The sequence below is a fragment of the Bidens hawaiensis genome, unplaced genomic scaffold, assembly GCF_021521415.1.
Source record: "Bidens hawaiensis isolate Kalapana, Puna unplaced genomic scaffold, B.hawaiensis_p1.1 tig00003988_1, whole genome shotgun sequence".
NCBI lineage: Eukaryota > Viridiplantae > Streptophyta > Magnoliopsida > Asterales > Asteraceae > Bidens > Bidens hawaiensis.
This window is the reverse complement of record NW_027491233.1, coordinates 2,227,163-2,292,504: the sequence shown is the minus strand read 5'-3', so window position 1 is coordinate 2,292,504 and position 65,342 is coordinate 2,227,163. Positions and strand designations below refer to the sequence as shown.

Here is a 65,342-nt window from a genome sequence, read left to right as displayed (position 1 = left end):
CTTATAATATATGTGACGTTATAGGGCAAAAGGCTCTCTAAAACGTATGTGTATGTATGTAAAGCAAAATAAAATATGAAACTATGAAAGTAAGAATGAAGGTATATATTATGTATCTACAAAAGAAAGTAAAGCAAGATATGTAAGCAGTATATGAACGTATTGTATGTTGCCTGACTAACTAAAAATCACTCAGCGTAGCTGACTTTTAGTATGCACGCAGATGAATATGTTAAGGCAGCTAGCTTGAATGAAGACACATGGCATTGGACTGAAGAGGCTGGCATCTTTAGAAGAATATTATGATGTTTAAATATGACCTTTTATATTATGATAAAGACAAGAGTTGATTGTTATGAAAACATTTGAATGATTATGCAATATATGGTTGAAGTCTTATATTCCGCAAAAAGTTTTATTTCACTATGATATTTAGAACTGTGTTTATGAGTAAATCCAACGTCCAATTAGGGCACCGGGACCGGGGCCTTACATGTATAAAATAATGTCAACTAACTTAATAGTTGGTGAGCTCACATAGTTTGATATAAATACATAAAAACCATAGAATTCCATGAGACAAGTGTGATAATCGCGGCAAGTAAGGTCCTTTCGAGTTGGTAACAACCAACGTACTCAGATAATGAGGCCCTTTTTCCACTCATAACAACATGGTCCTGATGCAAAGGGGGCGTATGATCATGCTTATTGGCCTACCAAGACCAAGTAAGTTCGAGCAAGTAATCAAGTAAACACACAAGTCCAAGTAATGAATTGTAGTTTGTAATCTTAGTCGTAAATCCTTGAATTTATAAGGTGCATATGCTACCCCCAAAAATAATAAAAAGGTAAAATGGGGGTGTGAGAAACTTACCTTTGAATTGGGTGATATCTTGAAATAAAAATTCGAAAACGCGTTATAAGAAACCGAATGAACGAATCTCGCAAGCTAAAATGAGAAATACGAGAGTTACTAACTAATTAACGGGATTTTAAAGTTGGTATTATTGTTTATATATTTTATTATTAAAATATATACTCTTATTAATTAAAGGTATTTTAATATTTAACTTTTAACGAAAGTTCAATGGTTTATTATTATGTATTATTTTAATTACGTGATTCATACTAAGTTTGAATATTATGATGTTTACGGAATTATGGTGTTAATGGTATATTTTATTTTGGAAGAACGAATTGGTTAACGAATTTTTAAAGTTTACAACTAGAATATGTATATATATTTAATTTACGAGTTTTAACAAGCGTTGTCGGGTTTTGAAAGATTGATTTGGGGAGGGGGGCCTAAAAATAATTTATAACAATTTTTATTTATCTTAAAATAGTTTTATTTGATTTTTAATAATTTTACTTTATTTTTAATTAAAAAAATAAAAAGGTTTTAAAAATAATAAACAAAATTCTGCATTGACCGGAGTTCGAACCCCGGGTCCTTATGGCTACATACCAAGAGCATAACCACTCGACCTACTTGTTTGGTGGTATAAAGATGGAAACAAAAATATATATATTATTATACATGTTCATCTTCTTCATTCAAAACCCTAGGATTTCAGTTAGTTTATATCCATTCCATATTAGGTTAATTTATGTTATGGGTTTTGTTAGACGGGTTAAGATGATTTTAAACCATATAATAATTACCGTAAATGGTGCCGGAAAGATGATGGACGGAGGTTGGCCGGAGAAGAACTAACACGAGCCAATTACATATTATATAGTGAATATTAGGGGATTAGATGGTTGGGACAAGTTTAGATTAAGGTTTGGGTCCTTTATATACTACTAGTTGGAGTGTAGGATGATTAATGCTCATTTTTTGTTTTGAATAAAAATCTGTCGTTACGAGCTTAAAAACCGTATATTAAAGGTGATTAAAACGCTTATTGACGATGATTAAAGCTTTGAAATGATAGTCTACAAGTTTTATGGGAATTTATTGTGTTAAATCACGAGTATAACGGGATATTAAGGTTCGTCGGAGCCGTTTTTCCGGACACCGGACTTTGTCGTAGGAAAAGCGACGGGAGAAGGGGGCGCTGCTGGGTTGGGAATTCTTTTTTTATTAAAATAATATATTTTTGAATAATTTACCATATGTTACAATATATATTAAAACTGAATTTATATTATATTTACACTTTAAACCTTTAACTTATAAATGTTATAAAAACTTGGTATAATTTTGTATCTTTGGATTATTTGCATGTTATACTCGCATAGTTTGGAACTTGATTATTTTATTAACTTTTAAAGCTCATAGATTCGTTAATTGAACAAAACGTAGTAGAAATGAACGGATAATAACTTTAAATCATCGCAATTGATATTAAATGATAAACGAAAAATAAGAATGCACTGAAACGACAAAACGAGTCGGTTTAATGAATACAAATACAAATACGGATAAAAATTGAAAATTTTCAAAAGGATGGTGTTGCTAACGGGGTCGCCATTAATCAAGGAAATGTGGACGTGAATAACACTAATGCTACTGGCGCAGTAGTAAACGGTGAGGTTGCAAATCAGAATCTACCCCAGAATCGGCGGTTACAAATCAAATTCCAGCCCAGAATCTCGCGGTTGCGAATAACTTTTTGGCCGCCATCAATCCTCTACAAGTCAATGCAAAATTAAACCTTCAACTCCTTAATCAAGCGCTTCGCGCCCTAGGCCCGGGATCCTCACTTTTGGGTTCCTTGGGTTCGGTTTAGAGTTGTTTGTTGTCCGTATGTGTTCAAGATATACTGTGTACATTAGTGTTCATGTGATTGTGCTTTTTTCAGTCTAAACAAGTTGAATGTAGTCATTGAAGTTGGATAGTGTCTTGTAATTGTGTTTTCGATCTTGAATGTAAATAAGTTGAAGGTAGTTAGTTTTGTTGTCAATGAAGTTGGTGTAAGCATCACATATATCACAATTGGGAATCCATTTCATATTATAGCAGGATCCAATCACATAACATGACATGTACGATAGATCAACGAAACGATAAATAAAACGATAATTGAGTCGAATGATTGTTCGTGTATTGATAATAACCGAACGATTACAAGATCTCATACATGCATACATAAGGTTAAGCTCGATTCGCCTCGATGTGCACCTCGAGGCGACCTATCATTTTAGAGAGATTTCGGCATGGTAATGGTACACGTTTAAGAATGGCCTAAACTCTAAGCCCAATGAATAGGATCCGCCTATTTATAGGCACATACCCCCATGCGCTGACATCACTAGTGAATGGGGTGATGTTGTAAGCGAACGGTTTCTCAACTGAATTCCTGTGATTATTCCTCGGCAAATGGGCTCTCTAGTTAGAGAAAGAGCCTTCATACGCTGCAAACTCAGCGTATGGGCTCGATGTCTAGCGAATAGGTAGTAAACCTAGCGAATGGACTCCATTCTCTAAACAATCCTTAGAGAATGGGCAATGTTTACAGCAATATAAAAAGACTAAACTACCCCTAGCTTATTCAATCAGTTATTGACAACAAATCTTGCACTAACACTAATGATATACTTGTGCTTCATGCCATTTTTTATGTCTTCGTTCTCCTATTTCTATTTTCTCTACATATGTGAGTCCTTAAGCTTCGATTCAATCAGCTGCAACAACTACATGCGGGTTCTGGTATAATCGCAATTGCATTTGACCCGACTTGTGGCGGGTCTGTGATTGTTTATTCCGTTATTGATTGTCTTTCTCTTCACATTGTGTCTTTTTTTCTTGATATTGTGTTATATTACTCAATATTGTGTTATATTCTATTTTGTTCAACATTGTGTTATATTTTGCGATCTATTGCGTCTTTTTTTAGTAATCATCGTGTTGTTTGTTTATTTTAGTCGTTTTTTTAATGGGAATGACGGGGGAAGCATTTTAGTTTTTATTGTTTTTTTAGTTTTTTACTTATATTATTGGTTATGATCTTTATTTTTATTTTTGAATTTCTTTTTGAAAGGTTTTTTTGTGTGGTTACTAATCATTCTCACACTTTGTCTTCCATCTTGCCTCTTCCCTTCTTCAACTCACACTTCCCATTCTAGAAACTACTAAAACCATTCAATTAAATTATAGATGACATAATGTGTTAGCGCCTAGAGTGTGAGAGAAAAAGACACTATGAGATTTTACAGGATTCACAACAACAAACCTTCACTAAACACCAAATTAGCGTCACATCATATTCTAGCTTTTTCTTCAAACCTAATCTCACACACATAAGTAAATCATGTGTCTCCTCTCTCTTCTAAACTGGGTTCCTCTCAAGAACCCTAACCACCCTTAACTATACATCTTAAAGGGGAACTCGATCAAGATGACAAGCATGTTGACTACATTTGGATTGAAATTTGGTTTTAATGGATGAATTTTATATGTCTCATTTGTATTATGTTACATTTTTATTTGCATGGTAACAAAAGTTGTGAAAGTATATAATATCATCTAGTTCTATTTTATAAATGTTTCAATCCAGATATTGATAACAAATAATATGAGAGTTTAAGGTAATAGTGACTTTATGTTGGCTATGCAAACCTTATAACTGTCATAATGTAGCTTAAGTATTGATACTAAATTCTGATTAATCTTCAAAATATTTAAGGTATCATAAAGCGTAATTTGAAGACAGTTTATCATGGTTCTAATAACCTTAACATTTAAATTGTCACTAACCCTCATGTTAGTTATTTGTTGATTTTTTGGGTAAACATATAGAACTAGACTCAACCAATCATGTGTTAATGAGAATATTAGGTTAGCAGGCTTAAATATCATTAATATATAACTATCAATTTTAGTCAATTGTTCTTTTGAATTACGGATAATCTTGTAATGCATATTCCTAATCTAATGGCATATTTTTACAATAAGACTTCTCCTTAGAGAACTTAAAGCTGGAAGTAATACTTGTATTTTATCTATAAACCTTAGAATAATCCTCTTTTAGGTTTTAGTGGTAGTGAGTTGAATAACATCTTATTTCTAGCACTAGACATTTCTTTTCATGTACATATGTTGCTAATCAACACACTCATTTTCCTTTGTTACTTCTGAGTGTTATAGTTGATTCGTAAGGCACCAAATTGTACAGCTAAAAATTTTAGTATGTAATGTACTAAAAAAATGTATTTATTTCCATGTGTAAGCCCTTAATTTTATGGGTCATGGTATTTTACATTATGATGTATTCGGTAATGCCATTTAACCTTATAGTTAGAATTTTCAAGAAAGAATGTATGCATCTTATGAGTTATTTTTATTAGTCTTAGGAAAAACTAAATCAAGAATAACTCTAGTGATAGCATTTATTTAAAGAAATTATTGATTATCATTATTATAAGAGACATTATGATTGACGCATCCCATTTGTTATGCTCTAGTTTTTAATATAATGATTGTTATTAGAAAGAGCAGTAGGATAGCCATATCATGTCTTAATAAATAATTAAAATTGAGAAGAGCTAAATGTTATTAAAACTCTTTATGAGACAAAATTCAATTGTATATTAATATTAGAGTGGATGATTTGGATGAGATCATTAATTATGGAAGAAAATATAGTGAGTAATATTATGGGATATTAAAATAATATAGATTAAAGTTTATGATCATTAGATTGATGAAGGATCATTAATATGAGGATCACTATATTTTATTGAAGATGTGATATGTCTATTATTAACATCAAACTAATAGACTATAATTAATAGTTCTACTTAAACAAAAAATAAATCACCCTTGGGCGAAATTAAAATTTATTTAAGTATATGTGCAAAACAATTGTAACACATCACCTTCGGGCAGAAGTGAGACAATTATTTTAATTATGCACGAGCTAGTTTTGCTAAATAAAATGTAAAAAATCACATTTGGGCAGAAGTGAGACATTTGTATCATGTTAGGCAAAACTAACAAAAGCTTTTCAGTTATACTTGAATGATAGGGTAAATGTAACCCATCACCTTTGGGCAGAAGTGTTACATCAAAAGTTCATTCAAGTTAAGCCTTTATGTTTTGTAAAAATTTTATAATATTTAAGGTTTACAAAACATTTAATTAGTTAATAGCGGAAAATGTTTAGACTATGGATTTTTAAGTTTCCGGCATGACCTTATTTTGCGGAATTAGTTCTCGGAAATTTTGGGTTCTCGAGAATTGCCAGTTTCCGGCTTTTAATGGGTTTTTCAGTATTCGGGTGTTTACATGATTTTATGGAGTTTTATGGAAAATGTTGATTCCGGTATTAGTGAGTTTTCGGGTTTATGGGTTATGACCCCAAACCATTTTAGAAGCTCATAAACTCTTAGAACACATAAGCTATTTTAAGCCCATAATACATGATTTTTAAATAGCCCGTGAACCCGTAAAATGGTTTAAGCCCTTAACCCATGATCTTTATTAACTAAATTAATAATGATAAGATTTGGTTCAAATCTTTTTAATGATTAACAATCATATTTGTTTCCTATTTTAAGGGGATTCAAATCTTTTAAGAAAATATTAAAACTTCTAAGTTATCCAAGATTTGAAAAAATATTTCCCTAAATAATCATTAACAAATTTTAATCTAGATTTTGAACCAACATATGTATAATTTTCGATAATAATGATGAACACGAAGAACATCATCGAAAATTTTAACAATTAAACATAAAAAAAAGGTTGGAATCAAAATCTTTAAACATGAAATTAACAGATTTTGAAAATATTAGACTTTACTAAATATGAATTTTAGCGATTTTAAACAGTTTCATGTATTTTTTTCGTAATAGAACATGAAAAAAAAAGAAACCTAAAAAAATAGGGTTTATCAAGTTTTAGTCCATGTCTTCTGATTCAATTTCAGATTTACGGAAAACATGAAAAACTGATTAATCAATATCACTCTGATGCCACATGTTGATCAGTTCTTCATGTAAGTAATATAAAACATGATAAATTTTAAACCTATGAACCTATTACAGTATGAAGAGTAGTAACCGCAGCAGGGTATGATGTAGTCGACATGCTTGTCATCTTGATCGAGTTCCCCTTTAGGATGTATAGTTAGGGATGGTTAGGATTCTTGAGAGGAACCCGGTTTAGAAGAGAGAGGAGACACATGATTTAATTATGTGTGTGAGATTAGGTTATGATGTTAATTTATTCTCTCTATATATACACCCAAGGGGAAACCCTTTATTAGCTATTAAGAGTAATATGGCCCATCAACAAATACCAAGCTAATATATAATAAGGTATAATTAATTATTTTGATCTATTATTATATAAATGATAATAATGGCCATATAAATAAATATATAAAATATATTTATTCTTACACCAGCTTCATAAAATGCTTCATTAATGGTGGTCGAATTCACGACTTGTTCATTTTCAAGTAGAGACTCGAGAAATAAAGAGGTTAGTGTCACACCCCAATAAAAGGCCTAGTAGTGTGACCAATAGTTAATAGTTGGTATCTATTTTTTTAAATATATCAGAGTTTAAGGTTTAAAGAGGAAGTCTTGATTTAAAATATTATGCTTCAATAGTCCGGAATTAAATACTTCTTACGGTTATAACGGAGTTGAATGACAAAACCATAATTTACATTATTTATAATATCAAACTTCAAAAGAGCCACCAGATCATCTAATGGCTAGCTACCATCTCCCAACATCCTATTCCTGATTACCTTTTAAACTAAAATACGTCTGCATATGCACCACCATATGTTGATGAAAATGCTGACTTTTAAAATATTTATGAGCGTCTTTAGTTCATACTCAAAACAATCAAAGGCCCTCTAGAACAGAGCCCAAATTATATCACATTAGTCTAGCTCTCACAGCCCTATAGACTGGCTCAATGAGACAAGACCTGGTACCACGCATGGAGGGGTATGCCTACCCTCTACCACATATACGGTAGTTCTTACCATGCTAAGTTCTTACCATGCTAAGGAAAATTAGAGATGAGATTCAAGGGGAAATTGATTTCAATAAAAAACTAAAGACAACAGAGTCATTTTTCAAGAAACCTTCATAAATCATTCATGTAATATGCTATATATAAGGAATTATTAATTTATATTTTATATGGGGTCTAAAGAAATTATCAAAAATGTATTACATTATAATTTTAGCGAATTATTAATTTAGCACCATATCCTCGAGTCGGGCCGGGAAAAATAATATTATCTTAGAGAGTTTATTAAATAATTGAGTATTAATTTATTGAGTTTCTATTGTACAAGTATCCAAACACAAGTATAACTAGCCCAATTGTCAGCAGAACTAAAGTTTAGGGATTCATTACCCCATGTAGGGGTGTTCAAAACTATCCGAGTCCGTATCTGAAATATCCGACTATCCGTATCCGAACTATCTGAAAATTCGGATATCCGAATCCCGGATATCCGAAAATTCGGATTCGGATTCGGATAGTAGTTTTCAGATTTTTCGGATATCCGAATTATCCAAACTATCCGGTTTTGTAATTTTAATATTATTTTATATTATATACATTGAGGATCCCTAGATCACAACATCACATAACATAAGCCATAACCTCATAACACAAGATCTGCTCATCTGCGGTGCCTTCTTATCTCACTAACCCATCGGCCATAGGCACTGCCAGTCGCCGATCATAAGACCGCTGGCCATAAAGCCGCCGCAGAGTCACGGCGGCACCACCAGTTCACCGTCGCCAACCAAGCACCACCAGTCATTCAGTCATAACCTGTCGCCATCTACCCGTCTCCATCCACCATCGCAGGTCAGCCGCCATCACAAGTCCACTACCGCCATCCATTCATTGTTAGATTCTTAATTGATTGTTACTTTGTTGGATTTGCAAACTTGAATTGTTAAAGATGATGTATGGTTTAATTATTAAAACAAGGATTTTATTTTTTTTAATTTCTTTTTCAGATATTCGGATATCAGAAGTTTCGGATTCGGATAGTGATTTTCACTATCCGAAAGGTTCGGATATCCAGTTTCGGATATCCGAAATTTCGGATATCCGGTTTTGAACAGCCCTAACCCCATGTAAACTTGAATGAAAGAACAAAGATAAACGAACAGAAGCGAAGATGATTGATTAAACATAACTGAGCTATATATTATTTAAGCAAGCCCTTTTATGTTTATATTTATATAAACATAACTAGTTATGCATTTATGAATATTTAAATGAACATGAACGAATAAATATAAACAAACACAAATAAATGAACTTCCCTTTAAACAGTATATGAACATCCAGTTTGTTTATACATCAAGGGCCAATGGTTTATAAGAAGAAATCAGATTCTCTTGATCACTAAGGGTAATGTGGTAATTTTTACTTAACCAATTGGAGGTTAGGCGGTAATCTTATATGGTTTAAATTGTTTGTTTGGTAAAGTAATTGGAGATAATGTCGTTTTCTATTCAATTTTGTACTTCTCGATAATCATTCATAAATCTTCAGAGTTGAATAAAGACCAATCGTGTTCGTTCGCTATTCCAATTCTTTGGTTTTCAATTTGTAACTAGTGGTATCAGAGCCCTCGTTACGATTCGATTTGATCTCGAAGAAGACATTCGATTCACTACGGAACGACTGAAGAATGTTTCAACTACCCTCGATCTTTAAATGTTTGACAATTCCGGGTCATGGAGGTTGAAGATACGAGCATTGGTTGGATGCACTTGTTGGGCAAAAAAATTACTAGAAGCCCTAACCGAAAAAGAAAAGAAAAAAATTATGAAGAAATCAGATCATATTCATTTCTCTTTGTTATTGAGTATTACAAGAAGTTTCAAAAGAAATCACGACAGCAAGTATTTGGTTCAAACTTGAAAATTTATACATTTCAGGGATGTTTGGGATTCCTTATTAAAACTCCTTATAACTTTTTAATAATTAATTAGTTACAAAAATATAACCCATTAAATTTTCTCTCTCACATCAAAAGCAATATATAACAAACAAAAAATATAAGCAAATGGAAAATGAAGAAAATAAAATAAATGAGTTTCATCCCACATCGGTGGAGGAAGAAAAAATGGAATGCTTCCACTTTGGTAATAATAAGAAAATGATTTCTTGTCACGAATCACTAGATTACAAAACTAGTAAGCTTTTTATAAGAAAGAGAGATCATATGATAATATTCTTATATGACAAGTCCCTCTTAGTGGTCCTAGCGAAGTGTGATGGGCGCAATGTGGCATTTTGATGGTCGCCTTAGTATTTTTGTGGAAAATTAAGATTTTAAATATATTTCCATCGGCTACGCGATAGATTTAGATCAGCCTCGTTGTGATACGCGATGACGTGTAATTATCCAAAAACTTTTGCAGCTGTCGCGCTACGCGGCGGGTCTTTAAGTAACTGGTGTGCGATAGGTATAGTCTGAAAAAGATGTTAATATTTTCAAAGGTTTGTTCACACAATGTTGAGTTTTAAATTTATAAAAATGATTATTATCTTAACTAAACCACACACAAATAGGCAAGTGTACACATCGTATATGTATTAAAGTATAGGTAAGGACCAAGTATCGATCCATGGATACACTTATAGAGTTTAACTACTAAATCGTTGTATTTATTTAACCGGAAGTGAAGATAATTTTGGTTTTGGTTTTGGTTTTAGTAAATGAGTTTTAAGAAAAATAAATTAAAAGACAATATTTTTTGGTTTTTATATTATTAGGTAGAAAGAATATCAAAAATAAAAGTGTATCATCTTGGTTAAAACTCCTCTTAACTTGGTTTAATTGTTGATTAGTAAACATGTGATCTTGAGCTTGCTATGGTGATTAAATGTGAGAACAACATCGTTAGTCACGTTATTCCATTATTAAAGAAAGAGATAACTCTTGACCCCGGTCTTTTAATAAAACGTCATTTTATGTAAGCAATTGGTTTTTGATAAAAAGAAGTTAACTCCCTTTAAAGATGAGACAATCCCTTAAATTACTAAGTGAATTGTTCTTGATACTTTAGTAAAATAACCCTTGTATTATGCCTAAAATACAATTAACATTAGTTGAGTCTTAAAGGATTAATCTTGAATTACCAAGTATTAACCCGTACAACTCTTGAATAATTAAAGAATTTATGTAATAACCACTCAAGAGTTGCTTTAGATTGGTTATGTTGCACACTAACTTCACGAGTAATTAACCAATATTAGTGGATGAACACCAACAATCCGTTTTCATAACATTATTAATAATTCTCATTCTAAAATAGTCAATCACTATTAATATTCCATTTAGTCCATGTCAATATTAGGATTCATGTTTTTTCCCACCCAGCCCTTACAGGAACGGCGATTTCTCGGCTAATCATCAAGCTCAGAATCTTGGCGGTTCTTTAAAAGTTTCTTAAGTTATTCCACAAACACTCACAAGAGTGGCAGTTCCCCGGCTTATCGTCAAGCTCGGTATTTGGGAGGGGTTATTTTAAGGGTTCTTAATTTATCAATCAAGTCCTTACAAGAATAGCGATTTTTCAACTTATAATCAAGTTCGGGGTCTTGGTGTCTATTTTAAGGTTCGCCAAGGCTTCGCAATACTAGCAATTTCTCGGCTTATCACCAAGCTTAGCATTTGGGTATCTTTTAAGAGTATTTTAACACCTCATCATGTGATAATTGCAGCACAACCATTAGTTATTAAAAACCGATCACATATCTTACTATCACTATTAAACTTTAATTAAGATTCATTATAATAACAAGATGATACTGTGGAAGTTTAGCCACTAATATACATAATGATATTTATCAAAGTAATAGATACAAACATGATCAAACTGAAACAATCTAACCAATTGGATGACTAATCTTTGATGCTAATGACTTCTCTTAAAAGCTTAATCTCCTTAATCTTCAAGGGTTGAATTGATGGGATTGATTCCCTTATTAATGGTGGTGAAAGGAAGTGGTTGGAGAGTATTGAATGCTCCTCTAAGGGGTGTTCAAGTCCATTAAATGAAGGAGAAAAGCATTCAATTTATAAGCTGATCAGACCCTCAAGGCACGACCGTGTTAAGCAAGGCACGACCGTGTCGCCATGTTTGTCATGCTGCATTAATTGTTCATGTCAGATCGTACAGCTCAAGGGTAATACGGTCATGTTAAGCAATGCACTGTCATGTTGAGTTCCACAACAGTCCAAAATCCTCCTGTTTTGTCATTTTCTCTTATGCTGAAGGCATGGCCGTCTTTTGGGAAGGCATGGTCGTGTTTTGATTCAGAACCTTCTATTTTTTATTTTCTTATTGCTTTTGATAACATGGGGTGTGTCTTGGTTAACATGGTCATGTCTTAATTTCCTGATTTTTGTCTTTACTTCGTATGCTCTAGGCAAGGCCATGTCTTGATTTATCATAGGGTGCGTTGAGTAAGCTTTCATTGTTTATCTCTGTGTTTCTTTGTATGTCAGCTTGTTTTATTCCTTCAGACTATATTTACCTATAGATAGAAATTATAAACATTAGTGGTTATTTATTCTAATACAATTGCCGAAATTGCGCTTATTTAGGGATATTTTTGTGCTAAAAAGATGTATAAACTCTTATACATCAGTAACCCATCGCGATACGTAACGTGGAGGTTATGCTGACGAGACACGTTGGTGGCCTACCTACGGCTGACTCGGCAAAGCTATAAGCTCGTCGTGCTTTACAACAAGTTCCAAAATCAGCTATAAATAGGTTGGAAATCATCCTTCTGTCGTCCAAAATCACATATCTCTCTTACATTCTTTTGTTATATTAAGAGTATTAGTATAATACCTCGAGTAGTCGTAACTATACCCTCTCCGATCGGAAAAAGCTTTTATACATGGATCCAAAAGATCTGCCTAAACAAGGTAAGACATCGTGTCATCGTCTAAAATTTCTAATCTCGTGATTATCGTTATGATTATTAGATTATACTAATCTAGAGATACTACATTATGTTTAACCTGGGTGCTTAATACCAGGAAAGCCCTTTATTTGTAAAATTGCAAGGTGAGACATTTGAGTTTTTGTACAACTCACATTTGTATGAAACAACTGGTTAATAATACTGTTATGATGATTTTGAAACTTATCTAACTCATTACAGATAGTCCAATTCTTTCAAAATATTTTCAAAGAGTTTAAATTACATTACAGTGATTAAGTCTCTGTAGACTTACAGCATGATTAATGCTGGTATTGTGAGGTTTTGTATAAATGGCTTGCCTAATGGGTCATTTACAAATGAATGTTCTAACCAGTATTTCCTGCTGATTAAATATTTTTAAATATGTTTCAGGTGACTTTTAGAGACACAGAAATGATGCAGCGGGCCTTCAGCTTAAATAAGTGGCTTGTCACTATAATAAATAAATGTGTTTTGTAAATTATGGTTTATTCCTATGAAACTTATGTTTGTATAAAAATGGGTTTTATTCCCGGTTTATGAAATATGAACCATGATGTTTTTGTAACTCTAATAATTTTTCATAAATGCGGTCCTGATGAAATATTACGTTGCTAGATATTTTAATAATGAACACCGATACCATCGCTCAATGTTCACGGCTCCCCTCCCGGGGTATAGGGTCTGGGATTGTGACACAATCCCAAACACCCTTTCATATTGCAACCAGTAAGACACTTGTAGATGGAGGTGCATAAAAAACCTAAACCCAGAACCAGACTCGAAAAAAAACAGGAACCGGGTTTCCTTATACTGGGTTATTTACTACCCATGCTTGATCCTACCCTTTGGATACGGATAAGGTATGCATTTCAACCCGAAAACCAAAACCGGTTCCCTAGGAACCAGGTTTTCCAATATCTAAAACCGGGTATTTTAATACCCGAAAGTACCATTAAAATACCGAAAAATACTCCAAAAAAGTGTAGCCCCTTAAAAAACCCGAAAAACACCCAAAAATATGGGGTTTCTTCGATACCTATAAATAGGGTTCAAATACTCGATTTTAGAATACTCAATTCCATACTCGGAACCAGATATTAGAAAAAACCCGATTTGTGTGCCTCTACTTAAAGATCATACGTGCGGATTCAACAAACTAGTTTCTGGATGATGAAGATCAGTTGATTATATTCTTTGCCTCACTACCACAATCATATACGCATTTTGTAGATAACCTCATGTATGGTAGAGTCGGAAGAGGTTATTGCTTCCATGAACACAAAACAGTTCAAGAAAGGGTTGATGTACCAGATGATTGAGGAGATGAATTGTATTTCAAAAGATCATATCAAACAACTTTAAAGTACGAGATTGATCAAGAGGCGGTGTTATGCATGTAATTCAAAGAAGCACTTCAAGAAAGAAGAATGGTGGAGAATTTAATTCATGGCATACGTTATTCCCACACCATATAGGTTATTTGGACACCATATGCGTCTCGTATAGAGGCTATATGAGTCGTATATGTGCAAAATATTGTCCTTTTGTGTTGGAGAGTGTCAAGTTATTTGGACACATTGTTTTATACCCTTTTATAAAAAGCATCTTTGTTTTAAAATCCTTTTACAAGATTACGAAAATCTCTTATCTTAAAATCTCGTTCGAGTGTGTTATATTCTATAGCATCCATTTAAGATATATTTTGATAGTTTTATATAAAATTTGAAATTTAAACCTTAAATGACAATAAAACAACCACAAATAAGGTAAATTAAGCCCACTAAAATGTGTTCGATTTTGCTAGAGCCAAATAGCAAAACGAATGGGTCAGAAAAGACAAACAACCACAAGGGCTTCAAACCCTCCCTCTTCAAAAATTAATTTAAATAAATAATTTTTCTGAATCTAATCTACAACCAAAAAATACAAGGAATTCAAAAGGTACATAGAAACCGAAGTACAACACAACCACGAGTCTTAGGTCTTGATTTACAAACAACACAGTTTTAATAAACAAAAAGATCCAATCTGTTTGTCAAACAAAAGTTTTTGACGAAAAATAAAACCAGATTGCAAAATTAAATTTAATTGTTCTATTTGTTTATGAGAATGCTTGATTCATCTGGTCTTCGGATATAGGTTCTCTAATGGTTGCGGAATCACTATTAGAGTGTATTCGATCTAGTTAGCTATCATTTGATGATCAATACAAGCTTAGAATGCATAGTGTGATCTGAAAGGATTTTGGTAGCATAACAGTACTTAATTGGGAGAATAGGCCAAAAGTTATGCCATACGCGTAACACACATGCATGTGCATAATATGTCGTCTAACATAATTATATCAAATCATAAGCTTGTGTATATAGTAACTCATGAATTAAATCTATAAATTAACCCACAAACCATAAAGACCAAAACGAGATTTACTTGAAACATATGTATGTGTAAAAATTTGGTATTTCAAGTAGAAAATGTTGTATACTTTCACCTACCAATGTTCTATAGCATCATCACATAGCCGCTACTAAGCTGCTCTACAAGCAAGCCGAATCAAACCATATTCAACATAAGCTCAAAACTAGATAACTAGTCGACTTGACTTCACTTAAAAGCTCTTAAATCTGAGTTAGAGAGCTGAAAATTGAGCTTGAACTTGGCTCAGATAAATCACGAGTTAGCTTGCAACTCAACAAGCCAGCTTGAAATCGAAGACATCATGCATCAAGCTTTAACGTCATTCTTCCCGCCATGGGTGAAGTTCTTTAGGGACCCGGGGTGGCCCGTTTTTACCGTTAGTAGGGTAAATTTTGCGATTTTTTCTGAAATTTTTATAGGTATTAAACGCGGTCACCCTCGATGATTTTTTTAAATGCTACAGGTCACCACTGATTTTGGTTTTTAAATATAATACCCATCATTTGGTATTTTTATAAAAACTCAAAATTGAGGGGGGGCTATTTGTAAAAATAATATGTTTAAACAAAACATAAAAAATGGCGCGGATTGATTTCTGATTAGGGTTTGGATTTTTATAAAACTCACTCGCGCCCTTGTAACATGTTCGGCTGTTTTGTAATTCTTTTTCTAAGGTACTCACTCTTCCTCTCGGCTCTCGCATTATTATGAATCTTTTAGGTCTTGTTAGTTAAAAATATTATCTAGCTAGTTTTTTTTAACTGTAAGAACAATCGTTTGAATGAATGAAAAAATAGATATATAAACGTCATATTGTTTGTTTCGACCCTAACCGAACCACCGCCACGAACTGAATCGTCGACTCGAAAATTTTTGGGTCCGTGCGGTCACCACCATAACGAAGCCCAAGCTTCGCCACTGCTTCCTGCCACCTCCGCCATCAACATATCCAATATATAAACAAATATAACAGGTGAACCAGTAATGGCCCGGACCATTATTACCCGAGTCTATGACACACTCTTAAAACCATAGTTATTAGACCATCCGTACTCAACGTGTTATGGCCGCGTTTTGCCATATAACATCGGGGGCACACCCCCCCCCCCCCCCCGGCGTTTTAGCTGCTTCTTTTTTTGTGCGTTTTACACAAAACGCAGGAAATGGCTTGAATTTCAAAAAATATAGCCGTTGGGATTAAAAAAAAACTTTTTAACTAAAATCTACACTATAAAAACCAACCTAAACCTCATTTTTTAAACACTACTCTTCTACTTCTCTACCAAATATAACACAATTATTTCTACTACAATACTACCAAAATGTTTTCGGATAACAACCAAAATGTAACACCGCGTCTTTTACCCTTTAAGTTTTAGCTCTAATATACTAACTTATATAAGTATAGGGACCAATCTTGAACAATCTAAACACTTCACCCATCGCGATACGTGACGGGGCAAACATAAGCCCATCGCGTAGCGCGATGGCCTTGCACATAAACCCAGAAATGGGCGGCTTGGCGATACGCGATGGCTCAATCCAAGAGAGCATCGCGTAGTGCGATGACCAGGTTAAGTAACCTGGACACCAACCACGTGTCAACACGTGGCACGATATGACAGGCCACGAGTCACACGCAGATAAGGCGGCGTCTTTTTGCGGCGTCGCGATACGCGACGGGTCACAAGGAACCCATCGCGTATCGCGATGGGGTACTAAATCAGCCTATAAAAGGGGGTGACGGGTATTGAGCTCTCCTCGTCCCATCACAACTCCACATTCACATAGTTAGCATCGAAAGGCGTGCCCGATAGCCGTAACGAGCCGACGTGCCATTTTCTCGAAGTTCGTGCAAAGAAACGAAGTTATAATCAAGTAGCAATCACATAAGCGAGTAGATCAAGATCCTGCCTTTTTCTTATTATCAATCTAAGTATCCGAACTAAGGTAGGAGTTATGTTTAAGTTATTTAAATTATAGCTTAGACTATCAATCAAGGCTATGGCCTTTAACCTTGATCGCTATGGCCTTTAACCTTGATCGTATTTTATAAACATTCTCATTCGCAATCAAGTTTTCATAAACGTTACTTCACGATGAAGTAATGTCAAACAAAAGATATATTTTGACGGGCATGTAGTAACTGGAAGGGGGATATCACTAGTAGTAAGTTTCTCGCCTAAGGAAAAGTAATTCGTATAAATCCCAATCAACCGAGGGACCCGTTTACTTACCTGGAGAAACTTACCAACGTGTTGAACCTATTAGGCCAAAGCATGCTATATCAAACGTCACATAAAACTAAGTGTTTTCATTCACAATCAAAGATAAACGATTTCAAGGTTAAGCTTACAATCATAGCTTAATCATCATTCAAAACATTCATACAAACCTATTCGTGTATAGGTTAAGTATCATTTGCAATCAATCAATCAATCAATCAGTCAAGGTTTTCAACACCGACGGTACAGGTGAATACGTTAACCATTTTAATCAGTCAAAACATATTTATAATCATGAGACGAACGGGTGTTTGTCTTAACGAGTCAATCAATGTCTACATGTGATCGAGTAATCTCTAAAACATTATAATACAAAGTAGAGAATAAAATCAACTCAGACCGAATACGCATGTGTATGGATCCAAACATAACTGTTAAAGCTCAATTAATCAATCAAAGGCAATGAAGCCGCGAACTTAAACGGTCATGACCAGTTCTCTGTTCAAGGCCGTGTTGCTCGGAGAATACCGTTGTGTGTGTAGGGCAGTGGTACATATACCGGATGTAGTAATGCTTCCGCTGAGTTGTCAAGAAAACTATGTTTGTATTGTAATCGTCAATCAAAACATTTTTATCGAGTCATACGTGTTCACCAGCATATAGCTGACGTATTTTTCCAACCCATTGCAGGTAATTAAGCATTAGTAGCATTAGCAAGGATTGGAGTCTTATGAAGATAGAAGCGTGTACAAGATGGCTCCGTTTTTGATAAACAAATCCTTGTATTATGAAACATATATTTTGTAAACTATACTTGGGTGTTTAATTCCCAAGTAAATTTTCAATGTAAATTAATATTATATTCAACCTAAAGTCTTCCGCTAAAATTAACTCATAAACTCTGATATATTTACAAAACAGGTACCAACCTGTGATCACACGCCTAGGCCCTAAGTCGGGGTGTGACACAAAATGTTCTCGGTTTCGGTCAATTTGCCCGTCAAGGCAACGCAAGCAACCAAAATCAACAACCGAACCCATCTACCACCCCGATGCCAACCGTCCCCGTCCCTCAAACCCCCGCATCCGTTCGACGTGCAAATGGCCACGTACATTGCATATCTAGGAAAGTTTATGCCAAATGCGGTGCCCGATTTCCAAAACCCAACCACAAACATTTTTTCCGGTTCGGGTTCCCAACCCGACGACGAGTTCGTGCCGGAGACACAACCCGTCTCGGAGACCGTAGGTGGTTCGAGCCAACGCGGACGTCCGAGAAAACACGCAAAGAAGCCCGTCGGCGAACCTCGGGCTAAAAAGACGGTGTTACCATGGAGTATCGATGAGTGCGTACTATGTGCTCTTGGTGCGCGATATCGGAAGATGCCAAGTGCGGTAGGTTTTTAAAATACATATATATTTTTTTAAATTTCTTAGAACAAACATTGAACTTGTAATGTTTTTATTTTTTTTAGCGAACTATCAAAAACGGGGGTATTTTGACACAAAATTAAAGAGTTGTTCCACGAACTTGGCGGGGACTCGCGTCGAGAAAAAGATTCCTTACTGTCGAAATGGGGCGACATAAACACCAAATGCATGGGTTTCCATACGGTTTTCTCTCGGATGAATCGAATGAGGAGTAGCGGTGTCTCGGACGCGGAAGTTAAGGAAAACGCGTTGACAGAGTATCAACATAAGGTCTCGGGGGCCTCAATTACTTTGGCATTTGGAAAGACCAGTTGAGGTTTCACCCAAAATGGGCCAGGTTTTGGATGCCAACGCCGAAGGTGGCCCGCGTAAAAAAAAAGTCTAAAACATCGTCTTCGGTTGATCCAGACACGCCCCGTTCCGACGCTCGAAAATTCAACCTAAGCGATAATGAAGCTGCGAATCCTTATGCAGATATTACCGAGATGCCTCGGTCGGGGGGTAAAAGAAGCAAGGGCAGGGGAAAGGGGTCGCTTCGTCGTCGGCAACGGGTTCGAATGCCGAAATGGAAAGTCAATTCAACGAAATGAACACTCGACTCAAAGATTTACACGAACTTGGAACCCAACGACTTTAAGTAAATTTGGACGCCATCGAAGTACTTAAAAGGAATGAAATGGACAAAGACATCGAGATTTTATCAAGCGAGCTAACCGAAAACGACCCGAGAGTCCAATCTCTAAAAGCAGCTCGGCAAGCGATAATTTTAGAAAAATACATGTAGTGTTATTAGTATTATTTATGTATTTTTTTTTAATTTAATGTATTGTTTTTATTTTAATTTAGGTTTTCTTTGTAAGTTTAATGTATTTTTTTTAATTTTAATGTTGTTTTTTAATTTTTTGTTTTATTATTTAAATGAATTATTATTTAAAAAAACAAATAAAATTAATAGTGACCGGTCGTCACGTGATACATAATGCCTAGGGGTGGGCAGGGGCGGAACTACAAGAGGGTCAGGAGGGTCCGTTGACCCTCCGGTCGGCCAAATTTGAAGGTTATCGGAATACTCGGTCAAAAGGGTTTTGTACAGTTGACCCTCTTATTATCCTCCTAAAAACATTAAGGTTAAAAGAATAAAAGAAAAGATGAAGAAGGTTTGCGGCGGCGGTGAACAGAAGTCCGATGAACTGTTGTGTTATATATGAAATCGTAGAGAAAAACGAAGAAGATGGTATCTCATTCTCAGTGTTTATTGGGTTAAAAGGCTTGATTGGGCTTTTAAAAAACCGAGCTTGGCCCACATGTGCAATTCAAAAACCTAAACATTTATTTGTTGTATTTTATTTTTCAAGAAAAAATCTTTTCTTTCTTCTATACATGCCGGACTCTTCTCAAACCTCAAGAAAAATCATCATTTCTCTCAGTTTCTTCAAAAATGTGTGGACATAGGTCCTCCTTTTTGCAACCAGTAAAAGTAAGTTTCTTTTAATGTACTTTTGTCATCTTCTATATTATTAATTGTTATTTAAAATAATAAGTATAAATTTAACTGAAGGGTGTATGATTGTTATGTTATATCTTATTCAACACATTCAACTAGATTAGTATTTTATATAATTTTTTTGGACCCATGTTACTTTGAGAGTAAAATTATAAATAGATGGGGAGAGACTTAGGTGTTCAAAAAGAAAAAAAGAAAACATAATTTTATCTATAGACATATTCAGTTAAAGAACCCAAAACAAGTGTCAAGAATTTGTTTTAAGTCTAATGAAAATAATAACAAAAAGTAAAGTCAAGAGGAAATTAAATTATCCATTTTGTTATGTTGAGAAATAAGTTTTTACAAGTGTTGAAAAAGTAGTTTTACAAAGGTTTTCAAGTTATGGGGCCTCGTACGCTACAATTACTAGTCGGCACATCGATTGGTAAAAAACATAGTGATTGATGTACTTTAACGGAAAAAAAACATTTTTATTACGACCCCCCAACTAAAAAGTCCTAGTTCCGCCACGGGGGGTGGGGCATTATGACTACACCCTGTTTTTGTATAAAGTCATAACTCTGACTGGGCACCACATGACGCATAATGCCTTGAACACGGGCTTTATGACTACTCATGGTCTTAAAATCGAGCGTTTTTTACGCTTAAGCGCATTTAAAGCGTCAGGCGCATTAATTGCGATTTGCATGCCACAGATAATCAAAGCGCGGTAATCTTCTCCCAAACTTTCCAATGCATATTAAATACCATTTAAAAACATGTTCATATTCTCTAGGAGTCCCTAAAACTCCATTATTTAAAGGGTTTCATAGTTATTATGGTTTTTTGGTTTAGTATTTGGTTTTTCTATGTTTTGGTCTTTAGTTTTTCAATTTATTATGATATACTTAGTATTTCATGTTTCGGATTTTGGTTGTTTTATAAACTATGTGAAGAATGAATGTATATGTTCTTCATAAGATGCTCTATTTATGTTAAAAATTTTGTTTTTTTAGTGTGCTCTTTTCTTTATAAATCGGGCGCTTTTTTTGCGTTTATCGCCTAGGTGCAAGACCCAGCCTAAACGCTTTCGAGCGCTTATCGCATGTGATAACTATGCTTAAAACCAGGCTCATTTTAATCCAAACCTATCTCAACTCAAAAGCCGACCCGACTCACAAACTTGCCACCCCTAATTTCTAGGATATGGTATAGTGAATACCTAATGCCTGACTTCACTTTAGCCCGGTACTTCCTACACATATGCATACCAAGTATAATGATATATACACCTAACATATCAAACTTAAATACCTCAACCCATTCAATCTTTTACAAGTAAGAACAAACATGCAACTACTATCGATATTATCATTAACCTAATCATACTTTCAAATAAATCCCTAACACTGATCAACTCCTGTATTCGTCTAAATGGTGCCAGCAAATGAAAAGCCCGAGACACGTCAACAAAGTCAAAGACTCTTCGTATTTGGATCGAGATAATAACGATGCTCTTCAACTCTGATGTGCCCTTTGCTTGGAATCTGATACATGGAACATAAGCTGCAATCGAACAAAGTTTTCTGATTAAATTATATTTTATAGCTCAAAAAATACCCCTGCCATACACCACACTAGAGGTGCACAAATCGGTTTTTTTAAAAAAACCGGACCGGTTATTAACCGGACCGGTTTTTTTTGGCCCGGAAAAAAACCGGTTCGGTTAATAACCGGACCGGTTAATAACCGGTTTTTGTATGTCAAAACCCTAACCGGTCTAACCGGTTAGGACCGGTTTAGAAACCGGTTAGAACCGGTTAATAAACCGGTTTTTTTTATTAACCGGTTTTTTAATAACCGGTTTTTAGGTTAACCGATTTTTTTTTTTTTATTTTTTTTTTTTTTTTTAATAACCATTATTTTTTCACAGTATAAACAAACCGGTAACTACAAGGCAAACCGGTAACTACAAGGCAAAACGGACTGACCGAAGCCATTCTTTGCTTTCGTTGTTAGGGTTCTTTGCTTGGAAGATTAAAAACACATAACTTTCATTTATAGTTTTTACATTAAAAATACAAACATTAAATCGTTATCGCATATTCGTAACTCAAAAATACAAACATTAAAGAATGCTTAGACACGATTACATGAACAACTTGCTGTTTCTTACTCATTATTTGCCTCCATGTTTGCAGTTTCTTTAACTAATTTTCTTCGCTACCCGATCCCGAGCTATTTCTTAGGTAATCGTCGTACGCGGCTTCTTCATCGGTCATTGGTTGAGTGTGTCCTTGATTGACCTCTTCTTCATACAAGCCCGCCTCATACTCCATTTCCCCCTCGAGTGAGCGTTGATGTTGTGCCCTATCTAAAGAGTCCAAGTAATCCTTGTAGCAAATCGACATCTCTATAGCTGGTGGAGTGAGTCGAGTCCTCCTAATCGATATAACCCTGCCAGAAACAGAAAAAGCAGACTCCGAAGCTACCGTGGAAGCTTGGACCGTTAGTAAATCTTTGGCCATGGCGGCGAGGATCGGAAACTCATCCTCCTTACCTCTCCACCAAGCCAGCAAATCAAGACTTCTAAATTCATCCGTAGTCATGTGTTTCACAAAGTTGGTACCACCATACCTTCCAAGTTCACTGCTTGGGGTGTTTACCTTTTGACGTTTACCGGCACCATACCTTCCAAGTTCACTGCTTGGGGTGTTTACCTTTTGACGTTTACCGGCGTCTTCCCAAATCATGTAGTACATCCCCATTTCAAGGTCGGTTTGGGATTGGGATTGGGCAACAGCTCTTAACAAGTCATGAATTTGGGAAGACGACCCGTATTTTGTAAGGTAAACATCATACATGTTTGACAAGGTGGTGTTGAAAGCATTCTTTAAAGTTTGGCTATAATAGGGGTTTTGATCGTCGTTTAACTCTAGCTCATCACAAATTTTTTCTATTAAAGCTTCAACACCACCAACATTGATGCAAGGGTTTAACGCAGCAGCACATGTCAAAACAGCGGGTAGTTGTTGAAAATATTTTCTAAATTTTTCTTTCATTTTTACACCCATATCAAAATAAGGTGCACCCCTACAATGAAGTTCACTCAACTTTGTGCACATGACAGCAATTTTTTGTAAAGCAATGGGGCTTGTTGGATAGTAAACCCCGGATAAACTAGTTGTGCAAGATTTAAAAATTTGAAGGACCTCCGTAACGATCTCAATCAATAACCAGTTTCTAGGATCGTACGGTGCACATTTACCCCTACTTGACAAAATTTGATGAAACGCAATTAGTGATTCTTTTTGTTGGATGGCTTTCTCAAACATATCACAAGTCGAGTTCCATCTTGTTGGACAATCCCAATTTGGCCCCAACCATTTACAATTAGCTTCTACACAAAATTTTTTGTATCTTGAAAATGTTTTATTGTTGCTAAAAACATCTCGTAACATTCTTTTAAAATTGTTTCTTTGCGTTTCGATCACGTTTAACCCATCTTGCACGGCCAAGTTGATAATATGTGCAATGCATCGGCTATGAAAAAACGCTCCATCACAAATAGGGTTATACTTTAATTTTAAATGGCCAACCGCGGCCGTATTGTTGGACGCGTTATCAAACGAAATTGAAAAGATTTTATGTTCAATCTTGTATTGTCGAATGACTTTATCCAAGAGTTTAAAAATATTTCTACCCGTGTGCGGGTAATCAAACAATTGAAACGCAACGGTTCGTTTCATCATTTGCCACGACTCGGGGTCAACCCAATGAGCCGTCACACAAATGTATGAGTCGGGCGAACCATTAGGTACCGACCACACATCCGTTGTTAAGTTTACACCAGTTTGTAAGTTTGAAAAGTATGAAATTAGTTCGGATTTAGCGTTTTTCCATGCTTTAAGACAATCTCTTCTAAGGGTCGAACGACTTACGTGTTGGTAGCGTGGTTGAACATACTTTTGCATCATCTCCGTGAATTGAGGGTTGTCGAAGTGGTTGAAAGGAAGTGTTTGTTGAATCACAAAGTTTGAAAACTTTTGACGTACCGCTTCAAGGTCGTACGTAAACACCACTCCTTGATTCGTCATCTCCGGCTGCGAACTACTTCCCGATTCGTCCTTCAAGGCCTTGCAAAAGGGCCTTTGTACATGCGCTTTTAAAGTGGAGTTTGCATCTTTGCCATAAAACTTCAAACAATGTTTGCATCGAGCTTTTTGGCTACCGTTAGACATTTCGCATAGGTCGAAATGTTGCCAAACATCTTGGTTTCGTTTCGTGGGGATGACCCGAACGACCGTTTCTCCCGTGTTCGAGGCACCCATGTTGACGGATGAAGCAGCACTTTGGGAGGCCATGCTAATCGACTACGAAATAAGAGCGTATGGAGTGGTAATGTGGTATAATTGAGCGTGAGATAACAAAATAATCGCGTATGAAATAAACGTTTAGAGCGTTTGGAGTTGTATAATCGAGTGTGATCTAACCAATACCCAACCTAAACTATATATAGATGTTTGTGGGGGTAAAATGGTAAAAAAAAAAAAAACGGCCATATAGCCGTTATACAACGGTCTAAACCGGTTTTTAACCGGTTAACCGGTTATGAAAAAACCGGTTAACCGGTTTTTTTCCAACGGTAAAAAACCGGTTTTTTTTATAAACCGGTTAACCGGTTTATAAAAACCGGTTATTTAAAAAAAACCGGTTTTTTCATTAACCGGTTTGAAAACCGGTTTTGGATCTAAAACTAGTAACCGAAGTACAAACCGGCGGTTTGTAAACCGGTCAAACCGGTTTTTAAAAAACCGGTTTTTGTAAAAACCGGTTTCCGGTTTAAACCGGCAAACCGGTTCCCGAACCGGTTTTTTTGCCCATCTCTACACCACACCACGCAAACAAAATGACTAAAATACTTTTGCAAAAAAACGACTAAAATCGTACCTTTGTGCCGATATAAAACGTCACAAGCAAGCCAAATAGTGTAGGTAGTCCTATAATATGATTAAGATTTTTGTCAACTGCACATCATAATAATTAGGAAAAATAAACTAGTAAGAAAGAGAAAAACCTTCGGCCTGAAGAAAGACTGACTTTAACCAACTTATGCCTGATGGTCCAATCACAAAGCCAACAAGGTTAGCCACCTGTCATATATAAAGTCTATAAAATTCAAAACTAATATAGTTATAAACGTTCAAACTGTATGAACATTGTTACAATTCTAACAAAATAAAGATTATAAAAAAAACAAACCATCAGACAAGTGATTGTAATAGCACCGGCAACCGCACGAAGCTCGCGAAAAACAAACTCTTTAAAAACGTTATCAACCTGCAAAAACAATTATTTAAAATCAATGGTTGCAATTTGATTTCAATATTGAAACAATAAAATGCATTAGATGACCTTAACAGAAGTTGCTGCTGATTTCACAAGCATTTCAGGAATAAAGAATATGCATGTCAACCATGCCCATGAAAGAAGTTTCCTACACAAAATTAGCAATTAGAAGTGGGGCCAAAAAGAGTAATAATATAAGGAACTGGAAAAACAAATGAAAAATATACCATTCAAGATCATGCCATATGGCAACAAATGTGAAGACAACCCACACGTTCAAAAGCTTCCTTTTCGATCCCCCTAAGGGAATGTACATGTACCTATGCTCATTTGTGAAGGGAAAAAAAAGTATGTCACTCTACTTGAAACGAAAAATAAATAAGTATTCAAAACTTGTACCTCACAAGCCATCTGTTAAATGAAGCATGCCAATTTTTCCAAAAACTTTCTAAGTTGTAGCAGTTATTTATACAACGTGGCATATTCTCAGGGGCTTCAATACCACTTACCTAAGTTTTTCATATAACCAAGAAATGAATTAGCAAATAATTAATTGAGTAAAAACGAGTAAAAAAAACGTTAGATGAAAAAAGATATGCTTTTTGAATGAGTTTACCAGTGCCCAAAACCGGAAGTATCGCCAAATGAGGAAAAACTTGAGCCACATGAAGTTTAAAACCTGTTACAGTTAAATAAACTTTTAAAGTCTCAAATTCTTTTCATAAATCTTAAAAGATAAAACCACAGGTTCAAACAATATATAAATACATACAAAGTATATTAAGTGAGAAAGTGAAATTAAGTACCATGAACTCTCACCCCATATCCAACAATAAAGACTTCCATTGGTGATAACTGTTTCCAGATTCCACTAAATATCAAAACACACAGAACCAATTAAAAACAATGCAAATTAAAGAATGACTATATACAATAGAATGATATTTTGTTATTTACAGAATTACCTAATGGCAAATGCATTGTAATAGAAGAAATGTGTCATAACTTCCATAAGAAACAGGCTAAGTACCCATCATAAACCATACCAAACCACTAGTTTAACTGTATAACTCTTCTGAGGCATATCCAGCTGTCACAAAAGATCCCACATTGGTGAGATTATTGTTAACTTTTACTCAAATAAACATGATCTTGTCAAAATTACTTTCATGCCCTTAAAGTTGGATGACATAAAACCTGGGAGGCGAATGCGTTGAAGCTTATAATGGGTCCTGCAATATAAAGAGGTGCGAATAGCAAATAACATAGGTATATAGTATATGAGAACTTGTCGATCCCCACACTTCTCTCCTGAAAAAAGAAAAAATATATTTAGAATTAACTGATATTGATATAAAAGTAATAAAGCCACTAATGTTATTAAAAGTAACTTTACTTGCCTGTAACATTCTGTAGCAGGTTTTCCCAGAAGAACATGTGGTGCAGTGTCGATTGTGCTTCTGCAATACCAGATTTTTAAATTAATTTGGGAAAATGTTATAGTTTTCACAACATATATATAAATATATACCTCTTGATCAACATATGCGTTATGATCTGACCAATGGTAATCATATCCAAAGCTTATCATGCGCAATACGACTGTCATATAAAGAATGAAAGTAAATCTTGTGAGTTTATAGAGGGAAGTGAAAAAAGGTTAAAATTTCAAGTAACATGTACTAACACATCATATGAACACTGGCATGTAAACGAAACTGTTCGGCGAGAAGTTTGTTTATTTAATAAACGTGCAGGCATGAACAAAAATATTTATTCATTTAGTTAAACGAATGAACATGAACACAAATCTCGTTAGTTCATTGATGTTCATGAACATTCAATGTGTTCTTTCATTTAAATTCGTTTATGTTCGTTCATTTATTTTCATTTCAATTTTTTTGGCACATTACAACTTAGTCTAGTTTTAATAGCTTTTTAAGCACAACACATGTTCTTCACATTACTTTTAACTAGTTTTAGCTCAGTTAAGTTAGTTCAAGTAGATTCTAGAATCTCGAACCGTTCGTTTATACTGTTCACAAACGAGCATAAGCAAACACAAGCATGTTCCTTTCTAAACGAACAAACATGAGCAAGAAAACACTGCTCGTTTAATTGTTCATTTTTTTATCGTTTGTTCGGTTAAAGTAAAGCGCACAAATACAAACAATCACTGTTCATGCCCGTTCAGATCATTTACAAGCCTATATGAGTGTGGCAAGTAATACCAAAGTTGAAGCAGATATGCCATCTGAAGGTGCCCCTAAATTTATCCAAATAAGCCCAACGGTTTCTGCATTTTCAAAATAAATTAATGCATCATAAATTAATAATACAGAATAATGACAAATTGAGGGACCCACCCGAAACTGGCAAACGAGTATCCCTCATAAACACGGTTACAAAGAAGAAATGATAGATTGAACACCCAAAGTACAAATGGGAAGTATTTTGTTCGTCCAAATATCTGCATCACAGAAATCAAACTTATTAACAGATACCTAAAGTCATTGGGTATAATAAAATGTGACAGTTGCATTATCAAAGCTTGTATCGTAACTGTACCTTAACCAAAAGGAAATTGGCAGATGTGATTGAGACAATAAAAAAGATGCTGCATTGAGATGAAATACGTAAGACACAACCATTAGTTACTCACAGTTTTATAATAATAAAAAAAAGTTTGGATCGTGTAGATCCTTCATTTTGAAAAAAAAAAAGGAGCATCAAATTGAGGACATACAATGCTCCATGTAGATATGACAAATAGACCAATGAAATCATAAGCCAAACAATGGACATCCCTTCAGCTTTTAAGGTATAAAAAGCCCTCAAACTGTTAGCAATCAATGTAAAAAGTCCAAAGACGCAGGTTAAAATCGGTAAATTGCTGCGAAAATTTCTCCATTGTGCATCAGAAACATCCTGCAATAGTAAAAAAAGAAAGAAAGAAAAAAGAGAGAGAGATCATAAGATATGAAGTTGGCTTGTGCTCATTCTTTTGTCTCAAATGTTGTATATTAATAATATTCATCAACAATGAAAACATACATTAAGCAGGCCCGAGATCAATCCGGGGCGTAAACCATAAAGCTTCTTGTAGTTATCTATTATATGAATATATGTCAAATCAAAGATGAATTAGGAATTAATAAAAGGTACAACAAAGACTATAGAGGAGGTAAAAAGTTACCACGAGACTGCTGTAGGGAATACTGAATGATAATAATGTAGAAAATAACTGCATAAAGAAGAAGAAATACAAGCTCTCGTTGCCTCCATGAGTTATTCATATCTTCCAACCAAAACTATGACCACTCTGCAGATGTTATCATTTACATAATAAAAAAGAATATGTACAAAACTGAATCTCTAAGAGCATACTGAAAAGACTGACAGGAAGTTACAATATAGTTATCAAACAAAGTTATAATAATAATGTTATACAATTATTCATTCTTTTATCAGAAACTGACGCGGTTTAGCAGCCGATCAGATACCGATAACTGGATCAGTAATTCAAAATTACTGCAAGACTCATTACAGATGCCCAAGTTATAATAATAATAATAATAATAATAATAATGTTATACAATTGTTCATTCTTTTATCAGAAACTGACGCGGTTTAGCAGCCGATCGGATACTGATAACTGGATCAATAATTCAAAATTTCTTAATTACTAAAGTTAATTGCCTTTTGATATCTTATGTTGCTGACCAAGCAACAGCTGATACAAAAACTGAACCGAGTATGCCGATCCGAAGTATTGTAAACATAACTTGAAATGGTGATGGACAACATGAGCAGCAAACAGTAGGTTCAAATCATAATGTTATTAGCTATAATAATAATAATAATAATAATAACAATAGCAATAGCAATAGCAATACAAAATGAAGTGGTGTGCTCGTATATATAAACATTTGTAAAATGAAGGATGAACATCACCAGCAAATAATGAAAAGTTGAAGTAAAAAAGTAATAATCAGGGTTTGAATTGAAGAAATTAATTACCTGCCTCGTTAATTTGAGTTGCTTAATGGATTTTCAGATCGCCGTAGCCGCCGATTAGATTTTGGTATGGTATAATTACTTTTTTTTTAAAAAGGTTATTATTATTTTTTTATTTAATAAATTGTTTTTGACGAAAAAAATGGTATTTTAGAATACAATATTATTTTTTTATTTAATAATTATTTAATAAATTGTTTTTGACGAAAAAAAATGGTATTTTAAATTACCAATTAACCACCACCGCTTCGTCACCACCACCACACACTCGAACTCGTGACATGAGAATTCACATACAATATGCGAACCACACAAGCCATGAATTCAAAGGTGTTTAATGTTATATTTTTAATAATATATATAGGTATAAACTTATAGTTTAATATTGAGTGATTTTTATTATTATATTATGTCACACCCTCAAAATCCACTAACGGAGTTTTACCGTCAGAGAGTGTGAACTAACAGGATCGGAATCATTAGTTATAATCAAACCATAAAAACGTTTAAATGCAAATAAGTGCGGAAGCGTAAACCATAAAGATGATTCAAACAATGCATGTTCCTAGACCGCGCGCCCGCCTCGGCTACCTGAGAATAACATACTAAAAGGGTCAACACGAGGTTGGTGAGTTCACAAGTTATATAAAAATAAATCATTTAGCGTTTGCGTTCAGCGTTTTACGTTAAGTGTCTTGCGTAACCATGTTACGGCGTTTAAGCGTTTTGCGTAACCACGTTACGGCGTTTAAGCGCTTTGCGTAACCACGTTACGGCGTTTAAGCGTTTTGCGTAACCACGTTACGGCGTTTAAGCGTTTTGCGTAACCACGTTACGGCGTTTCAGTGTTGCGTAACCATGTTACGGCGTTTAAGTATTGCGTAACCACGTTACGGCGTTTAAGTGTTGCGTAACCACGTTACGGCGGTTAAGTGTTGCGTAACCACGTTACGGCGTTTAAGTGTTTTGCATTACCAGATAGTGTTACGTCAAATTATATATCGATAGGTAGCTAATCTATACAACAAGTATCGCTAAGTGGTTCGAGACCGAAGCTGACTGTTTATCAAGTGCCCGTCACCAGGTCAACCCAGACCATGGTAAGTGTTAGCCAAAATTACACCCACTCAACCTCCAGTTGAGCTTAGCGTCGGGTGGGGTTTGTCAAACCCAGTAGTACTACTCAACAGTGACTCGCTATTCCAAATATTAACCGGTTCGATGTGTGGGACTTCAAATGTTACGTTTGCCGCTTAGCCTTTACAAGTGATATATAATTTATAACAAAATCTTAAATATGCGTTTATCTCAGAAAATGCGTTTATCGGAGTATGTTATCTCCCCCAAGTGAAAAACGTTTGAAAACAGTTCAAAGAGCGGGGTAAGTGAAACTCACTGTTTGCGAAGAATTTCCCAAAATAAATCACCAAGTGATGCGCGTCGTAGAACTCTCTCTAGCGTTCTAAATTAACAAAGAGATTTTCTAAGTGTCGGAACGTTTAACGAGTCTCTAGACTCGGCACATAATACCTATGCACATAACATGTGTCGTGTTTCGTTTTGTGGATCGTGTGTGACTTAAACAAGTACACTTGTGATACAATACGTGTGTGAGCAATTACTTTCGTGTCATGTATAAACAATGTACATCACTAGCAAATACTCCCCGTAAGGGCAATTTAGTCAAAATACGACAATTAATTAGCAATTACTCCCCACAGGGGCATCTTGGTCAATTTATGACAATCAATTAACAACTATCATATTTCATGCAATTTCACAACAATCAGCAGCTAATTTCATCGAGACAGAATTTCTACTTGAAAGATTGTACTATTTCACCGATCATAACATCTCAATTAATTCACCAAAAATCATCACTGAAGCATACATGTCTTAGGTTTCCAGAACATATTTTATTTTATTTTTATTCCACATAGATTTCTCATAATGATCAAAACACTACAGCAAGCTCATATCAGTCAGATTCATGCGCAACAGAATGTTATTTGCAATTCCTATTAAACGAAAAATCCAATAAATGCAAGACCACTTGGGTTAGGTTCCTAACTCAATAAGTCAACTTCCAGAAGTGGAACCAACCCAATTGGGCTCGTAGATCATAAGATATAACATTTACAAAACAACCTAACAGCAGGTCTAACAACTCAGCTTTGCACCACGTTTTTGTAAAATCATAAAAGTTAACTTTCACACGTCCAAAAATTACAAATTTATATTCTTTAGAAACTAGACTCAACCTAGTTTACTGTAGTATCAATTATCTCAATCATTTACCACTTTTACATCCCGTTACAGTCATTCAATCATCAACAACACAATCTGTCCAGAAACTGTTTTCATCCAAACTCAACAATTTAACTATCTATAGATCACAAATCATTCATAGAACATTCTAGACATCATAACTCCTATCAATCATACCATACATACATAGTTAGGGTTTTACTTGATATCAAACTCAAAGACAACAATAATCATGCAACAATATCAAATCTAGTTATCAATCATCATCAATTAAATCAAGAATCACATGAATATCATAATACCAAGAAATCAGCCATAAAGGTTTACAATTAACCCAATAAAACTAACAATTAAACATAGAGGATACATAGAATAGTTGTGTATACCTTCCTAGCACCTTAATCTTCAATCAAACTTGAAAGATCTTGATTGTGTGTGTGTGTATATTAATCGATCTCAAGGAAATAAAGGGAGGGGATGGCTGCCGATTTTACTAGGGGAATAGGAGTAGGAGGTTAGGGTTTAGGTTTACCATGTATTTATAAAGGAATATGTTACACTTTGGCCCCTCAACTCCTAAGTATTACTTTTTCTAGAACATTCTATCATAACTTGCACATTAAGTTAACATTAAGTATTACTTTTTCTAGAACATTCTATCATAACTTGCACATTAAATTAACATGACAATAATATTATCACATAACACATAATCCTAACACATAATAATCACATAATTAGTGTTTTAGTGTTTTTCGTTTATTCATCAATCGTTTGCGTTTCGGTGCAAATCCCGAAAGACTACTACACATGTAGTAAGTGTTAAGCGTCATTTAAACCCTAGTTTAAATGTAATGAAGTTTGCGTTATAGATTCAATAAATCTAAAGTTTGAATTGACGGAGTTGCGTTAACGGAGTTAACCTGAAATTGACGATTGTCACATATTATTATATATAATAATTTATTACTACTTTGATGCCGCAAAATCTTTATTGGGCCACTTTGTGAAACCTTATCGGTGGTATTTTATTTTTTTGTTAGTTTCGGTCCTTAATGTACGTACCAAAAATCAACCGAAAACCAATTTTGTTTTATTTTAGTTATGGTATCGTAACGAACGTGACGGAAACCAACTGGATTAGCGTAAACTTAGAGCGTTTTGTTTTAGTTATATTACCGTAACGAGCGTAACGAGAGCCAACCGAATGGTTTTAGTTCCGCTACTTTATTGAACGTGACGGAATCCGGCTGAATTCACATAACAGTTGGGTTTGACCAACGATCGAGTTTTACTGACCGACGCCACCTCATTGGTCCATCTAAATATTTATTTTTTGTTAGTTCTGGTAGAATAAGATGTACACGTAACCGAAATTGACTGAATTCGTGTCGACTTACTGTCTAAACCCTTGAGACCGACAACATACCGCCGCTCGATTTTTACCAACCTGTTCGGGCGCAACACGCCAGGTAAAACACTAGTTTGTTATAAATTCTAATAACTAACTTGTTCGAATACCTTAAAATATAACCAAAACAGTTAACTGGGATCAATATTTGGTGGAAATGTGCCCGGATCCAGCTCCCATGGTGGCTGCCCTCATACTCTCGCAAGATGGCAGCGCCCCTAGGAACCTTTAATTCCTTACGGTTAAATGGGTTTGACAATAACCAACCGAATGGTCGATTATGGGTTAGTTTCGGTTAATTGTTCAATGTATATTTTTTCTTTTCTCCTAGTTGACAATGATTCAGGTATGGTGTTCCAATATCAATTATAAAGTTTTGAGGCTAAAATATGCTTGTCTCGGTGACAGTGTCTCATTATGTCATAAAAAGTTGCTACATAAACTTAACTGTTCAAAGATAGAAATGGAGATATAAAAGATGAAAATATAGGTTTAAAATTAAAAAAAAATACAAATATACAAGGTTTGATTCAGTTTCGTTTTAAAGTCGGTTAGCGAAGACACATTACTCGTAACTAGAAGCTGAATGTTTGGTTAATTAGCTTCACTTAACCATAAACATCAAATATGTTTACTTATAGTTAATTTCAACTAATTTTCTCAGTTAAGGGCTCGGTTCTCGATAGAATCAAACACAATTTAGTTTATAAAGAAAACTTATAGCGCGCTCGTTTCACATAATGGAATGGAATGCAATGGAATTTGAATTGGAATTGGAAGGAATTGGATTTGGAATCTGAACATTCCAACAAAAATTAAAATTGAAGGGAATTGAAATCCAATTCTATTTTTGATGTGTTCGTTTGACAAATGAATTGTAAACCACAAATTAATTGAAATCGTTTTTTTTTTAATTTATTTTTAACGAGGATAACGGTGTAAACATTTTATTTTGTTTAGATTTATTGTTTATTATTTATATTTTGCGTCATGATTTTTTTATTATCTTTTTTGAGTTTTCTATTAAAATCAAAAATCTCTCAAAAAATATTCATATTAATAATAATAAATTCATAACTCAAAATATAATAAAAACAAAAAAAAGGTAAAAAATGTAAAATGTTTTATTTGTTGTCCTCATTAAAAAAGCAAAACAAAAAAGAAAAAAAATCTTGATATCAATAAATTTACTTGAATTCCTCTATAGTTTGAAAGGATTTGAAATCCCTTTGTTTAAAGGAATTTGAAAGAATTGAATTGAATTCCAATTTCAAATCCAAACCTTTGACAACGAGCACACCAAAATGGAATTAAGATTTCAATTCCAGCAAATCATCTCGTGAGATTTTAATTTCAATTCCTTTGAATTTTTACGAATTATATAAAACAAACACGTCTTAAATATTTAGTTAGTTTGGAGTGCATGTATGTATGTATGGTTGACACGTGAGCTGTGTGTGGTGAAAATCAGAAGTTGTAATCCAGACCAATAAAATGAAATCTATCTTCTTCTTCTTCTTCTTCTTCTTATCCACAAACAATAAACCCTAAAAAAAAGCCAGTACAAACTCTAGTACCAAATGCCATTATTCAAACTCATCTAGAACCTCAATCAGTTCCTCCATAACATAACATAAGCATGGCTGGATTACTCGGAACCTCTTCTTCTTCTGCAACCTCACTGCTCACCTGTAGATCAATCTCTTCATCAAAGGCGTCCATTCGTGCTCTATCTTTTAATCCAGGTTTCGTATTTTGTTCAAAATGCACAGGGATTTTATTCATGAATATCTACAACTTGCATAACAATTGTAGACTAATTTATGGGATGTGTTAATTATTGATAGAATTTCTTATGACTTCTGAACTCGTCAACGGAACGTTTGTGCTGCCAAACTTTGATTAAGAGAGTAGATTGTTTATGATTCTTAGTTCATTGATTAAGTTGTAAATTTTAGACCTCGTGTAAGGATGGAAACGATAGGAATACCTAATATCCGAAACATTTGAGACTGGAATTTGGGTATGCTTTTATAATTATTGGCAGGTTTCCGACCGATTGTCTAAAACCGTTTACCCACATGGAAAACAAATAATAGTGTAAGTTTAAGTAGATAGAATCTTGAAATTGTTAAAAGTATAGAATTGTTCTACTTTCTGGTTTTTGGATTAGGAGTTTAATATGTACCACTTTTTTTCATTTTGTGGCTTTCATTGTACGTATAAGCCAACACAAAGATGTGATTATGGCCTGAATTCGCTTAATCTTGGTAGAAATTAAATTTAATACTTGAACTTTGATGTGAATGCAGGGCAGAATCAAAGTAGGAAGCTTTACGGAGGCATTGGAGTTCCATTAAAGAAAGGAAGATCTCAGTTTTCAATCTCAAATGTTGCCACCGAAATCACCCCTGCTCAAGAACAGGTACAATTATTCACCAAATACATTTGCCAACGGGATACAATCATACAGCTATACATAGATGAACGAATACAAACGAGAACATAACTAAGCAAACACCGATGGAAAGTAAACATGAATATAAATTTGTTGGGTCTGAAAAAATAATAAAACTGAACTAATTATGGGTGGTGTTTTAATTTAACAAAAGTAGACACAATTGTAACAAGCCTAACAGATTAAATGGATACGTAAATGAACAAACTTAACAAATGTAAAGTTACAAACATAAATGAACGAACGGGACACGTGTTTATGTCCGTTCGCTTAACTAAATAAACAAAAAGAGTTGTTCATGTTCGTTCGTTTATTGAATAAACGCACATAAACGGACTTCACGCCGATTGATTCACGAGCGGTTCAGTGAGCATTAGGTTCATTTACAGGTCTAGTACTTTCATTTTACTTTCAACCCATTTGAGATAAAAACATAACCCAAATTGAACCAGTAAACGGGTCAAAATTGCCACGTATTTTACTGACAGCATGCTAATGAATACCAGGCTCAGAAACTGTCAAAGGAAAACCAGAGGCCCGTTTACCCGTTTGCAGCAATAGTCGGGCAAGACGAGATGAAACTATGCCTTTTGTTAAACGTCATCGACCCAAAAATTGGTGGTGTCATGATCATGGGAGACAGAGGAACCGGTAAATCCACAACTGTTCGATCACTTGTAGATCTTCTTCCCGAAATCACAGTTGTTGCAGCTGACCCGTTCAACTCAGACCCGGAAGATCCAGAATCAATGGGGATGGAAGTAAGAGAGAAATTACTCAAAGGCGAAAAACTTCCAACCATAAAAACCAAAATTAACATGGTTGATCTCCCGTTAGGGGCCACCGAAGACCGTGTTTGTGGGACCATTGATATTGAAAAAGCTTTAACCGAGGGGGTCAAAGCGTTTGAGCCTGGTCTCCTTGCTAAAGCAAACCGAGGAATATTATATGTTGATGAAGTTAATCTTTTAGATGATCATTTAGTCGATGTTCTTCTTGATTCAGCTGCATCCGGATGGAACACAGTTGAAAGAGAAGGTATATCAATATCCCACCCAGCTCGTTTCATTCTTATCGGGTCGGGCAACCCGGAAGAAGGTGAACTCAGACCACAATTGCTTGATCGATTTGGTATGCATGCCCAAGTGGGTACGGTTCGTGAGGCCGAACTTCGGGTCAAGATCGTTGAAGAACGGGCCCGTTTCGATAAAAACCCAAAAGAGTTTCGCGAAACTTATAACGCAGATCAAGGAAAACTTCAAGATCAAATCTCCTCTGCTCGGAGTCGGCTTTCTTCCGTGCAAATTGACCATGATCTTCGGGTCAAAATCTCCAAAGTCTGTGCGGAATTGAATGTGGATGGATTAAGAGGCGATATTGTGACAAACCGGGCTGCAAAAGCTTTGGCTGCTTTGAAGGGGAGAGATCAAGTGACATCTGAAGATATTGGTGTTGTGATTCCAAATTGTTTAAGACACAGATTAAGGAAGGATCCTTTGGAGTCGATTGATTCGGGCTTACTTGTTATGGAGAAATTTTACGAGGTTTTTAGCTGAACGATGTCATTTTGACTGTGTTTTTGAAATTATGGGCTATGACAGATGAAACTACAATTTAATCATTTGATAAGTTTATTTGAAATTACAATTGGGTGCTGCAATTTTATAGTCTGCTTGGGTTTCTGTTTCATGATTTAGGCATCCTTGGTTGGAAATCTGGCGGTCGTTGGTAGAACAGGGTGGCAGCCGCTATCAAGATGGTGGCGGTCATGGCCCATATTGTGTAGACCTTGTTATTTGTTTCGTGATCGAAGTAGTGAAATAAGCCTTTTCCTGCTTGAAATTCTATCTCCTCTTGTTGTCTGTTTTTGTTCTGTGTCAAAACAACATGATATTTAAGAATATAGTTTGTACATGTGACAAAACGGATTAACGGGCAGGTTAGTTGGGCTTACTGGTAGCTATGTAGTAGAAATCAAAACAGGCTAGGATAATTTGAAAGGCTATAAAAGAACATTAATAATTATAAACATTGGATCAGATTATGAATAAAGGTATACTTATTGGGATTTACATATATAGTTGAAACCGACCAAACCGTCTAGATTAAAGCAAGTGACTGGTTTGGCCTGTTTGAGATCCAAACAGTTTGGTTCATGGTTCGTTGTGGTTTAAAACTTGAAATAGTACTCCACATAACCTTTATTATGTGTACATATATTTTTTTATTTTATTTTAGAATCTCTTGAATCGTCATTACCATTTGAATGTTTCTTAATACAAATTAGTGATTTTGAAAAAATAAATTGTTTAAACCTTCAAAACCTAACAATGGGACGGCCAGACAACCCAGCCAGTCTGGCCAGACTCACTAAACTTGGCCGGTTTGGATACAAGTAACCATAGTTGGCTTTTATCAATTTTGTTAATTTCACATGGTTGATGTGTTAACTTTTATCAATTTTGTTACTTAGTTATTTAACCTCTAAATGATTACATAATCGTGGTCTCTAAAGACTTGATTGTAACAAAGCTAAGAGAACAAACCTTGAGAAACATTTCAAAAGGAGCGTAAAATATCGATTCTACTTCTTCTGTGTTTAAAACCGGAGTGAATGCTTGCCTATCCCATAGTATACCTATCACCGGATATACATTCACATTCCCCTGTCATTACAATCAAATAGTTACAAAATTTGTTTGGTAATCGGGCCGACGGGCCGAATGAAAACTGGTATGAATTTTGAACCTAATTTCTAGGGATGAGAATCGTATCAGATTGGCGGATTGAATTATTGAACTCAAACAGGACCCATACATTTACTTGTGTAACTCAAACCGGGACACACATGAAATCCCACACGACCCCCTAATAAATGGGCCATAAACGGGTTCGCAGGTCGATCAGTTGAATAAAACATTAAAACAGGTTGACTCAACCTGTTTAATTTAACGAATTAAACAGAAGAATCCAAGCAAGACCCGTTTAACTAAACAGACCAATCCAAACATGACACGTTTTATTAAACGGGCTACATTCCACATATTTTTACCTTACTTGCAAACGGTTCAAGGACAGTAACAACATCCACAAGCTTAGGATCCAAACCAATCTCCTCGTGAGCCTCCCTCAACGCGATACGAACATCATCCGTATCCCCTTCGTCTCTTCTACCTCCGGGCAACAACACTTGTCCTGCACAACAAAAAAAAAACCCATTTCAACTTCATTCAGGCATTTGATCAAACACTTGATGTGCATAAGTTTATTCACCAGTAAAAGATGACAAATTCGATGATCGTTTAGTTAAGATAACATATATATCATCATGTTCCTCAAACAGGCAAATTAGAACTGCAGCTCGGTTGGTTGTTTTGAATCTTGTGGGTTGTGTTGACTTGGTATTTGGAAGAGAGACATGTTTTGATTGACGAAACTGGTTGGACAAGTGTAGTAGTTTAGGTGATCTAGTGAAGTTATTGGAATCCATGAACAAGATTCAATACAAACGTTAGAAATTTGTGGATGTTATGTTTGTTTGATATTTGGTACGAAGTCAAGTTTCGTGGACAAGAAACTAAATTATTATTACCGGGAAAGGTTAACGTATAAATGAAATTAATGTGCTAAACGTGAAAATCAAAATTATATATACAAGTAGAGTAATTATTTAATTACATCATAGATTAATTATCATAGAGTAATTACATACTTGATTCTCACGTTTAACACGTTAATTTCATTTGTATTTGATCCAAACTTTAATGTGTACGGTGTAGTGTGTTAGTTATTTGTGATTCAAAGTAACATATCTTTTGTTATAAATAAGTGGACGAAGACGACCCCCACGTTCTGCCACGGGGTAGTTAGTGACCAGGACTTTGATCGGCATTGGTTTGGTTTGTTATGATACGTTACAACGACCCGAAGAAATTTTTTTCCTTGCGGATTATGATTATTGATTAAGACTTGGGATCTTATTGTATCATGTTGAAACCTTGACTTTTTTCAAAGTGGTGCTCCTTGACTGTGTTCTTGGATCAGTTAGGCTAGACATCAAAATCAGTATGGACGGTTGACAACCAGTCTCATAAAATCTTACTAGAGTATTGGAGGTAGTTTCAAAGTCCAAACACTATAAAAAAGTCAGTTCATTAGTTAAAGGAAAATTGGTTATTTATAAATAATATCTACCATGTCATGCTGACAAATAACAGTCTCAACTTAATATTTAGATTGTGGTTGTCTCAACTAAATGTGTATTTGTTTAAAACTGTAATATTTGTTTAGAACCGCCACCAATCAAGTGTTAGAGTTAAAATTGCTATTTGTCAATAGAGTATAATTAGAAATTAGAATGATCGTAAACCAATAATCCTTAGTTAAATGTATAAACTACCACAAATATCTAGTAAGATTCATTGTAGCAACTTGTAAATTATCATCACAGCTTTCAAATTTCATCTCCTCTCATTCTTCTTAAATTTAGGTAAGGTTAGATTTCTAAGTTCTAACACACCAAACAGGATCATCAATCATCGCATCTGCCATCCACCGTCGCCTATGTTATCATCACACCAACACTAAGAAACAGTTAAAACGTTCTTATTTAAGGCATCCTTGTTGCTCTCCTCTATGGCTCTATGCTTTGATTTGTGTCTTAGGACATTAAGTATTCATCACACCCTCTCTCTTTCCTTAGATCTTACTTTGCACCCAACTTAGTCGTCAGTCAGCTCCTACCGAGTCCTTAATTGTTTTGGGATTACTTAAACATGACAATTTTTAATGGTAGTTGATAAAAAGAAAACAAATTACAAAAATAAACACAAATGCATAAGTATATAAGTTAGTAGAAATGATTCATTTGATATATTTTAAAGTGGTGATTTAGTGTGTTACCCACAACTACAATAATACAATTCTACAATATGTAGCAGGAAAAAGAAAAATATATTTTCTTAATTTGAGTACAACTAAAACAAAACTGGCACTAGATCTGACTTATGATTGTTTTTGTTTCTCAGACTATATACAAGAGTAACAATACCCTATTCAAATGCCTAATATCAAAGACTACTCATTACATGACAATAAGTTATGCAAATATGTGAATAGTAATACTTTTATACCATTCAACATAATTTAAAAGCAAAAAAACTACAAAGCTAAAGTCAAATGCCACAATATATACAATAGTAAATTTTACTAGTTCGATATATTCTAAGATGATGATTCTAGTATGTTACACACACCAAATGTGTAAAAATAGCAACATTTGTTTTATTAATTTTGGGTACAAGTGAAACAAAACTGGCACTGAGCTAACTGCTTATGAAATCCAAACTTGCAAATAGAAAACAGTATCAGAGGAGTAAGAAACTTTTCTTAAAAGTGTTTTTACATCTTCATATATCATTCATTGGGAATCATTGATCCTTTGTTAAGTCACTCTTGCTTTTACCTTTTTTCATCTTTGCTTTGACTCGCGATTTTAGTACAAGAGTCTGAACTGTGTTTGCAAAATTTCCAACTGCCATTATTATCAGAAGGATTCCACAAGTAACCACCTGCCAACATGCATTTCCCATCATTCAACTTTACCATTATCACACCACCAAAATTTAGACCTACCGAGCCGGGTTAGGTTACACCACTAATAGTGTTTGGGTGGGTAAAAAACTGTTCTAATTGACCCATTTAACTTTTAACTAATCTTGTTATAACCCATTTGACCATTTTTGAGATAACACAAGTACACAACCCAAGCGGGCCCACATGAAAGATTAAAAATTATATTGGCCCATTTAACTCTTACATAATTTTGCTATAACCCAATTTGACCACCTTTGAGATAACACCACCCAAACGGGCCCACATGAAAGGTCGAAAATTCCATTGACCCGTTTGGCTTTTACATAATCTTTTTAAAGCCCATTTGACCACGTTTAAGATAACACCACCCAAACAGGCCACATGAAAGGCCAAAAATTCCATTGGCCCATTTAATTTGTACATAAAAAAATAATAAATAGATAAAAACTCATTTAATCACGTTAGAGATGACACCGCCCAAACGAGCCCACATAAAAGTCTAAAATTCCGTTGACCCGTTTAACTTTTACATCATCTTTTTTAAACGCATTTGATCATGTTTGAGATTACACCACGCAAATGGGCTCACATGAAAAGTTGAAATTCCATTGACCCGATTAAATTTTATATAAATTTGAGATGAGATAAAACACCACCCTAACAGAACCACATCGAAGGTGAAAATTCAATTGACCCGTTTAACCTATGCATAATCTTTTCTAAAAAATCATGTTTAGGATAAAACACTACCCAAATGGGCCCACATCAAAGGTTGAAAATTATGATTTTCTTACCTGCCATTCAGAAACAACACCGGCCACTGCAGTTTGTAGCAATAACACACCAACATATGCCTCAAAAGCCTATAATAAGTAAACAAACAGTTAATATTTCACTATAAAAAATGTATCATAAAACTAACTAGGATGTAAATCACCTGCAAGACAAAAAGTATGGGTAATAACAGCCATAGTTGACCTTTGACTCCAGCAGTTTCACCCCACACAACATCCATTCTTCTAGCCTATAATCAAAGTCAAAACAGATACTTCATAATAATCCTGTGACAATTATAATGACTTTTTATTCGAGTATTAAAATAGGAGACTAGAGATTAAAAGACTGTTAAAAGCACCTTTCCGAGCGCAATACGCGTATAAAGTCTCTGCCTTTGATATCTGTTTTGTAAAAGCATTGCCACTCCTTGCATAATTGCCCATCTTAAAAATAATTGTATACCTTTCTGCAAATTGGTTGAATACACGCATGAATATTAGGTTCTATAAAGCGTTAAAATATAATTAAAAAAGACAATATTATAAACTCATAACCTGCTTTTGGGCACAGTCGGGTTGCTTTTCAATCTCCCATGTGAGACTGATGAGTGCCATACCCATAGCACAATAGTGATGGTATATCCACCTGCACCATCACAACCCCTAATGCATCACTTATCCCCAAATCAATCATATTGTTCACAATGCATAAAAAACTAAGTGAAGTAAGGTTTTAATCCCTGAGGTTTGCTCAAAATAACCCTTTTTGTCCAAAAGGTCTAATTTGGCTTTTTCAGTCACGTATTGCTAAAAATATTTAACAGAACAATTAGATAACGTTAGAAGCTTAGATTTAATTGAAACATAATGAAATCACAGTGTTGAAAAAGCCAAAATTAGAAACTTTTGAACTAATATGGTTATTTTGAGCAGACCGCAGGGACTAAAGCTTACTTTACTCTATACTAGGTAATGTAGCTTCAAAACAGATTGAAATGAGTTCTGGACTTCTGGTTGAAGTGGGTCCTTTTTACGGGTCAAATAGACCAGGCTTGGCCTGTCCGCAGGTACTTTCTAGTCCCTTTTTAGTAATTTTGTTAATAATTAACACGTTAATTGTGATTACAAAAACAATATTGCCATAATAGATCAGTTAGATCTTGTAATAAAAAAGAGACACCAAGCGACTTTTAGCTCATTTGACTGATTCCCCTTTCGTTAAACTTCTTTATTTAGCCCGTAACTTGTTCAAGGTAAATGCGTTAAAACTAATAGGCATGTAAATGAACTGAACACTGAACGCTCATGAATTGTTCGTGAACCGTTCGGCAGGAAGTTTGTTTATTTAATAAATGAACGAACGTGAACAAACTTTTTTGTCCATTTAGTTAAACGAACGAACATGAACATGTCTTGGTAGTTCATTTATGCTGTGAGCTTCATTTATTTATGTTCGTGAGCGTTTGTTATTTATGTCCGTTTATCTTCGGTCGTAGACGCTCATTTATGTTCGTTAGTTTACGTTTTTTTCTAAGTTTGTTTGGTAGCACGTTCATCTAAATTTTTAGGCTCATTACCATTTGGTTTAGTTTAAATTTTTTAGGCTCGTTACCATTTGTCTAGTTTTGATAAAATTTAGGCAAAACATATTTATGTTCATTTTTACTTTTAATTGGTATTCCCCTTGCTATGTTTATTCATCTATGTTCAGTTATCTCCATTTGTTTACATTCATGAACCATTCACTTATACCATTAACAAACAAACATAAACGAACACGAGCACACTCATTTTCTTAACAACCAAACTAGAAAACCACGTTCGTTAAATTATTTGTGTCCAATCGTTTGCTCAATTGAAGTTAAATAAACAAACACGAACATGTTTCGTTCATGTTTTTTTCAGTTCGTTTACATGCCTAGAAACTAACATGCATGACATCATTTGCAGAATAAAATGTTAACAGAACATTAAGAAAATCACATAGAATTACCATGGACGTATATCGCTTCCATTAACTCTCAAAATATTCTCTCTTAAAGCTAATGCTGTGTACAGAAAGAGCAGCCATGCCTGATAAAGGGCATACCAGTTATCCTCTTGTAACAAGTTTAATGATCACTGATATATGTTTTAAAATATATAAGTAATATTAATACTTACATACGGAAAGAAAAATGTCTACCTGGTAGATCTGTACAGGTAATGCAGGAAAACATCCACCCCAAATTTGTGATCTTAGCATTAGTAGCAACAATGGAAAAAATAAAAACAGATATGCAGTTCTATCCTGCCAATAGTTTATAAAATAATATCAGAAGTAGTCAAATTAAACCAAACAAGGCAAACAAATTACATGCTAATATAGATGCAAAATCAAGAATTTCTTACCCTGAAACTATAATATTCCTCTTTCACTTTCAATTGAACATCTTTTCGGTTAGCACGAACGTTTATTGGACCAAGAAACATCCGCAAGAAACGGCCTGTGGGTTATAACAACCAACCAACAAACAGAATTGATTACTTTACTCTACATTTTGAACAAATTTTGACGTTATTTTACTAATCTCGTGAAAATAACGTTAAAAGTGACGGACGGTTAATCAGGCATCATGTAGTGGCGTTGATAGCTGAAAGATAAGGGTACATACACCGATCAGCCGGTGTCCCGATGATTGAGTGCTATGTGCCTTATGTCTAGGGCTTGATGCAAAACTACTATCGAGCCGGGGGTCTCACCGGAAGCAGCCTCTCTATCCCTATGGGGTAGAGGTAAGGCTGCCTACATCTTACCCTCCTCAGACCCTACTATAGTTTTGCTATTGGTGGGATATACTGAGTACGATGATGATGATGATGATGACTCTACATTTTGAACAAAGAGATACTAAAATTCTATATGCATGCTATAGTTATGATCAATAATATCATTCCTGAAACTAAAGTTAGTGTTATTGACTATGAGGTAAAACTTTTTAAGCCTGGAGTCAAATGAGTATGAAATTCAGTTACCAACAAAATAACTCTTTTTATTTTATACACTTTGTAATGTTAAAGGCTGGATTTCAAAATCAGAATAGCAAAAGCTGGTTTAACTAATTTAACAAACAATAGTTAATCAACAAATAGAATTGAATACTTCACATTATAAACGAACATATACCAACAAATCTATATGCTTACAATCAATTATGATCAATAGTATCATTCCTGTAACTAAAGTTAGTGTTATTGACTTTGGAGGTGAACTTTCTTACATTACGGAGTCGATTGAATATCAAAAATTACAATTATACCAACAGCAAAGTTGTTAGCAGGGCCCGGGGAGGGTGGGATGCCGTATATCTATCCCAAAGAATAGAGAGGTTGCTTTCAGAGAGACCCATGGCTCCAAAAACCATATGCATGAGACCAAGTAAAACACTAGACCTCTAAACAATAAAGAAAAACAGATAAATATGATTAATATATAGGTTTTAGTAATAGTAATAATAATTTCAGGAGTCATAATAATAAATAGCTAAACAAAATAATGAATAATAAACTATAAGATATATATACTAATTTAAGAATAAAATATTATAATAATATATCATTTAGCACTGAAAATAAGGTAAAGAAGGACCCTTAAGACATATTTTGAATCAAAGACTCTACATTCCTCCTAAAAGTCCTTAACATTAATCCTACATCACCAAGTATCAAACATCAAAAACTACAATTATCTACACACAATTCTTTTATTTTATAAATTAGTAATGCAAAAAGGCTGAGTTTCACAATCAAAGCACCAAATACTGGTTTAATAAATAAAAGCAACAGACCATGTGATTTGCAGGGAAGAAAAGTAGCAGCATCTCCTTCACTCAATGTATAACTAGCTCTACTCAACTCCTCAGTCAACTGTAAACAAACATGCACACTTAAATTAATTATTTATTTACAATCAAACAAACAAATGCCCTAATAATGAATGCAGCCCTAATTCAATGAAAACTACCTTCTCAGCCTGTTTAGCATCCAAACTGCCTTTCTTAACAGACGATTCAACAAACGATCGGAGCATCTTAATATTCGAATCAAGAGCTATGGCTCGTTGCCGTAACGAGGCATCCTCCTGCGAGTTTCTAGCAATTAACGCCGATGCTGACTCCTGCAACTCCTTACTCTGTTCCACCACCCTACTCACTTCCTCCACGGCGTTTCTCTCCGGCGAAATCTTATCGCCGCCGTCCGTGGCGGCCATATTGTACAGATCGAATATGCGAGTGAGTGTGGTTAATATACAATACAATTATCAATTATATGTGTGGTGTTTTTGTAATTGATTAGATAAACAAGAGGAGGCGGAGGCGGTGGCGGTGGCGGTGACGGTGCCGGTGAGATTTTCCGGCGGCGACACGGTGGATATGGATATTGATCTGGTTAGTGAATGTGGAAGCTTGTATCCACGTGCACGTCCAATTCTTGTTAAATAAGTTACTTACCAACACCTATAAGCTGGTTGCCATAGACTTTTATAAAACTATAAAATATAAAATATCTTCATATAACATAACTAGGGATGACAATGGGTCGAGTTTGATCGGGTTAGATATTTCTAAACTTATACATAATTGTAAAAGTCCATCTCAAACCTATTGAATTTTAATTGGTAATTACCCGACAGGTTTTGATAAAATACCAATCAGTATATCTGGCTCAAAACTCATCGAGTTTCTGTCGGGTTTTGAGATAATATAACTAATCAATTACAAAAAAATGTTTGCCGCAAAATTAAAATGTCGATAATAATAGTCATAAATAAGTTGCGACAAATAAGATATTTAGATTCGGGTACGTTGGTATATAATCGAATAATTTGGTGTAAGTTATCGAGTAATCGGGAATATTAGATTTCTCAAACCCGTGAAAAATTTCAAAACTATTTCCAAACTCGTCTCAAACCCTAATGAACCGGATATTACCCGTCCCATTTATGTCAGGTTTAAAATTTTCTCATTAAATTCGAGTTTTATTGTCATCCTTAAATATAATCAAATTTAAAATCTTTTTAAATAGAGTGACTCGTATTTTATGTAAATATATAAAAATCAATCGGCATTATTATTATTCTATTGTTATACAGCTTTTTATGATATGAGTATTTAAATATAAGATAAAACTAAAATATGCGAACTTAAAAAAAACTTAGTTATTTTATTCTTCAATGTTAACTATTATGTCACGTTAAATTTAGAATAAATAGTCATTACAAAGTAATTAAGATAGATTTATGTTTTTATTTACAGAACTTAATTTTAGAATAATTGAACATTTATAAAAGAAATTCATTAAAATAGAGTAGATATGTGAATAAAAAAAAGAGCAATGATAAAAACTTGAAACGATATAGCTAGAAAAAAATACGAGTGATTTTAGTGAACATCGAAAACGTGTTAGCTTTTGGACGAAAAAAAATCAATTTGTGTATACAAATTAACAAAAATAAACTTTTATTTGGATTCTTTTGTTAAGTTTTAGAATTCACTTATATTTATTTATGGCATAATGTACCAAACTTGCTTTAGTAAGTTTAATAAAAGAAAAAAATAAAATTTTACTGGAATTATTTGGGTTTTAAGTTTTTAACATTCTTTGTAAATATATAGCTTTTTTTAACAAGGTCAATGGCTAGAAAAAAAAAAGTTATATATATGTTTCCTAGCTCAGAATTAATTAAAAAGGTCATGCATATAAACTCATGATTATGTCTAAATTATATTACTCGAATTAAATTATCTAATATTATTGGATTAATAAGACTCTTTATTTAATCTAAATTACGAGCATAGCACGTTCAATTTATACTTGTAAAAATCAATACTAGGATTGCAATGCTAACTCTGAAAAGGTAAAATAAATTAAAAAATTACTAATGTATCTAAACTATTAAAAAAAACTAGTAAAAAGGTGTTAGATGTGTTGTTTCACCATAAATAAAAATTCAAAAAACATAAGCATACAAAAATGCATTAGTTGTACCGAAAGAAGCCGATCATGATGACTTTGAATCTCTTTTCAAACGTACGGGTGATACTAATTATAAGTAGTAAATAAATAATATTATAACTTTAGATGGAGGATTTGAGATAAATAATAATAATAATAATAATAATAATAATATAACTGATAGTGTGAGATCTATCTTTATATGTAAGAAAATAATAACTTATATATAAGAAAAGAATAACTACAATATTGTAACTTTTTATTTCTTTATATTCAACACTTAAATTATCCAAATTCAAGAAAAGATATACGACCATCAATGAATATCTAAAAATCAATGCTAGTATTTAATTAAATATAAGTTATACCATAAAGTTATATTATAAAAATATATCCTCAAAAAATACCAAATTAAAAGTAAGTGCATAAATGTACAATTATGGACCAACTACCACAGAATTGTTTTGTCTCAACTAAATGGCTGAATGCATGATGTAGTTGACAATAAAATGCATGATCCGGTGGGACATAAAATCTTAAATTCAATTAAAACTAATACCTTATAATTTACCATTAAAATCTTAAATTATATTTGTGCTCATCATTTCTCTATATCAAATCATCAATAACCACGTGAATGAAAATATAGATAATAATAATAATACAAGGTACAAATATCAAATTTGTTTGGTATAGAGAAATATGCACATATGATATATTTAAGTATTGTATATATGTATAATTTTTGTACATTAATCAACTTCTTTTTTTAGCAGCACCATCACCATGTCTAAAAAACCACTAGAAAAAGAGAACAGGCACCCCAAAAAAAAAACAGTCATTCACATATTACTCATTCATTTACGCACACTATCATTCCTCCTATCCTCTTGAGACAATCAACACTTTGACCGGCTTCAAATCCAAAGAAAACTAAAAGCTTTAACATTCCTCACTCCATTTGCAAGGGAAATCGACTTTTGATTAAAACCCATGATTGTTTCGGGGGCTCCAAATGCACCACAAAGTTGTTCAAACGATAGTGTTTGTTACCATTATCACTTTCTTCCACGCCTTCAAAAACTTGTGTATCTCCAATGCCTACCTAGTGCAAAAGAAAAGATCGAGGGGATACAAATAAATGTTCACTCGTTTCACCATAATCACAACACACTTTACACATCAGTGATTGAACATGAATATTTATTTTAGCTAGCGATATTAGAGTAGGTAGTCTCTTCAATTCCCCTGCCACGCAAGGATCCCACCGTCTTCGACGCCCAGTTATTCCAATTAAACACGTATATCAATGGCACAAAACTTAAATTCTATATGCAGAATTTAATACTTTTAACCGAAAATTCACCATTTGTATCCATTATCCACGAACTACCTATCCACCCATGGCCCAAAGGACATTGATGAATCACACCCATAAGTTGATTGATTTCCATCAACCTCAATCGGCGAAGAAGGGAGCCTAGACAAGACCCAACACCGCTTGGCTCCACAGAAACCTGAACTGCAATATAACATGACGTGAATCTTTCGATGCCAAACAAGCTATGAAAGGTATTCGATAACAATTTCGAACCCGTCTAAGCATCAATCTAGAACACCATACATTCACCAAGCCCAACTACACCTTTTATGTCACTACCTAGATCCAAGCCGATACCCTTCAAGGTCAACCAAGATCTCAAAGACTTATTTCCACGTGACCGGGTTAGAAACTATAGCAAGGATAACATTCCATGTTCTTAACTAACGATGAATAGCCTTGATGACCACAACCCATCCTTATTTACTTTGGACCTACACCACCATTTTGCAAGCATAGCTTAAAAACGGTTTATACAGATAATTTCTTATTTCTCGTATAAAAACACCTCAAAATCCTAGTCATTTTCATTGCATTTTGTTTATCCCATAAATATCACTTCATCAACTATCGAAGGTAAAATTATAAGTTTTAAAGTATTGACGTGTGAGAGATTATTAGGGTAGTTTTAACTTTAAAATAATCGTCTTGAAATAATTTTTGGGTGTTTCTATCCCGGCCCGGCTCTTATGTTGATTGAGGTGAAACCTTAGCTTTAGGCCTCCAAAACAAGAAGGCCTCCATTTTTAATTCTTAAGCTTTTTTATATATTGAAAAATCAACCGAGTCATGGAACAAATTGGTTGGCTGAACATGGGGAAATCAAAAGACAAATCAATTCCCAAGATTAATCATTAAAAAGAACCTTCAATTAATCAAACCGCAAACATACGACTCGACTTATTTTCTCTCTTCGTCAATTTGATAGTTTATGTTCTTAGCCAATTTGGCTTTCCATTAACGCATTAAAAAATGAAGTTAAATACATCAGTTCTTGTTAGACAATACCTTCCATTAATCAATCAAACACCATTAGTTTTTGTTCAACATGAGTTCTTGTGTTGGCTGATTGCTTCTTGTTCAAATGAAGGCAAATGAATATTAATTGTTGGTTTTGCACGGTGGCAATAACATCAATTCAGGTTCAATTTCTTATTCCATCAATTTGTTGATTATTAATTTTAGTATAACTTGATGACCGTCGTTTGAGTCAATCAAAAACCTAATTATTCTAAATAGTTAGAGCAAGTAGGGTATCGTATCACAAGGAGTATGTGGTCAATGCAATTCGTGTAACAGATTTAATATTATGAAGTAACAAGTTTTAGTGCTGATCACACAAGCAATAGTTTGAATTGAAAGAACTAAGCAACGAACAAGTAAACGAGTATTAAGCAGTTAACAAAGCAAACCACACCCGGGAATTCAAGTAAGCAACCAAACAGTATCTCATGCACCCTAACAGATTTATTAATAACGATTAACTAGAAACTGATCAACCAGACAAAACCTTAGACGTCAACAATTACTTTACACACGGCACTGGTTATCAAACAGTCATTGCCAGTGTGACTCAGTTAAGGGTAATTGTACGTTTTATCGTATTCAATCTAACCAAACAGTTATATGACTAATTATCTAGCAACTGGTAACAGATCGTTCAGACCAACGTAAACCTAAACCGACCGAACACACAGAAATACTAAACATCAATAATCATATATCAATCTTTCAATAACAAAACATAAGTATTCTTAATCACATGAGAAAAACTGTAAATGGTTACAAACTATACATCCCGGGTGCGATTCTAGGAGATTAGCCGAGCCGAGACATCATCAAATCTTCGATACGGATGATATGGATCATAGATATGGTCTTGACACGAGCTAGGATAGTGGAAATCGCCTCTTGGAGCTGCTGGAATTGCCTATGGTTCGTCAAAACGGAGTTAGGGTTCTTCCGAATGAAAAATAACATATAAACCTAAAATTCCCGTCTGCACTCCCGTCGCGGTACGCGATGGCCATATGACCATCCCATCGCGTACCGCGACCTAAGAAAACATCATTTTCAGATTCCTCTCGTCGAGAAACCCAAAATTCATATATTATGGCTCTCATAACTCATTTTCTAGTTCAGTATATGCTCGTTTTACTTCAAGGTCGCATTTCGTCAACCCATCTTGTTCAGTTTTAGCATCGGCTTATGATCACTCATCTATACTCTTCCCGAATCCTTGAAACACTTCCCAAGGCATCAAATAATGCTTCGGTCTTCCCGAGATATCGTTCCATGCTCGTACAGGTCTCTCATTTAGCATCTTTAACGATCAATTACCTGAAATACAAAAGCACGTATGAAGTACCAAAGTTCTAACAATATACTCAATAAAACTACATAATTAATACACTAAAATACATACAAAATACCCGACCATCATAACTTCTGATTGTTTTTTGGTTCTAAACCTTGTAATAGTGTTGATGACCTAAACATTTAGGTAATAAAGCAATTAACATTACTAATCACACTATACTTGATAATAAGCATTCTAACAATGTCAAATCAAACTTAAAGTGTGACACTGGCCATCAAAAAGAGTGAAAAGGGGTTTATGGAGTTCAACTTTAAATGCAAATTGAAACAATATTTTAACTGAATCGGAGCAGTGCTTATTAGTATTATTGTTCATGCCAAGCCTGGGTAAAAGAGAGTAGTTTATATAAACAAAATGATTAAATTGAAGAGGCCTTAAATTTTTAATTCGCTTTAGGCATTCGAAAACGTTGGGCCAGCCTTGTTTCTATCTAATACAAGTGAGTATGTATTTATCTTTATCCCAAGAGTTTAGGTTTTATATGCATGTCAACGAGTTTTGACGATATCTAGTTGAAATTTAAATTGCCAAATTTGTTAATACATAATAATCGAGTGTAAGACAAAGCATCCAAAGCAGTGCGTTAAGGTCAACTAGGGATGAGATCGGGACCGTACCCGTACCTATACCCGTACTTGTACCCGAAAGTACATGTACCTAAAAACAGTTGACCGTGGTACCCATACCCGTACCCGAATTATATGGTACGAGTACAGGTACGGGTACGGGTACGGGTATGGGACATGTACTTTGGGTACGGTACTCACTTTGGTACCTCTTTGTTCTTTTTAAAAAAAAATCTCCAAAATAATAGATTATTTATAATATCAAAACCGTAATACCGCAACCAAAACATAATATCAAAAATAAAAATGAACCAAATCAGCCATAATATAAAATGCATTCCCTTTTCCTTTACTTACTTTATTGTTTCCTCAATTTATATAGAAAAACAAGAGAGAAATTAATACATGTTATTTAATTATATACACAATTACACATACATGAAATAAAAATATACGAATACACAATATATGAATATACACATATAAATTAAGAATGAACTTATTCAACTAATATATATTATGTTTTGAAAATTTCGCTTGAAAGTTAAGTCATAAGTGTTGGAAATCTAATAAAAACCCATACATATTCTAAACGGGTACCAGTACTCATAATACCCGCACTTGTACCCGAACCTGTACCCAAAAGTACCCGTACCTATAACCAGTAAATTTGTGTACCCGTACCCGTACCCAATAGACACGTATAGGTACTAAACAGACACGGGTACGGGTATTTAGGAAAAAAAGCTCATCCCTAAGGTCAACCACTTTTACAATTATATTTGTTATATTAATTTAATGTATGCGCACAACTAACATAGCATCTTCATCGTTAGACATTTCACACGTTCACAAATGTGTCATGTCAGCTAATATCATATTAACTCCATACACCCACAAACACTCATTTTCTTTCAAAACTATACATTTTCAAACGTAATTTTAAATATTAAAACAATATTGTATATAAATATATGGGTTTGTGTGTTATGAACATAATTGGCCCAATTCAAGTAGACCCAATCTTGCAGCCCAGTTCGATGTTAGTGAAAGGCCCACGGATTTGAGAATGACCAGCAAAGGTTATAAGCAAGATGAGAGTACGGAATAGGGTATCAATGAATATTGTTACAGTTGGTTCTGGTCTTCTCATCTCTTCTTCTCTAATCTGTTTCCCTTCTCCTTCTTGTTATCTTTTGGTTTCTCATTGTAATCTTTCTATTGAGTGAATCGAATCATATTAATTACTTCTCAATTGATTATCTCCTGTTGTGTTAATTTGAGTACACAACATTGGTGCTTTCATTGATCCTTAGCATCGATGGCTTTGGAAGAACTCCTGCAAGAACCTCCCTGATTACCTCGTTTCACCGGATCTAACCCCGCCCTATGGATCTCTAAAGCCGAAAGGTATTTTGTCTTTTATGCTATCTATGATGATGAATGGTTTCCCTATGTCATTGAATGCTTCGATGATGAACCATTCCGGTGGTTCAATGGTTGGCATCGGAGTTCAGACTTCATCACTTGGAATGATTTCACTAATGCAATGCTTACTCAATTCCTGGCTACTTCTGTCCATCTGGTTGCCATTGCAGCATGTTCGATTCAGCAACCAAAAGCTGCAATTGATCAGATTAAGGAGCCAACTCTGATTGATTCCACATCTGATACCAATTCCGTCATAGCTCGGTTGTCTACATCAGGTCTGGTTAGCTCTGTTTCGATTCCGTTTGTAACTACTGCTCACCAGGTGTTCGATGAAATGCCTGGCGGTATTGACAATGAAATTGAGGCTGAAATTCATGGCATCATTAATGTGGAAGTATTAGAAATCAACACCGACTCACAAGTTGATGTTGATGAGTCACTTGGAGTAAAGGATGCTTAACTTGTTATATTAGATTCTAGTTTTGTGCTTAAAAGTGTTGTTGTTGAGTTTTCTATTATGCAAGATGAGAAAAACTGGTTGTTAGAGGAGGCTTCAAGAGTACTTACAAATTTTGGTTGGAAACCTGGTTGGTTATGTTATTCAGGTGGTCATTGGGAAGGACTTGATAATGAATTTAACAATTGGGAAATTGTTTGGCCACTACTGGTAATTATTCTGCACACACAACTTGAGAAGGATACAAAATGTCGTGGCATGACATGGGAACCCAAGAGCTTATTGATTATTTTTTTCATTCGAGTTACTATGAATGTGCAAGTTGCTATAAGAATGGTGATGGTTTTCTCTGCACTTGTACTAAAGCTATAGGTATAAGTTCTGACAAGTTGATGATAACGACAATTGGATACAAGGAGCTCAATATTTGTGTTAGTGGTGGTGATGTGCCTAAAATTCTTTTCATTAAGTATGGACAAGACTTCAGCTTCACTATTATTCAAGGCGAGAACACATATTTTACCACTTCTGATTCGGCTTTTCAGTTGAATCCACATTCTGTTCAGCTCTTTTTTTACAGCAATGCTTTGATATTTGAACCACTCAATGAGGTTATCTGTGAGTCTGTTCATTCGCTTCTCCACCACGTGCCTGCTTTTATTGCTCAAACAATGGTGAATTTTGCACCCCTTTCTCCTAAATTGTTTTATTTGGATGCTGACCTGAAACCCCCAAATCCTCACACAACCCTTACACAAGGTTTCTGTTTCATTTTTAAAGGTTTTCTACCTCAAGGTACCGAAGAAAAATTAATATATAGCTTGAAGTTTGAAAATGAGGATTTTGCATTGCAACATGAAAGAGAAGGAATGTTCTCTCTGGCTAATTCTGGTCCTAATACTATTGGCCCGTTAACAGTTCTTGATAGAGAGATTAGCATTTATCAGCGGGTGACTCGTGATTAGTATAGTTGGCATTTCCTTGCGCTCAAAAAGATTGTTCCAGACATCATTTTGTATGTCAAAGCAATCACGCTCATAGGTTATTGTACTAAGGCTGCAAAACTCCATTTTTCAAAGATACTCAACGACGAGTTTGATGTTGAATTAAAGATGGCAGCTATCGTTTCCATGGGAACCAAAACCAATTTTATTGATGTGATTATGATTAAGCATTTATGTGATCAAGTATTGTTCTTATCAGCATATCAAGCTCACTTACTTGATAATTTAAAAAGGAGAACGCATACATCTGCTCCCAATCTTACTGCATTTGTTGGAGAACTTGGGTCTCATAATTCATTTTGCCTTACAAACGTTACCCTTCTTGGTGCCCTCTTACATTCAAATACGGTTAAAATGGTCAGCTATTTCAGTTCGATTACTCACAAGTCACTATTTATTTTAATGTTGTTGCGGTTTAAGGACAGACTTGCTATTGTTGGGCCACCACTATATGTCGGAACCACACTGAACCTTAATTCCAAAGGCAAAACAGTTGCCGATCTTAGTGGAGATTATTTTCGACAGATATTGGGTATAGAATGTGATACAAGTTGGGTCGTGACTGCTCATAAGGTACCAATGTATATGTGGCATAAATGGAAAAATAAATTTGATTACACCACAAAGTTTGTTGTTTTACCAACATTCACCATGCATCTCTTTAATCCACAACACACTATAATTGAGGTTAAGAATATTCATATAGTTGGTTTAGGTGAATCAAGGGTATCACCATGATGCTTACTGCTACTATAAGCATTTGCAAAGTGTATTGTGACAATTTGAATATGGAGTTAGCAAAAGTTGCATATTATTATATGGCCTCTAAATGGTCAATATCTTGTGTCCACACACAACTTTTAGAGGCTGTCAAAGTGATAAATAAAATTCTGAGGAACGCTGAATTGACACTGTTGGTGGGTTGTAGCAGCCTTGGATTTATTGTGGTCCCAGAAAGAGTGGTGAAGATGATGCTTAAAGGTACAACAAAAAGTGTATCACACATCAACCCAATTATTGCCATCGTTTTGCTTAGTATTCTTGTCAAATGTGGTGCTGTTGTGAAAGCTTTCAAAGTGTCTAAGTTAGTGAAGCCTAGTGACATTCTTGCTTGGAATAATATGCTAATGGCCATGGGAATGCATGGCCATTATAATGATGCTCTGGTTAAGACGTGTGAAGTATTTACATGGGGTATTTTAAAAGATTTCTATAAGACCATTCAGTTTTGTACGGCAGCCGATCCACCACCTACTTCTCTTAGTCAATTGTTACAGGGCCTTGTTTACATGTTGTCATCGACGCATTCTTCTTTTCTTGAACACGACATAACATCATTTGCGGCTTTGTATGGGCATCAACCACAAATGGATGAGCATCTTTCGCCATACACCAACTCATTGCTGCATTTTTTTTCTGTTGTTCACCTTGGGTCGAGTAACCTCCGTGGGTCCTCCAAACAAGCAATAGTTAACGGTTTCCTTGGCTTACACCGTTTGATTCAAATTGACCCGTTAGTTGATCGTTTTCACCTTGAGGACAAGGTGAATTTGAAAGGAGGGACTAATGTTATGAACATAATTGGCCCAATCCAAGTAGACCCAATCTTGCAGCCCAGTTCGATGTTAGTGAAAGGCCCACGGATTTGAGAATGACCAGCAAAGGTTATAAGCAAGATGAGAGTACGGAATAGGGTATCAATGAATATTATTACAGTTGATTCTGGTCTTCTCATCTCTTCTTCTCTAATCTGTTTCCCATCTCCTTCTTGTTATCTTTTGGTTTCTCATTGTAATCTTTCTATTGAGTGAATCGAATCATATTAATTACTTCTCAATTGATTATCTCCTGTTGTGTTAATTTGAGTACACAACATTGTGTGCGTGCAAGAGAGAGAGGATACACGTTGGTGGGGCACACCAATTGATCCGCCTTGTCATGCTCGAAATTGCGAACATCCGCGCATCCGAAAAATTCCGAATGGGTAGGTCATAGCCACTACCAAAATTACAGATGAACACGTTGGAGAAGCTCTAAATGGTAATATCGTAGTATATGTAGTATGTACAAGATACCACATGCTACCATCAAATATTTTTATAGAGATTTTATTAAAAAGAAGTAACTGGATAAAAATAAAAAGTCATTTTAGTCCTTTTTTTGAACCATTCTAAGATAATAAGTTTGATGTTCTTCAACCACATGCATATTGATGCAACCTTTTAACTTTTATAAGTTCAATCCAAAAGCCATTATTATATTTACTTACAACATAAATTGCAAACAAGTCGATAATACAATGCAAGATAACCATAAAAATCACTCCACACCAATAAAATTCAAAGTTTCAACACTTTTGACTAATCTATTATTGCACCATATATAAATGATTCAAGTTATATGGGTATCTGCTTTTCGGGCTTTGTTTTCACACTCTCACCTTTTGCTGGTGCACCAAATGATAACCTTCGGCTTAGCAATGGCTTCGTGCCAACAGGCGAACTTTTCTGTGAGTTTGACATTTTCGTTGACGGTGATTTCTTACTTGTTGGACTGTTGACTTTCTTTGGAGTTGACCCGACTACTTCTCGGCTTTCCCATGGCCGAGCAGCAATCCATCTCTCCATCCAACTCCAACCCCAGTCATATGTTGCAAGTTTGGAATCATTTGCGCCTAAATTGTTGTTAGAATGTGCTCTCCACTGCATATTTACAAAGAGTCAACGGGGTTCAAACTACTAAAAGAAAGTCAAAGGTCCACGGGTAAAAGAATGTGATTTGAGTTTACCTGATGAGAGAACGCGTATGCCATTGCCCGCTCACGCTTTATTGTGGCCTCTTCTCTTTGTTTTGCCCGTGCAAGAGCCTCGGTCATCGTGTGATGGCTGCCTTTCCACTCCACCTGCAATCAGTTTTGACCAAAACGTTGGTCAACTCTGGTAAAGACACTGCCAATGATACCTAAATGTATAATCTTTTACTTTGATTTTCTGAACATTTGTTGAAAAAATAAAAAAGATTGAATCTTGACTTGATTAGTTGATTTGCATCATGAAGATAGTTACCCTGTTTTTTTTATTTTCTTTTATCAAAAATCCGATAATCTTCGACTTTTCGGTTTAAAGAAACTTTTCCCGGATTCAGAATTACAATAACATCTGAAATCATAATTGTTTTTTTGTTTATTCCATAGTGCAAAGTGTCATTTTTTTCAGAACCTAATCGGATAGCGAACCGGTCGCCTACAAACAATATAAAGTTACTTTATGTTTTTGTGTGAATTTATAATTTTAGTTAAATATTAAGATATAAATAAATAAAATATGCAGTCTCGAGTAATAAATAAATTATAGAAGGTGAACAGTAAGAAAAAAAATCTGAAAATTGAAAATCCGGTTTGACCGCCCGGTTTTTAGCTCACTCACTCAAATTATTAAAAATTTCAACATCTTTTGACTCTTTTTTATCAAATGAATATTTTCTTGACTTATTAGTTGAAAATGTAAATAAAATTAAATATTGACTTGATTAGTTGATTTACATCATAAAGTCAATTCTTCTCCTTTTCTTTATAAAAAATCCAATAACCTTTGACTTATTTGGTCAAAGAGACCTTTCCTGGATTCAGAATAACAAATAACATCCAGCTTAATAATCTTTCTTCTTTATTTTACATATCCCATAGTTAGTTCAGACATATTAAACCTTCTTTCTTATTTCTTTGTTACAAAGTTTTTGACATTTTTTTCTGCTCTTTCACTCAAATTATTAAAAAAGTCAACATCTTTGACTTAGTTTGGTCAAATAGTCAGAATTCGAGTTACCTCGAGATCACGAGCTTTAGCATCAAGCCTCAACTGATTTTCAAGCTTCTTTTGCTTGTTTCCTTTGTCATCTATCATAGCAAGCCTGCTAGTTCTTATCTGTGCTTGTATTCTACTCCATGATTGAAGATTTCTTAACGTATTCGTGGTTTGCCTTTTTCCATAATTGCCCTCCATAAGCATCTGCAATCTTACTATCCGTTTCGAATTGCAGTAAGCCTTCCTTTCCTGAAAAATTTACAAACATCATGTAATTTTCCAAACATACAAAAACAAAAGTTTTGACTTTTGAAGTGAAGTTGACCAGCATTCCTATGAATGGTAATTTAGACTTTTTACCATGCAAAAAGTCAAACACCTGTATTAAACTAAGCCAAAAGTCAAACAGTCATATGTTACATACTTTAAATCCCCTGAATGCAGTTTGAATCCGTGTTGCTGCTTTATCTTCAGTAAGCCGACCATCAACCTCATGATGTCGATTAGCGTTGTTAACATTATTAATCGGTTCCTCTGTTACACGGGATTTTAAAATATATCCGTTTGTTTCAAGTGGTGAAAAATCCTGTAAAAAATTACAAGTGTTAGAAAAATGCATAACGCTACACACGTATAAAATTATGAGCTTATTTATCATACGGTGTTAAAGAAAATTACACTACATATTACATAATCTATCCGTTTACTTTTAGTTCTTTGGTTGTATATCACTTTTTTCTCAAAAGATTATTTAGTATCTTTTATCTCGCTTCCGCTCTGCATCACTATGATAAAATGTAGCGCGTAACATAAACCGATAAAAAAAATTACATACCTTTGTTTTGTTTGATTTCAATTTCCTTGCTTTATTTAAGGTGATTATATTCTTCAACCAATCACCAGATCCCATCCTTGATGCTCTACACCAACAGTATACAGAAAGTTCATATATTATACCAATTATTCATTTTTTGATACAAAATCATTTCTGCATTATTAATCAATTTGATAAATCCAAATCAACATATTAATAATTAATTAAACAAAATTCAACAGTTTCATGTTTACTTGCAACTTCCCTTAAATAATAACCGTCTGAAAACTGTTTATTATCCACCACAGATAATAATAATAACAAAACAAGTTTAATATGCAACAACAATCACCAAATTCAGAAACATGTTGAGAAATATCTTAAAAGTCAACGAGTCATAGTGCAGTGTAAAAGTGAAAACAAAAATATAAACATATATATACATGAATGAAAACATGGGTATTGAAAACAAGAGTGACATACCAGATCAGAATAACAAACTTCAAATATGGGATATGAGTCCTTAAAATCAAAATGAGTGAAATGAAGTAAAGTAGAGTGTGTGTTGCAATTGCAAATGAATATGAGTAATAATAATATTAATAGGAAGAAGGGAAACTGAAAAGAGACAAAAAGGTGGGTGTGTATGTGGATAATGGCCCCACCATGGTTCAACTGCCTCTAAAACAACATTTATTTTGTTTCATGAAATTTGGGTGTTTCTACTTAAGATATTATTTACAAAAATGGGTTGGTGGTGGTGATATGAAACCAAGGTTTTTAAAGGCAAACGGTTGAGTCACGAACTGGGCACCTGTTCCTCACAACTCGCATTGTACCTTTTATTATGACTTTAACTCCTCTTGACCTAGTATCAACTTATCTACTATAGTAATATGTATGTGCAAATATAATTGGCTCTATGGCAAATAACAATCATACATTATCTACGGTCTACCAATCTACCATCGTACTTTTATTTTGCATTTTGTATTCAGTTTAATTAAAGCATATTGAGAGGCTGTTTGTTTACATCTGAATGGAACCATTCATATGTAAACATCTGATTCATTCATACTTCAGACTATTTGATTCCAAACAGAAAAACATCTTAATGGTTTAAAATTAGGTTTGAATCATTCAGACTTGTTGTTGCTGCTGAATGGGACAGAAGTTCATTCAGACCTGACTCATTCAGATCTGAATGAACCAAACAACCCTTGAGCCTGAGATCTTTCTCCGAAATTGTTACGGACTGAAACTATTGCAAGGTATGGGACTTGTCCCACATCGGTTGTATGAGCAACTGATGTGTTTATAAGTCAAATGAGTTCCCCCACCTATCAGACTAGTCTTTTGAATTGAGTGCTTCTGTTTGGCTTGTAACATTGGTATCAAAGTCAGGTTCGGAGTGGTGGCCCACGGAGTGATGGCCAGGAGGAAGTCGGCCGTGACCAACGAGGACTTTCCATAATATACTACTGACTTCATCTTTACTATACCCTGGTGTTTAAAGGCTTTGCCTTTGTCAACTGACCACCAATCCCATTGGCGACTTCAACGGATTTTAATTACTATACTCTCCATAATATGGATGAGATCGGGACCGTACCGATACAGATCGGTCCCGGTCCCGAAAATCGCGGATTCTTGGTACCAGTACCGGTACCGAAATATTCGGTTCGGTATCGGTACCGGTACGGGACCGGTATTTAAGGTAAAATTTTGGGAAATTTTGGGAAATACCGGTCCCGTACCGTACCGGTACCGGTACCGAAACTCAAAACGTTGGTACCGACTGTACCAAATCGGTACCGATTTCGGTCAGTCCCGAATTTGCCCACCCCTACTCCATAATATACTACTGACTTCATCTTTACTTGCGAAAAAAAACGCACTGTTTGCTCATCACTATTGTGGCATCTTTGTACAGTAGAAACTCGAAAAATTAATACTCGATTATTTAATAAACTTTCTAAGATAATATTTTTTTGTCGGTCCCGATTCGGGGATAGGGTGCTAAATTAATAATTCGCTAAAATTATAAGATAATACATTTTTGATAATTACTTTAGACCTCATATAAAATATAAATTAATAATTCCTTATATATAGCATATTACATGAATGATTTATGAAGGTTTGTTGAAAAATGACTTAATTGTCTTTTGTTTTTTGTTGAAATCAATTTCCCCTTGAATCTTGTCTCTAATTTTCCTTAGCATGGTAAGAACTTATGGTGTTTGTGTTAATCTATTTTGATCTTGTATTTATATAGAAAATATTTTTAATGTCCATAAAGTGATACATTGAACACAATAAGCATAACAAGGTGGGAGATTGAAAGTTTTTTTCAAATTGGGCCGTTCATTTGATATACATGCATTGTATACAATAATTAAGTGGAAGCTTGAAAGGTGTTTGTAAACTAAGTATTATACTATAAATTAATAAAATATTAATTAATATATAAATTATTAATTATTAATTTATCGATTAATTAATAACTCTTTTAATTAATAAATTTTGGTGGTCCCAAGTGTATTATTTTATAGAGTTTCTACTGTAATTGGACTCACTAAACAGTTGACCATATCCTCATTCGATGCAATTTCGCAGGAGGTATTTGGATCAAATTTGGTCTTGATGTAAGACCCCTTGGTTTATTTTGGGATTATGTTAAGGATGTTTTGGATTTTGCCTACAAATCGTGCTCATCATCAAAGCAAAAGCAAATACTTATGGGAATTGTATCGATCACACCTTATAGAGCATTTGGCGGGCGAGAAACATTTAAGTATTCAATAACATCATGGCTTCTAAAGAAATCAAAATGCTGAGCTTTTAGAATCAAAATATACAGCAAAAATGAAAAACTTGATCGAGAATCCTGGTGTAAATTTGGCATTATTTTTTACTTGTAATTTATTCTGGGTTTTCGCTAGTAAACTCGTAGAAATGTTAATCAATTGGTTCGCCAATTGATCACATTTTTAAATCACTACATAAACCACGAGTTGTGTAATAAACAATCTCCCCTCAATTTTTAGATATGAACTTAAAAATTAACCATGAGTCCATGACTATTACTTTAAGTAATGTTTTTGAATCTTTTCTAAAGATTTTTAATATCTAATTAATAGCACAATAATATATAACACGAAGCATGCAAGTCTAAAAAGAACGGTGATATGAAACCCACAAAATTAATTATTTGGGGTAAGTGGGTTAACCAACACGAAACCAATAATTGATAATGATTATGAGATGGGTTTTTTAATTGATCAATAGTACTGTAAAAAAACAAAAGAATCTTGATTGTGATTATTTGGTGACAATTATATTTTACGTTTCATAATTAAAAAATCAAATGTATACATATATATCACTCTTTTCACACAACTCAGTTTTAAAAATAATTGTTGTAACTTTACGTGTTTAAGCTATAACTCATAATCAGGTTACAACTTATAATTATGACTTTAAAAAATGGTTGAATCATATAGCCTTTATTTCTATAATTCAACTAAAAATCAGCCCATTTTTAGATTCCAATGTGGTATAATGGTAGGAAGTTTGGGTTTCTTAATGAAATTTTCACTTATAACACTTTGGAGGGGCACGAGTGACTTAACGAAGGAAGGCTGAGATCTTTGTAATCTCCAGTTCAATCCTAAGGACATCCGGTTTTACCACCAGTGGGTCTTCGGGCGGGTTTCCCCGGAACTGGAGTTAACTTGGAGGCGCTTAAGGGCTATGTACGGCTGGGTTGGGCCAGCTAGCAGTGGTCTTTAGCCATTGGGTCACCACGTACGGAGTACCTAAGCATTCTATGTTTGTTGGCCGTTAAAAAAAGTTATTTTTATCTTTAAAGTTATGGTTTTTTGACAACCTCAGCATCAATAAGTGTTGAGCCATTAAAAGACCTGAATGGTTAACAGAGTCTGAGCCGATAATTCGGTAAGTGTTGAGTATGTTAATGTTGTGGTGATTGGTGGTGGTGGGTCAAGAAAATGGTGTGTGAGTGGTAGGTCGAGGGTTATATACAATATGAATTAACTTTTATTACATTATTTTGAAATTTAATGGGCAAGAGGTTTGTTGATTAATTCAGATGTGTTTTTCAGTGAACTAATACTGACTTATTCAGATGTAGGCTCTTAATTGATCGTTGAAAAGAAGCCTTTTAGTTCATTTTCTGAAAACATTTTAATTAAATTTCACTCCCTATATTTATATTTGTTCTAATAAAATAACACTTTTTTTATATTGTTTTTTCACTTTCTTTTGCTTACAAACGTTATAGAAAACAAGATAGAATGAATACCGAATCCATAGATACAAATAGTGGATAGTTAGTCTTTAAATATCATGCACATTTTTAAGGAATGAGATGAAATATTATATTGTGTGAAAATATTGAACTTTTATAAAATTATAAGGATTGAGGTCAAATGAGACTTAGACGTGACTCACGTAGTCATGTCAGTACTCTCAGCTACACTCAAGATGTTATAAAATTTGTTAATTTTGGACAGGTATATTTAGGCCAACATCATCTACCACCGCCCGTCAGCTACCATTGCCACCGCATTCACCTCCGCTGTTGTCACCATTGCCACTGTCACAACTCACAAGTACCATCAGCATTGATGTAGCCATTACTGATAACGTTGTCGTCTTTGACATAATTGCCATTGTAGTCACAATCGATAAAAACAAATATAATTGGTGGATTTGTTTTAAAATTATTTTTTAAAAACAACATTTTCAAGTTGAAACCAGTCTTGATAAAATATGCTACGACCCCAAAACCAGCTTTGATATGATACCCATTCGTCCGTTTTGCTAGGATTAAGTTACGTGTTGTTAGCAATTATGAAATTGATAATTGTTTACATGATTATCTAAATTTAGCTCAAAATGAGTATTGCAAGTATGATAATTGGTTTTTATTGAATTATGTACGATATAAACTATTTTATTAGAAAAGGAATGAGGTATTATATTTACATAAAAACAAAATGTTTGGTAGATAGATAGAGCAGCCATTGAGGATTTGAGAGTAAATGAGAATAAAATTTATGATTGTGGTTGGTGGGTTTGGAACTTTGGACGACAGCATCTTTTTTTGGTATGTTTCTCAATGA

General features: G+C 34.4%; 4 protein-coding genes and 1 pseudogene across 6 annotated transcripts; 1 reads left to right on the top strand and 4 right to left on the bottom strand.

Annotated features, from left to right (window-relative positions):
* Positions 1–21,807: 21,807 nt before the first annotated feature.
* On the bottom strand, positions 21,808–29,960 carry LOC143624881 (membrane-bound O-acyltransferase gup1-like; annotated as a pseudogene). Its single transcript, XR_013152191.1, has 20 exons — positions 29,858–29,960; positions 29,034–29,159; positions 28,892–28,947; positions 28,584–28,765; positions 28,406–28,454; positions 28,204–28,307; positions 28,069–28,133; positions 27,369–27,439; positions 27,238–27,297; positions 27,035–27,148; positions 26,803–26,927; positions 26,657–26,708; positions 26,454–26,516; positions 26,237–26,346; positions 26,065–26,157; positions 25,904–25,985; positions 25,751–25,828; positions 25,566–25,641; positions 25,439–25,488; positions 21,808–22,054 (listed from the first exon to the last, which is right to left on the bottom strand). The product of XR_013152191.1 is annotated as a membrane-bound O-acyltransferase gup1-like (transcript).
* Positions 29,961–35,134: 5,174 nt separating this feature from the next.
* Positions 35,135–37,825, top strand: LOC143624912 (magnesium-chelatase subunit ChlI, chloroplastic-like). Its single transcript, XM_077095407.1, has 3 exons — positions 35,135–35,278; positions 35,846–35,958; positions 36,498–37,825. The coding sequence occupies exons 1-3, from the start codon at positions 35,173–35,175 to the stop codon at positions 37,545–37,547; spliced, it is 1,269 nt and encodes a 422-aa protein (XP_076951522.1). The 5' UTR covers positions 35,135–35,172; the 3' UTR covers positions 37,548–37,825.
* Positions 37,678–39,576, bottom strand: LOC143624913 (nudix hydrolase 22, chloroplastic-like). 2 transcript variants are annotated; one of them, XM_077095408.1, is made up of 4 exons: positions 39,265–39,576; positions 39,044–39,186; positions 38,538–38,657; positions 37,678–37,863 (listed from the first exon to the last, which is right to left on the bottom strand). In XM_077095408.1, the coding sequence occupies exons 1-4, from the start codon at positions 39,479–39,481 to the stop codon at positions 37,678–37,680; spliced, it is 666 nt and encodes a 221-aa protein (XP_076951523.1). In that variant the 5' UTR covers positions 39,482–39,576. The 2 variants fall into 2 exon arrangements, with proteins under 2 accessions (XP_076951523.1, XP_076951524.1); XM_077095409.1 differs by lacking the exon at positions 38,538–38,657.
* Positions 39,577–41,257: 1,681 nt separating this feature from the next.
* On the bottom strand, positions 41,258–46,852 carry LOC143624911 (uncharacterized). The gene is made up of 10 exons (XM_077095406.1): positions 46,366–46,852; positions 46,190–46,268; positions 44,754–44,848; positions 44,548–44,652; positions 44,356–44,435; positions 42,918–43,008; positions 42,722–42,829; positions 42,524–42,610; positions 42,381–42,449; positions 41,258–41,561 (listed from the first exon to the last, which is right to left on the bottom strand). Exons 1-10 carry the CDS (start codon positions 46,609–46,611, stop codon positions 41,421–41,423), a joined length of 1,101 nt encoding a protein of 366 aa, XP_076951521.1. The 5' UTR covers positions 46,612–46,852; the 3' UTR covers positions 41,258–41,420.
* An 11,104-nt stretch (positions 46,853–57,956) lies between these two features.
* Positions 57,957–60,755, bottom strand: LOC143624880 (protein IQ-DOMAIN 10-like). Its single transcript, XM_077095383.1, has 6 exons — positions 60,676–60,755; positions 60,214–60,296; positions 59,803–59,964; positions 59,400–59,627; positions 58,364–58,477; positions 57,957–58,277 (listed from the first exon to the last, which is right to left on the bottom strand). The coding sequence occupies exons 2-6, from the start codon at positions 60,286–60,288 to the stop codon at positions 57,972–57,974; spliced, it is 885 nt and encodes a 294-aa protein (XP_076951498.1). The 5' UTR covers positions 60,289–60,296; positions 60,676–60,755; the 3' UTR covers positions 57,957–57,971.
* Positions 60,756–65,342: the final 4,587 nt, after the last annotated feature.

Coding starts and splice junctions, on each gene's coding strand:
- LOC143624912 (XM_077095407.1), top strand. CDS start 35,173: ATGGCTGGATTACTCGGAACCTCTTCTTCTTCTGCAACCTCACTGCTC. Junction 35,279..35,845: donor TGCTCTATCTTTTAATCCAG/GTTTCGTATTTT, acceptor ATGTGAATGCAG/GGCAGAATCAAAGTAGGAAG. Junction 35,959..36,497: donor TCACCCCTGCTCAAGAACAG/GTACAATTATTC, acceptor AATGAATACCAG/GCTCAGAAACTGTCAAAGGA.
- LOC143624913 (XM_077095408.1), bottom strand. CDS start 39,481: ATGGATTCCAATAACTTCACTAGATCACCTAAACTACTACACTTGTCC. Junction 38,658..39,043: donor TTGAACCGTTTGCAAGTAAG/GTAAAAATATGT, acceptor TTGTAATGACAG/GGGAATGTGAATGTATATCC. Junction 37,864..38,537: donor CTTTTGAAATGTTTCTCAAG/GTTTGTTCTCTT, acceptor GTTTTGACACAG/AACAAAAACAGACAACAAGA.
- LOC143624911 (XM_077095406.1), bottom strand. CDS start 46,611: ATGGCCGCCACGGACGGCGGCGATAAGATTTCGCCGGAGAGAAACGCC. Junction 46,269..46,365: donor ATGCTAAACAGGCTGAGAAG/GTAGTTTTCATT, acceptor GTTTGTTTACAG/TTGACTGAGGAGTTGAGTAG. Junction 43,009..44,355: donor GGAAGCGATATACGTCCATG/GTAATTCTATGT, acceptor GTGATGGTGCAG/GTGGATATACCATCACTATT.
- LOC143624880 (XM_077095383.1), bottom strand. CDS start 60,288: ATGGGATCTGGTGATTGGTTGAAGAATATAATCACCTTAAATAAAGCA. Junction 59,965..60,213: donor TGAAATCAAACAAAACAAAG/GTATGTAATTTT, acceptor AATTTTTTACAG/GATTTTTCACCACTTGAAAC. Junction 59,628..59,802: donor CTGCATTCAGGGGATTTAAA/GTATGTAACATA, acceptor TAAATTTTTCAG/GAAAGGAAGGCTTACTGCAA.